Source organism: Gastrolobium bilobum, unplaced genomic scaffold (genome assembly GCF_033153095.1).
Source record: "Gastrolobium bilobum isolate Gb01-03AN ecotype WA unplaced genomic scaffold, APGP_CSIRO_Gbil_v1 utg6313, whole genome shotgun sequence".
In the NCBI taxonomy this organism is placed as follows: Eukaryota; Viridiplantae; Streptophyta; class Magnoliopsida; order Fabales; family Fabaceae; genus Gastrolobium; species Gastrolobium bilobum.
In genome coordinates this window covers 267,946-335,806 of record NW_026897533.1, presented here as the reverse complement: position 1 = coordinate 335,806, position 67,861 = coordinate 267,946, and the positions used below count along the sequence as shown (strand labels likewise).

The 67,861-nt window shown below is 35.3% G+C and overlaps 4 protein-coding genes, 1 non-coding gene and 1 pseudogene across 5 annotated transcripts; 3 read left to right on the top strand and 3 right to left on the bottom strand.

Annotated features, from left to right (window-relative positions):
• Positions 1-4,367: 4,367 nt before the first annotated feature.
• Positions 4,368-4,952, bottom strand: LOC133307763 (uncharacterized). The gene is made up of 2 exons (XM_061508315.1): positions 4,822-4,952; positions 4,368-4,710 (listed from the first exon to the last, which is right to left on the bottom strand). The coding sequence occupies exons 1-2, from the start codon at positions 4,950-4,952 to the stop codon at positions 4,368-4,370; spliced, it is 474 nt and encodes a 157-aa protein (XP_061364299.1).
• A 5,261-nt stretch (positions 4,953-10,213) lies between these two features.
• On the top strand, positions 10,214-11,541 carry LOC133307766 (probable carboxylesterase 18). Its single transcript, XM_061508317.1, has one exon. The coding sequence runs from the start codon at positions 10,256-10,258 to the stop codon at positions 11,273-11,275; it is 1,020 nt and encodes a 339-aa protein (XP_061364301.1). The 5' UTR covers positions 10,214-10,255; the 3' UTR covers positions 11,276-11,541.
• A 16,440-nt stretch (positions 11,542-27,981) lies between these two features.
• LOC133307767 (probable carboxylesterase 18) lies at positions 27,982-29,263 on the top strand (annotated as a pseudogene).
• A 13,660-nt stretch (positions 29,264-42,923) lies between these two features.
• LOC133307771 (small nucleolar RNA snoR86) lies at positions 42,924-43,002 on the top strand. The gene has a single exon (XR_009751085.1). It is a non-coding gene; the product is annotated as a small nucleolar RNA snoR86 (small nucleolar RNA).
• A 3,205-nt stretch (positions 43,003-46,207) lies between these two features.
• LOC133307762 (DNA (cytosine-5)-methyltransferase 1-like) lies at positions 46,208-56,142 on the bottom strand. Its single transcript, XM_061508314.1, has 12 exons — positions 56,082-56,142; positions 51,951-53,457; positions 50,068-51,574; positions 49,613-49,777; positions 48,668-48,863; positions 48,455-48,566; positions 48,214-48,361; positions 47,932-48,129; positions 47,551-47,829; positions 47,053-47,214; positions 46,755-46,973; positions 46,208-46,345 (listed from the first exon to the last, which is right to left on the bottom strand). Exons 1-12 carry the CDS (start codon positions 56,140-56,142, stop codon positions 46,208-46,210), a joined length of 4,692 nt encoding a protein of 1,563 aa, XP_061364298.1.
• Positions 56,143-56,805: 663 nt separating this feature from the next.
• On the bottom strand, positions 56,806-59,229 carry LOC133307761 (uncharacterized). The gene has a single exon (XM_061508313.1). The coding sequence runs from the start codon at positions 59,227-59,229 to the stop codon at positions 56,806-56,808; it is 2,424 nt and encodes an 807-aa protein (XP_061364297.1).
• Between the last annotated feature and the right edge of the window lie 8,632 nt (positions 59,230-67,861).

Below are 67,861 nucleotides of genomic sequence, written 5' to 3'. Positions count from 1 at the left end.
AGTCCTTTGCCTCGAATGTCCTGGGCTTCACCTTTTTATTAAACCGATTAGCCACCAGCTGCTTAGCCATAACATTTCTGCAGTGTGCCATAACCCGACCTTCGTCTATCAGGTCCAGCTCTATCGCTATTTTCTTGCTGTTTTCTTCTTCTGCTTGCGACAAGGCCTGGACCCTTCTCCAGGACGGCTCTCCCAATTCTACCGGGATCATAGCTTCGCATCCATAGGTTAATTTGAACGGGGATTCCCTAATAGAGGTCTGTATCGTGGTTCTGTATCCCCACAACACATAATACAGTTCTTCCACCCATTTTCCTTTAGCAGATTGCTCTATGCGTCTGCGATGCCCTTCTACTATGACTTTGTTAGCAGCTTCGGCCTGACCATTAGTCTGAGGATGCTCAACTGAGGCAAACCGATGTCGGATATGAAAGCTTTCCATCAAGCCTTGAAACCCTTTACTTGTGAACTGGGTTCCGTTGTTGGTTACCACTTCAGCCAGAATCCTGAACCGACATATTAAGTTCCGTTCCATAAAGCGCTGAATTCGGGCCGAAGTTATGGTGGTGACTGGCTCTGCTTCAATCCACTTTGTGAAATAATCAACCGCAACCACCAGCCATTTCAACTGGCCCTCAGCTGCTGCAAATGGTCCCAAGAGATCCATTCCCTGTAACGCCCGGTCGCTTCAAGAATCAATGACTATCCCCACATACTAACACGAGATTTTTCAGTGTGTTTTTTCCTCACTCGCACACTTCCCAGGAAAACTTCTCAGGAGGTCACCCATCTCAGAATTGCTCCAAGTCAAGCACGCTTAACTGTGGAGTTCTTCCGATCCGGGCTACCGAAAAGCAGATGCATTTTGTTAGCATAGGTAGTACCAATTAATTCTTATAAGCTATCCCAAACTGTTCAGTCTCATACCTACACAACCTTTGGAATCCCTCTCTTTCGGGTGTCGATTCGATTCATTCATGCATGTAACCCCACGCTGGAAGCTTGTCAAAAGCCGCTCCTTGTCCGTGCCTCTTTGCACCGGCGATCACTCCCCGCCCTCGTCAGCGCTCGGGATGTTATATGCCCACCAGCTTCCGCCTGGTTCGTCCTCGAACCACACCGTACTGGATGAGAGGCCCTGCTCTGATACCACTTGTAACGCCTAGCAACTTGCAAGGATCAACGACTATCCCCACACACTAACATGAGACTTTTCAGCGTGCTTTTTTCTCACTCGTACACTTCCCAGGAAAACTTCCCAGGAGGTCACCCATCCCAGAATTACTCCAAGTCAAGCACGCTTAACTGTGAAGTTCTTCCGATTCAGGCTACCGAAAAGCATATGCATCTTGTTAGCATAGGTAATAGCAATTACTTCTTATAAGCTATCCCAAACTATGCAGTCTCATACCTGCACAGCCTTTGGAATCCCTCTCTTTCGGGTGTCGATTCGATTCATTCATGCATGTAACCCCACGCTGGAAGCCTGTCAAGAGCCGCTCCTTGTTCGTGCCTCTTTGCACCAGCGATCACTCCCTGCCCTCGTCAGCGCTCGGGATGTTACATTCCCCACTTGTAGAACGGCCATGGGGCCGTGATTAAATTTAACTCCTCTGGGGGAGCCAGCAGGTTTCTTCCGTCCCTTTGGCATTGATCACACTTTTGAACATGCTCCTTCGCATCATTAACCATGGAAGGCCAAAAGTAACCGGCTCGAAGCGCTTTTCGAGCTAGCGCCTTGCCCCCGATGTGCTGACCATTGATGCCCTCATGGATTTCATATAGAACATATTGGGCTCTGTCCGAAGTTAAACATTTTAGTAACGGGAAAAATTCCTTTTTTGTAAAGTTGTCCTTCTACCGTAGTATATGATGCCGCATCCCGGACTAGCTTCCTGGCCACCTCTCTTTCCGTTGGCAATGTACCCTTCTCAATGTACTCGATGATAGGGTAACACTAGTCTTTCACCTGTGAAATCTGCATGATGCATGTCGGCTCCGGAATGCTTTGTTCAATCATAGTCCTGTAATTTCTCAATCCCTTAGTGTTTGCTAATTTGGATAGTATGTCAGCTCTACTGTTCTCATTTCTTGGAATATGACTAATCTCCACTTTCTCAAAGCTCGCAATAATCTGCTTTGTATGTTCAAGGTATTTTGCCAGCAGAGGTCCTCTAACCTGGTAACTTCCATCAACTTGAGAAGTGACCAACTGGGAGTCACTATAAACCTTCATCTTCTGAGCTCCGAGCTCTTTAGCCTGCAATAAGCCCGCTATGAGGGCTTCATACTCCGCCTGGTTGTTGGAAGTTTCGAAGTCCATCTACATAGAGTACTCAATCGCAATGCCATCCGGGTTTTCAATAATAACCCCGGATCCACTCCCTATTGAATTGGAGGAACCGTCGACATACACTTTCCATGTATCCGGGCTACTGGAGTCCGTATGTTGGATTGAAGTGAGCTCTCGAACAAAGTCGGCCAATGCCTGAGATTTGATCGCCTTGCGACTTTCAAAAACTATGTCGAACTCTGACAACTCCATAACCCAACTCATCATCCTTCCAGCCAAGTCCGGTTTATGAAGTATTTGCCGGATCGGCAGGTCGGATCGCACCAGAATCCTGTGTCCTTGAAAGTATGCTCGGAGCCTTCTTGCCGAGATTAAGAGAGCAAAAGCTACCTTCTCTAATCATTGGTATCGAAGTTCGGCCCCTTGCAAGAGCCGACTCACAAAATATATCGGTTGTTGACCCTCTTCAATCTCCTGTACTAGAGCCGAGCTGACAGCTACGTCTCCAATAGATAGATATAGAATTAATGTTTCTAACTCCCTTGGCTTTGCTAACACTGGGGGAGAAGCTAGTTGTCTCTTAATCTCCTGGAACGCAGCTTCGCACTCCGAAGTCCATCCATACTACACTTCCTTTCTTAACAGTTTAAAGAAAGGCAGGGCTGTCTCTGCTGACCGGGGCAAGAACCTGGTAAGAGAGGCCAACCGTCTTGTTAATTGTTGTATTTCTTTCTTATTCGTCGGTGTCGTCATCCCTAGCGCGGCCCCACACTTGTCTGGATTTGCCTCAATCCCTCTATGCGTAAGCATAAAGCCAAGGAATTTTCCTGCAAAGACCCCAAAGGCGCATTTTGCATGATTCAAATAGATGCGATGCTGTCTTAACTTATCGAAGGTCTGCTCTAGATCTCTGATGTGTGTTGCCATATCGACCGACTTTACTATCATGTCGTTGATGTATACTTCAACGTTCCTGCATAGCTGTTCAGAAAATACCTGATTCATCATTCTTTGATACGTGGCTCCTAAATTTTTCAACCCGAAAGGCATTACATTATAACAATAATTCTCCTTCTCCGCAATGAAAGCGGTTTTCTCCTGGTCTTCAAGGTGTAATGGGATTTGATTGTACCCCGAGTAAGTGTCCATGAAAGACAGCATTCGGAACCCGGATGAGCTATCGACCAATTGGTCTATGTTAGGCATTGGGTATGCATCCTTGGGGCATACCTTATTTAGGTATGTGTAGTCAGTACACACCCTCCATTTTCCGTTTGGCTTTTTAACCATGACCACGTTAGATAACCAGGTTACGTATTGTATTTCCCGGATGAACCCTGCCTCCAGCAATTCCTTCACGTGATCTTCTAGCACCTGCCAGCGTTCCAAGCTGAGCTTTCTCTTTTCTGGGCCACCGGCTTTGAACCGGGGTAAACAGATAATTTGTTGCAACAGAAAGCAGGATCTACCCCGAAAATTTCTGAAGACTTCCTGGTGAACACATCACTGCTGCTCTTCAAACAAGCAGCAAGCTGGGCTTTCTCTTCATCCGCTAACCCTTTGCCAATCTTCGTGGTCTGCCCCTGCTCACCTATAATTATCTCTTCTAGCTCTCCATCGGGCTCCGGCCTTGGCATCTGGGCATCGTCCCTCATATCTAATTCCACCATATGAATGGAACTCTGCTTTGAGGGTTTATGACTGTTCTCCTTAAGCACAGCTATCACTTCAGGATCCTTGTCTACCATTCGTACCGACTTGAAGTAGCAATCTCGGGATTCTTTTTGGTCTCCTGCTATGGTAAGCACCGTACCCTGCTTACCAATCATTTTGAGTTTTTGGTGCTTGGTTGAGACTAACATGTCCTAATCGTGATGGTAGGTCTTCCCATAATCACATTGTACTCTGAAGGGAAGTCGGCTACAATGAACCGCACCCTTTCGGATTTGTACGCCTCCTGAGTCCCCAGAGTTAGTCTGAGGTCAATATACCCCTTTGGGGTGGTATTGCGGCCATTAAACGCAATTAAAGCCGTGTTACATGGCTTCAGATCTTCTTCATCCAAATTCATTTTTTAGAATGTGTGCCATAGAATTATGTCAGCGCAGCTTCCATTATCTAGAAAAATCTTCTTAACTCTGCAATTGACCAGCGTTCCTGTAATTACCAAGCCATCGACATGCCCTGGCATCACATCCTCCAGCTCTTTCTTTGTGAAATATAACAACGGTGGCTCTGTTTCTTCTTCTTTAAACTTGGGGCATTCCCTTATTGAGAGTACCTCCCTCAAGTATTTTTGTCGGGCGTTCATAGTGTCTCCCCCGCCACCGAAAGCTCCGCTGATCACATTACACTCGAATTTCAGCTCCTGGAACTCGTCGTCTTCCCTAGCCGGCTTCTTACCCCGACCTTCCACTCTGAATTTTTTATCTTTGGGGGGGGCTCATAAGCCGACCCCCTCTCCTTTTTCTGTTTCTCAATCATGAGTCTGGATCAAATACTGTCGCAGCTCCCCCTCCTTGACATACCTTTCGATGGCGTCTTTGAGGTCCCAACACTCATCTGTGGTGTGACCCGGCCCGTCATGGAATGCACAGTATCGGGACTGGTCTAGTCCAGCTAGGTTCTGCAATGGCCGAGGTCTTTCCACCTTCTTCATGTCTGTTGAGGCGACCTCGCGCCAAATTTGCGACCGAGGAGAATTTAGGGGGGCATATTTATCGAATCTCCCCCAGAGCTGAAACCTGTCATCTTGTCTTTTCCCTCGAAGGTCATTTGCTCGTCGACCTCCGAGCTTTTCCCCTGTCCAGGTTGATGTTTTTGGTCTACATTCTCTAGCTCCATATGTTCAAGCTCTAGGTATTTCTTAGAGCGTGTGTTGAACTCTACTAAGGTCCGAGGTGGCTCCTTATATATTGACTTGGCTAGCCGAGATGTTCCATGCAACCCGACTATTACCAGATGTAAATGAACATTTTCTGATAACCCGGGCACCTGCAAGGCGGCCAATTTGAACCGATCCAGGTATTTCTGCAGCATTTCACCAGGTTGTTGTTTAATCTTCCCCAGTGCGAATTCTGATTTCGGCTGCTTCTTACTGGTGGCAAAGTTAAACAAAAACCGTCCACCAAATTCTTCGAAGGATCTGATAGACCCAACTGGTAATGACGAAAACCACGCCTGGGCCGCACCAGTTAACGTGGTTGCAAAAAGCCTCGTGATCAAGGGTTCTTCTATCCCCTTGATATACATAGCCGTGTCAAAGGCATCTAAATGTACTTGAGGATCCTGCGTTACGTCACCCGGGGTTTCGGATTATAGGTCCTTGATGGTGGGGATGGGGAACCTCGGCCAATCGTATCTCATCATGGATGCTCCGTATCTCTTCGTGCCAAGGTTGCTGTTGATGACCCGAAATACCTCGGCCTAAAGGCTGCCGTTGTTGCTGACTGGAACCCGGGTTGGCCGCCGTTTGTAGAGGTCGGCCAGCGTTAGTTCTTGCTGGACCCCGAGTTTGTTCCTGGTTGTCCTGCCGTGGGTTCGTAATACGTAGATCAGTCATGACCTGCGTGATGGCTCACTCAGGATCCGGGTTGGTAACCCGTCATAGTCGAGATTCCAGTTCCCGGATCTGTCTTGCATCTGCTTGTCGCTGCAGCTCATTGCGCTGCTCCAACTCCTCCATCCTTCGAAGAACCGCTGCCATGGCCAAATCCGTCACCCGTGGATCTGGAGCTACCGCGTTCGGATCATCAATGGGTTGTAACCCTTGTACATATGGTGCATCTGGATTGACCGCTGGAGTTGATGCTGAATCTGATTGTACATCACTAACGTGCACATCCTCTGGATCTGGGATCTGTGGCATCTGCTGCTCCTGTTCTTCTAGAGCTTCCCTGATGGGAGGAGGAACCTACAGGTTCCCAGGATTTGACGTCGAAGGTTGACGAAGACCACTCCTCGTAGCCCTCACCATTTCCTTAATTGGCTTTCTTAGAACGTTTGGTTATGGGAATTTCCCACAGACGGCGCCAATGTTCTGCCTGAGGCAGATGTGTCTAATGAAGATTGGGTGATTGATCTAGGATTTAAGTGCTTCTCTCTAGATACCTATGAATTAGGTACTTTGGGGATAGCAAATCACTACACACAATATGATGGCCTTAGCCTTGAGGGGTGTGTGTGCGCTGTCGTGATTGCATAAAGTAGAGTAAAAAAGATCCATCATACCTGTGGCCTTTAGTTCCTATTTATAGTGCTTACATGCGGGCTTATGCTGACTATGGGCCTTACTCTGGTCCATAACAATCTTGAAGCTAAATTTGTTGATGATTGGCCAAAATATAAAGACGCAATTCAAATTTAAAGTTTTTTGGACCTGTAGTCCAAACACGAAGGTGTAATGCCAGTGGGGAACAAATGTGCACAAATTATAATGAAGTTGTTGTAGCACAAGAATTTTGCAAAGGCATCTATTATATGAAAATATATTCTCTTATGGTGGATGAGATCACCTTCAGATATTTTAATAATCTGGCAGTACATGAAAAGGTTGACATGCGTCTAATGGATGTTATTATAGCCTATTTATATGGCTTATACGATCGATAATGAAATTTATATAAAAATCCTAAAAGGATTTAAAAACTCTTGAAGCATATAAGAATTCTCGGGAAATTTGTTGAATAAAGCTTCAAATATCATTAATGGATTACAGCAATAAAGGCTTTTAAACCTAATATGTTCCCCCTTATTATCACATTTTATCTTTATTTAAATTTGTTAGCAGAATTATTTCTTTTCGATATATAGATAGTAGAATAATGCAGGATCCACACAAAGCTAGATTCTAAGCATGATATTTATTCACAAGTGGAAGCACAACCATGGGATAATAATAATTCATGAAGAAAGTCAAGAATGTGTTTGATCAGGGTCAATGACGCAACACATCCGAAAAGCATGCGATTTTTAGAGGTTCCAACAATATTGCGTGAAGATAATGCTGCTTGTATAGCTCAAATTAAATGGAGGATACATCAAAGGAGACAGAACGAAGCATATGTCACCAAAATTCTTCTTCACTCATGATTATCAACAAAGTGGTGAAATTGATATTCAACAAATCCGTTCAAGTGATAATTTGGCACATTTATTTACCAAGGCGTTATCTACTTCAAGTTTTGAGAAACTTGTTTACAAGATCGGGATGCGTAAACTCAGAGATATTAAATAATGTTATCATCAGGGGGAGTGAAATACGTGCTGCACTCTTTTTTCCTTCACCATGGTTTTGTCCCATTGGGTTTTCCTGATAAGGTTTTTAATGAGGCAGCTCCTAATACATATTTCTTCTCTATAGGAATATTGGACATCCAAGGGGGAGTGTTATAAATAATTTGTTGGTTGTCCATATCCGTTATAACTTATGACTGTTAGAGATGTTACGGCTGTTGGAAACGTTATGGCTGTTGGAGATATTATGACCGTTTGGATAATATTTTCAGTTATTGTAATCTTTATGTTTCTCGAGCCTATAAATAAGACATCATTGTAGTATGACAATACACCAAGAATACAATTCCCCTGTCTCTCTTATCTCTTATAGTTCTTATTAATTTTACAACATAAATGTTTTTTTTAATCCTTATAACTTTTTTAAAATATTATTTATATATTTTTCTTAATACTTAGAAAAATATATTTAGTATCTTCTCCAAAAATTGAGTTACGGACAATATTTTGTTTTTTTCTTCATATTCCGATTACGATAATAAAATATAAATTTATAATGTCATTGAAAGTATATAACTATATAAGTATATAACCCCTCACAATAGGCTAATCCTAAATTCTTAACCTACATATAATGTTGAAGTTTTTTTTTTACTACTGTTATACATAATAATTTTTTATATTTTTTAATTTTTATTTCTTTCTTTTTTTTATCTTTTCTGAACTTTTAAATTTTTATTTAAAAAAATCAAAGTCTACTTATTTTTATAAATTAAAAATACATACTTTATCATAGAAATATACATTTGATCAAAATCAATTTTACTAGAGCTGAGCATGATGATTATCCTCCACACAAGTGATTTCATACAATTTTAATTCATGAGTCTTCATTGAAACAAGATGAGGGTGTATCTGCACAACACTCTGACACTCAAGTCAAATATTTTGTGTTTAGCACACTTTTATTTGTAGTGAAACAATGACCAGATTTGAGGATGTTCCTACAAGTAGTAAGGCACCAAGGTATTCTAATTGATCCTTGTGTATGTGAATTGAGATTAGTTTACAAACGAGTTGCATAAGTAATATGGTTGAAGCACAAACACTGATGGAGCCCTTGGTTCTTAGCTGGCACTTTGGCACGAGCTGATTTTTAAAATTGTTATATATTTTCTTTAAAAGTTATGATATAACCTTAGTTTTGATTAGGTTTTTAAAAATAATACATCATTGATATTACCTAAATTTTACTAATTGGGTCTTGTCCTTGGCTCCATCACTGAACACAAAGCAGTTTTTATTTAAAGATGCTTTCTTATATATTATTCTGGATCAAAATTCAATTAAAATGTCTTTAAAATACTATTATGTTATATAATTATAAATTTTTTATTTTTATTTTACTCTTCTAAGTTTTAATGATTAAAATATCGGATTAATTATCGTGAAACAAGTAAACAACTATTTGATAGAGCTGTGAAAATAGTAATACAGAACAATATGAAGTTTCAAAATTCAAAGCCTGTCATATATTATGTCATCGTCTTTCTTCCTCCGTGTGAGCTTTTTCAAGACCCACTTTGTACTAGGTCATTTTTTAAAGGAAAAAAAAAACAATTACAAAATATTATTACTTAGAGTTTGATGTTTCTAGATAAATTTTTTTATCTTTTACATACACACTAAAATATATATGAGACCCTGTGAGGCCATGTAAAGAGAAAAGAGCGAAAAAAAATCTCACATACTTTTATGTACATTTACGACATGAGAGATATTAAATCCTATAATTTATATATTATTTTGAGAAAAATTATTCTCTCATTTTACATGAGAGAATTATCTTATGCTCTTCACATGTCAAAAATCGTGTCATCATTTTTTTTTTAATGGATGGTAAATTCTACCATATCATGTGTCTATAATAAGAAATATTTATCTCTAATTATATGAGAAAATAGAACTCTTATTTTTATATACTTTATCAATAATATAATTTTATTTTGTGCATATTAATACTATTAACACAAAATAAACAATTTGTTTATTTATTCTTACTCTTTTTCCACAAAAAATGACCGACAAAATTTCGTGGACCCCCCAAGTTACACCAAATCAAATGTGGGAAATTTTTAAAGAGTAAACACCATTTTTGGTCCCTGGCAATATTTACGAAATCATTTTTAGTCCCTGGCAATAAAAAAGGATCAAATTAGTCCCTAACAGTATGTAAAAAGGGCCACATTAGTGACGGAGGAGTTGACATAAGGACTAACGTGGCCCTTTTTTCATAATTTTATGGACCAATTTGATTCTTTTTTATTGTCAGAGACTAAAGAAGATTTCGTAGATATTGTCAGGATCAAAAGAGTGTTTACTCATTTCTAAATTACTCCTGTTGCAGAATTGATTCAATGCGATGGATCGATTCGATGCGATGGGTCAACGTCAATCAACGTTGAAGAGAAAATGGAAGTGTTGTAACGGAGGTCGCACATTGCACGGAAAATGGTCTCTCAAATGTGAGGGTTTCTCTCTGCAGAAACTCCAGCTGGCACCCATTTATTCATCCTACCAACCACCTTTCATTTTGTATCCAAAACGAGAAAAACAAAAACGACATAAAAACAACGCGTCGTGTGGGGGTGTGGGTCCCACCTTTATGATTTCTCCTTTTTATACCTTTCGCTCACTCTTTCAAACACAGAACAAACAAAAACGACAATGGCGTCCACAGCCAAAACCAAAACCTCCAAACCGTTTCTTCCATGGAAGACTCGCATTTCAATCTCCTTCCTCTCCGCCCTAACGGACGCCACGCGCCGCTCTAACGGCACCATCAATCGCCGTCTCCTCAACCTCCTCGATCGCAAATCCCAAGCTAACGACACCCCCGTCAACGGCGTTTCCACCAAGGACGTCACCGTCGACGCCGATCGCAACATCTGGTTTCGTGTCTTCACTCCCACCGCCGCCGTCGCCGGCAGCGATGCCGCCTCCGTCCCCGTCATCGTCTTCTTCCACGGTGGCGGCTTCGCGTTCCTCTCCCCAGCTTCCTTCGCCTACGACGCCGTTTGCCGGAGATTCTGCCGTCAAATTCCCGCCGTCGTCGTCTCCGTCAACTACCGCCTCTGCCCGGAGCACCGTTACCCTTCGCAATACGACGACGGCGAAACCGTCCTCAGGTTCCTTGACGAGAATCGCGCCTCTCTGCCGGCGATAGCTGACTTGACGAGGTGCTTCGTGGCCGGAGACAGCGCCGGCGCAAACATATGCCACCACGTAGCAATCCGGGTCTGCAAGTCCGAGCTCCGAGCTATTCGGGTCGTCGGGTTGATTATGATCCAACCGTACTTCGGCGGGGAGGAGCGGACTGAGTCGGAGATTCGCCTGGAGGGGTCGCCGCTGGTGTCGATGGCGAGGACGGATTGGCTATGGAAGGTGTTATTGCCGGACGGGTCGGATCGTGATCACGGAGCCGCGAATGTTAGCGGGCCGAATGCTGAGAATATATCGGGTCTGGATTACCCGGATACCCTTGTATTCGTGGGTGGGTTTGACCCGTTACAGGATTGGCAAAAGAGATATTATGAGTGGTTAAGGAAATCAGGAAAAGAGGCTCAGCTTATTGAGTATCCAAACATGATTCATGCGTTTTATGTGTTTCCTGATTTGCCTGAGGCTTCTCAGTTGATTTCACAAGTCAAGGATTTCGTCACCAAGAAAATCTCCAATTCGAAATGATTATTATTATTATTATTTTTAAATTTTTAGTTGCGTAGTACTTGCTGAGTAGTGATAATTCTACTAGACCCCATGCATGTTAGGGGTCCCGAAATTGGAAATTTAAGAACTATATGATCCGTTTATGTTTTTGGGGTGTGTGTATAGTTTGTGGTAGTGATTATGATTGTTGTATTTCATTATTCATATCATAGTAAGGTGGTTTACAAGAGTGATCTTGTGTATGATAAACTTATAAGTTAAGGGTTTTATTTAAAATAATAATAATAACCATATTTTAAATCACGACTAATGTCATAAGCCAAGTCCCGCATGAATTTTGTGTTTAACAGTTATGAAATTAGTCACGTTAAATCTTGATTAATTTGTTTTTTAAAATATGCATATAAAAAAATGCATTAATTTGATCGTTTTCCGGGTGTCTTTACATTTGTTTGACATTTAAGAATATTAAAAGAAAAATCATGTTTTGTCTGATTCTGTAAATAGTATCAATAGATAAAAATAAAAAAAAAAAAACTTTAGAGGTCTTGTATATATTTAAAATTTTATTACTCACTAGTTCAGCTATATAATCATGTCTATAAAATAAAAAAAGAAAAAGATGAATATTTTCCACTCTTTTATTATTGTTTTTTTGGTAAAAGTAAAACTACTCTTTTATTATTTTAATATATTTTAACAATGCACAATACAAGGTGTGCAAGGCCAAACCGGTTTGATTTATCTTTCTAAAACATTTTTTTTAGTTTAAAAAAAATTGTTTCAAAAGGATGATTTTATAAAATAATTTTCAAAACAATAACGGTTTTTTTAGTTTTAAAAACTAAAAAAGGAAAACAAGTTAGGGATATTTTCAAAAATTATTTTTTTATTTTTGTGGTGACAATTCTATAATTATAAGAATTTATTAATGATATTTTTATAAATAAATTATTTTTTATAATTCTAAATTATTTTACAGTGATAATTTTATAATTATAAAAGTTTATTAATAATATTCCAGTAAAAAAATATAATTTATTTATAATTTTAAATTCAACCATATTCAAACAAATTTGTATTATTTTAATACTCCAATCGGTTTCTAAAATTTATATTGAAAACAATTGTTTTTAAAGAAAAAAAATTATATTGAAACATGCTAATTATTACTTCCAATCAGTTCCCTATCCACAAATGTGGCCAATCAGTATACATACCCCACCGCACCCCACTCCACCGGCTTTTGCATATATATCAAGGTGTCCACGTACACTCATTACATAGTTTTGGCCTACAAATTTTGGTCCTCTCTATATCACATCTAATATCGATTATTTAAAATTTAAAATACGAGCCTCCATTCATTGAGCTGGACACTGTATGTTCTACCAGCACATTTTTAGAACAATGAGAGTGGGTAATTCCTTTTATATATATATATATATATATATATATATATATATATATATATATATATTTAAAAAAAAGTATGAACGAAAATAATCATAAACTAGTGATAATATAAATGTATTATTTTTTTATATTCAATAAAGAATGTATTGAGTATTCGGTAAATCGTAGTATTGAAAATATTTCCCTATTTTGCTACATTGTATACAAGACTATTACATTAAATTGAGCTCTTTTATCCATATATACCACAAATTTTTGTGCATTGGTTATCAAATAATTAATAACAATAATAATAAAAATGTATAACTCAATTACTTAAATTGGAATATTCTATTTATAGTGTTAATTAATAAGAAAAATATTTATTTTAAAGGACATAATTTTATATTATTTCAAATGAAATGACCGTATTTTAATATATATTTATTGATTTTTTACTTTCTCTCTCATAGATTTTTTTTCCTCCTCCTAATTTTAGAGAGAAGAGCGAATATAAAAGACCACAAAATATGTACTAAAACACGATCGTTTTATTTAAAATAATACAAAGTTATGTCTTTTAAAATAATAAACAATTTTGTTATCAAAAAAATAAAAAATAATAATAAAAATTTTTTCCTCTATTAATATGTATAAAATGGAAATATAATTATATTTTTAATGAAATAGCATAATTTAATTTCAAAAATACTCGAATGGTGCAAGATTAAAAAGAAAAAGAATATAATTGGTCAAAATTTAAAAATATGGCTAGCATTATGGAAAAAGGGTCTCAAGAGAAAGAAATTTGTATGAGAGAAAGTTAGAAAGTAATTCAAGGGAAGATGAAGGAGTGTTCAGAAAAATGTCTGAATTCATTAGCATGATGATACTCATTTATATAGGTCACAATAATAAAGTGTAATTAAACTAGTATTAAATAATCATACATTTGAGGATAAATGCCAACGATTTTTAGAAATTGAATTACCGTTTCAAAATATAAAAAGTCATCGGCCATTCATCAATATTTTGTAACACTCCCCCTTGATTGGTGATGCACTATTAATATATCTCATTAAAACCTCGCTAAGAAAAATTCAATGGGATAAAATCTTAGCGAAAGAAAAAGAGTACAATATTCGTAATTAATATACAATCTTTTTGTTATATGTTGACTTAGACTACCTCATTAAAAATATTTACAAGAAAATTCTAGTGGGATAAAAACTTGATAAAGGGGAAAAGAGTCTGCGTATAACTTCCCCTCAATTGAGTCATATAGCTATTGTTGGAGCTAAGAAAATGAAGAAACATTTATAACTTTCCATAATGGTTATCTCGTAATCTTCTCTCGAATTAAATTGTAATAATGTCTATTCGATTGAATTGGTGACATTTATTTATAACACTTCTCATTAGACATTATTGCGACCGGCTATTACTAGTGATTCTGGCTTCATGCATGCGAGTTGCAGCCTACAATCTGAACTGAGCTAATTTTATACCTCGTTAAAAACTTTTGGCCAAGAAAAACCCTTTGGGAAAAAATAATCATACGGTCAAGGCTAGGCCCAAAAGGCTAACCAGTGCCCCTAGTTGGGCCGTAGATTACCATTTGTAAAATAGTGGTCCAATATTGATGGACCTGAGAACATTGAATGATTCTTTTGTATTAGTAGGATCCTTGTATCCGTATATAGGGAATTGTTGAGAGGAAATACATATCAAAAATAATAAAATTGTGTTCATTCTGTTCCTTCTCAGAGCTTCGCTCTATCATTGGTGCTTTCACTGGCTTCTCCAAGACTTTCCACCATAAGGGTGCAGGATCTTGCAGAAGAGTTTGGCACTTACCAACTCCGAATGGAGCAACGATTGGATGAAAATCAGGCTCAAATCGCTACTTTCAATAATCAATTGCAACAAATTCATTCAGTGTTGCTGGGTTTGGAAAGTCGATGTCGTGACCCAGGACTACAGAAAGAACCATCTTCGTCTTCTTCGTCTTCGCACATGCAAGGGGATCCACAATTATCGTCGATTCCAGAAGATCCACCCCACACCAATGGGCGAGGCGGTGTTAGGGTTGACCATAACGACCCACGGTCGTTTCTTAAGTTCGCTCGTATGGAGTTTCCGGCATTTCTAGGCGTGGATCCTAACGGTTGGATCTTTAAAGCAGAGATGTTGTATGAATTGCAACATGTTCCAGAGGAGTATAAAGTACGATTGGCAGGGCTCAAAATGGAAGGAGCAGCTTTACCTTGGTATCAATGGTTGTACAGAGGAGGGTCTCTTAAATCTTGGACGGATTTTAAGACAGCTTTGTGTCAAAGATTTGGGGCTGAATCGTACATGGATCTCAAGGGGGTTCTTTCCAAACTTACACAATCGGGTGCTTTGAAGGATTACATCCGTGAATTTGAAGCCCTAATCAATCAAGTAACTGAATTTTCGGATGAGGTACTTGCTAGTTTTTTCATTTCTGGTTTGCATGCTGATCTGAGGCGCGCCATCCAATTTCATAACCCCACTTCTCTCCACCAAGCCATGAATTGGCGGTGGCATATGAGGCCCATCATAGTGAGCTTCGTACTTCATTCTCGGCCAACTCCAAACCGCTCTATGGGAGGCAATCGGTGGGAGATCCTCCGCTTTCTTTGTCTCCACAGGTATCCCAAGTTAAACCCATCAATTTGGTACCAGCTTTACCTGCCCCCAATTTACCTCCGGTTAAGAAGTTGTCACATGAATACCTGCAAAAACGGAGAGAGTCAGGTCTCTGTTATCATTGTAATGAAAAATGGAATGTGCGCCATAGATGTCAAGGGAGGATGCTACTGTTGATAGGTGAGGAGGATGAGTTGGGTGATCAACCAGATGAGCAGATAGTTTGGCAGCCAGAGGCCAAAACTATTGAAATGTCTGATGCAGCCTTACATTCAATGGTGGGAGACACCAATCCTCGGGCCTTGCATTTTGACATTCCATTCCATGGAGAAATGGTTCAGGTTTTAATCGACTCAGGTAGCTCTCACAACTTTATCAATAGGGAGTTAGCTGAAAAATTTGATTTACCTATGTCCAGAACCACTAAGATGCGGGTTTATTTGGGAAATGGAGAATTTTTGTTGTGTGAGAAAAAATGTCTTGATGTGAAACTCTTGATTCAAGGACATCAATTTGTAGTTGATTTGTGGGTTATTGAATTGCATGATTTGGGAATAATTTTGGGAATCATGTGGTTAGCCAAATTGGGAAGGGTGATACATGATTATGACCTTTTAACCATGGAGTTTGAGTGGTGCAGCAAGAGGGTATTGTTGAAAGGGGATTCTGATCAGCATTCCAATTCCAAATTGATGCTCCATTTGGGAGTACAGCAGTCTAATGCAGAGGTGGAGATGATGAAAGATAAGGTTTCTCCAGAATTATGGAAGGTACTAGTGGCCTTTCAAGCTGTTTTCCAGATTCCTAATGCGTTACCCCCATTTAGAGGCTGTAATCATTCAATTCATCTTGAGGAGGGTGCGAAGCCAGTATCAGTACGTCCTTATAGGTATGCTTATCACCAGAAGGCTGAAATAGAGCAACAAGTTGCTGACTTGTTAACTTCTGGGTACATACAAGAAAGTAGAAGTCCATTTTCTTCTCCAGTGTTGTTAGTCAAGAAACAAGATGGCACTTGGCGCATGTGTATTGACTATAGGCAGCTTAACAATATCACTGTTAAGGATCGCTTTCCTATTCCGACAATTGATGAGTTGTTGGACGAGTTACATGGGGCAAAGCTATTCTCCAAATTGGACTTACGCAGTGGCTATCACCAGATAAGAATGACTCAGGATGACATATTCAAGACTGTTTTTCGAACCCATGAGGGTCATTACGAGTTTTTGGTTATGTCGTTCGGCTTAACTAATGCTCCTTCTACCTTCCAAGCGGCTATGAATCACTTGTTTAAGGCTCATCTTCGCAGGTTCGTGATTGTTTTTTTTGATGATATACTTGTGTATAGCACTACCATGGAAGATCACATTCTGCATTTGAGGACTGCAGTGCACTGTCTTTTGCAGAATCAGTTTTATGTCAAGATGAGTAAATGTGCTTTTGGAGTTTCTGAGATAGAATATTTGGGACATTTAGTCTCGGGTGAGGGAGTTACAGCTGATCCCAAGAAGGTCTCTTCCATGATTCATTGGCCAGTTCCAAGAACCTTAAAACAGCTTCGGGGTTTCTTAGGTTTAACGGGATATTACAGACGATTTGTACGACAATATGCTTCTCTAGCTACTCCTCTGACAGATCTTCTTAAAAGTGATTCATTCCATTGGTCACCAAGCATAGAGGATGCTTTTTTAGCATTAAAAAGAGCCATGACAGAGACACTTGTGCTGCGGCTTCCCAACTTTTCCTTGCCATTTATAATTGAATCAGATGCTTCAAACTATGGAGTAGGAGCTGTGTTATTGCAAGAAGGACGACCCATAGCATTTTTTAGTAAGAAGATGAATCAGAAAATGCAGTCAGCATCAACTTATGTGAGAGAGTTATATGCAGTGACCGGGGCTGTCAAAAGGTGGAGGCATTATTTGCTGGGTTCAAAGTTTGTTATAAAAACTGATCACAGGAGCCTTAAGGAATTATTATCTCAGACTATTTCTACTCCTGAGCAGCAGAAGTATGTATGTAAGCTTTTAGGATTTGATTTTACAATTGAATATAAAAGTGGAGTTTCCAATATGGTTGCAGATGCATTGTCCAGACGACATGAGGAAGATTCTGCTGCCTCCTTGTTCTGTTTAGTTTCTGCACCCACTTATGCAATTGTAGATCAAATCCGTGCAGAAAATATTTCAGATCCTTACTTGTTGGGGTTGCATCAAAAGGTTAGTGATAATAATTGTGTGGATGTATTGATTACATCAAAGGATGGGCTGTTGTTTCATAAAGGACGATACTTGTTGAGTCCAACATATGTTTTGAGACAAATTCTCATGACTGAAGCACATTCTTCACCACTAGGAGGCCATGCGGGTATTACCAGAACTTTACTTAGGTTGTCTGCTTTTTTTTATTGGGAGCACATGCGTAGGGATGTGACTTCATTTGTAAAGGCATGTCATATATGTCAATGTATTAAATTAGTCACTGGTCCTCCTCTTGGTTTGTTACAGCCACTTTCTATTCCATAAGGAGTTTTTGAAGACCTTACTCTTGACTTTATCACTGGTTTGCCTATTTCTGCAGGGTTTTCAGCTATATTAGATATTGTAGATAGACTGACTAAATATGCTCATTTTGGAGCTTTAGCAAGTAATTACTCGGCTGTGACAGTGGCCAAATTGTTTTGTGAAATGGTGGTGAAGTTACATGGATTTCCCAAGTCACTGGTTTCTGACAGAGACAGAATTTTCATGAGCCAATTCTGGTCTTCTCTTTTTAAGCTTGGTGGTACAGCTCTTAAAATGAGCTCAGCTTACCACCCACAAAGGGATGGGCAAACGGAGGTTACTAATCGATATTTGGAGCAATATATCAGAGCATTCTGTCATGATCAAAATAGCAAGTGGTCTTTTTATCTAGGATGGGCTGAATTACATTATAACACTGCTCATCATTCTTCAATTGGCATGACTCCCTTTCAAGCTTTATATGGGAAGCAACCTACTCTAATACCTTCATATCAACAGGGATCTGTGCGTGTGGCAGTTGTGGATACAATGCTTTCTCATCGGAATGAGTTGCTTACCAGCTTAAAGCACCATTTAAAGGCAGCTCAAAATCGGATGAAAATGGCCGCTGATAAACATAGGACAGATAAGGAATTTCAAGTTGGAGATTTGGTATTGCTTAAACTTCAACCATACAGGCAAATCTCTTTGGCTCGAAGAACTAATCAAAAGTTAGCCAAAAGGTATTTTGGCCCCTTTCCGGTTAAGAAGGTATTGAGTAAGGTAGCATACCAATTAGAATTACCTCCACACTCTCGAATTCATCCCTCTTTCCATATATCAGTGTTGAAACCTTATGTTGGGAATTCCACTGTAGCAATAGCTGAATTGCCTGTAGATTACCATGAAAATCAACCAACTCAACAACCATTGGCTGTGGTTAATTTTCGTACCATTCATTAGCAGAACAAGGAATTTCGACAGTGGCTTGTTCAATGGTCCCACTCATTGGCAGAAGATGCTTCATGGGAGTATGAAGAGGACTTGCAGAAGTTCTATCCTGAGTTGGACCTTGAGGTCAAGGTCCCTTTTGAAGGAGGGACAAGTGATACAGTCAAGGCTAGGCCCAAAAGGCTAACCAGTGCCCCTAGTTGGGCCGTAGATTACCATTTGTAAAATAGTGGTCCAATATTGATGGACCTGAGAATATTGAATGATTCTTTTGTATTAGTAGGATCCTTGTATCCGTATATAGGGAATTGTTGAGAGGAAATACATATCAAAAATAATAAAATTATGTACATTCTGCTCCTTCTCAGAGCTTCGCTCTATCACCCTTTGGGAAAAAATTTGGCAAAATAAAAAAAGATTACAGTAATAAACCTTCACGGTTCCATACTTTAGGGATTTAATAAATCTTCAAGGCTCTATCTTTCAGAGATTCGATAAACCTTCAGGGCTCTATCCTTCAGGAATTTTCAAATAAATATCATCAAGTGACCTTGCAGTCACAATGCCCACTAAAGCGTTCTAGTTGCCATACTGATCCAGTAACGGAACGTAATAAAATTCATTACTGGATAATAAACATCATAATTGATGTATGGTCTCTGCGAAAACCCTTGTTCTTTATTAATTGCCTCCTATCATAATCTGAATGCTACTGGAATTCTTATAGTTTTGAGTTATGGATCCAGATTATCCCTTGAAATAACAAGAGCTACTGAGAAGGCAAGTCGCCTGTGACAAATAATATTTTCATATTTTTCTCCCATATCACTATAGTGTTTGCAACTTTTATGTCAATATCAACCAAATCTTCATTGTTTCACATATTATTCAAATTTGACTGTTTTGTATTCCCAGGATTGTTGTAATTAGCAGCGGCATTTATTTCACCTAGTTCACTTTCTTAAGGATTAACCTCTTCAAGAGGCGCGACGAGTGACTTATTTTCATTTTTTGCAAATTTACGTCTTTAGTCCATGTAGGTCTTTTCACGCTTTAGGCGTGGACTAGACTAAAACATATTTAATTTAATTTTTCATTACAGGTGGCTCATTCTTTTTAGTTGCTCATTTGTAATCAATAAATATATATGGCATTTGTCTTGCTAATGTTTGCAAGTTAATGATATTTTTGAACTTCAAGTTCAGTTATACTTGTACATGAACCAAAATTCTTTTGGTTTTTCATTAGAAATAATTTCCAGGAATTCATTAAGCTTTTGACTTTCTCCCTTATTGTTGGGAAATGTCCCTCATTAAATGTCTAATCAGTGAATCATGTATTAAACAAACCGCCCATCAGGAGCTCCAAGTACTGGATTCTGTATTGAGTCTTAAAAACTCACGTAAGTGTCAAACTTTCAGGTGACGTAAAGACATATATAATGCAAACAAAAACGCACATATGGGAGACATCAAGTCCACATCCATGTACAAGTTCAAGAGGGAAGTATGCTTAAAAACATATGAGCTAGTGAACTTCAGGTTCATAATCATTTGGGCATATAATTGGATGAATAATTTAATTCATCTAAATAAATAATCATCTCTTCTAGAGTTATTGCAAATTTGCTGCAGACATTCCCACAACTATATCCATGATTATGTGATTGTATTACATTCACCTCAAGGAATGATACAAAAATTGGCCGAAAATTTGAAGGATCTAATGGATCTTTTCCCATAAATATTTTGTTTTGAAGTCATCATAAAAATGATGAATAAATATTATTTCATCGGCATGCTCCTAATGGGAGATCTTATCTTGTTCCTTGATTACGTCTCAAGGTAACATAATACAAGCTCTTCTGAAGCCTTCAATCATATTTAAAATTATGGTTTGGAACACTCGCTTCATGAAATATGGTCTAACCCATTTGCCAATTTTACGAGCCTATTTTCTTGATATAATTACATTTGAAGCATGTTCAAGAGGTAAAAGATATAAAGAATGTTTTCTCTGAATATTCTAATTCAAATTATTAATCAGATTGGTTAGATCTTTTTAATCATTGTCTAGAGTTATAGCTCTTCAAGAACTATACCACATGTATTCATAAACATGATGATTAGGAAATTATTAACTTTGTGCAAACCTGGGATATATAAATCTAACTTCTTCATGAAGTTAGCAATAACCGACAATCCGTCTTGAAATTCCATGATGTGTTTTACATTTTTAATTAATAAAAAATTTCCAATATACCACTTTTTTGAAATATTGAAGATGCATGTAACACCTCGTTCGCGGATGGTTTGTTATCTTACTTTATGGTATTAAGCACAGCTAATTAATCAAATAAATGCGAAAGCTAAACATATTAATGAACTGATTAATCTCGTATAAGAATGTGACGAAACTTTTTCCATTTTACATTAACTTATAATAATTTCTTGCAAGTCAAGTTAGTTGCATTCTATATTACTTGTTCTTCCAATTATCTTATTTAGAATTTACATACATGATTATTTACACATTTCATGAACTTTATCTTACAAGGAGACATCCTTAAGCTTAATGTCCCCTCTTAAAACATACAAGTCTTGATATATCATCAAATTACCTTTATACTTTTCATGTTTAACTATATTTAGCACTCCATTACTTATATTCTACATTTCATACAACCGTTATCCATTTCATCCATTACTTATTCATTAGTTTAGACATGTGAATTCTAGGTGCCTTACTTAGTCTTATTCATACATTTCATAATACTCATATCATCATATTTCAAGGTAATTATACAAGTCATATATACCTAATTGATATTTTCTAGCAATTCATTGCATAAGTTATCCTATACATACCATTATTACAATGATCATCACTTAATGAAACATGTCCTAACATCATATAACCAACTACAATTACTCAATAACATAAGCTTAGTCAAGAAGGCCTAGACAACCCATATGCTCATATCAAATAAAATATATATAGTCTGGCATATAATAATCATGTCCAAATAGATACAGACATATAAAATAAAATCCTTGTGTATCATGACAAAATATCTACGCCAGCCTCTTGTCTTAATTAGCATCCAACTCATGGATATCAGCACTTGAAAAATGTTCCCCAAACGAGGTGCGAAGACAAACTTAGAAAAATGGAATTCTCGAAAGATCACTCTGTCCCAAGTTCACTTACATATATAATAAGTTCAGCAAAATAATAAAATGCATAATGCTAGATATATAGCATATAACATGTGCAATATCACAATCTACTGGCCAGAGAATAATGTAGGCATTACGCACATTTGCAACCTACCCAAATGCATGAGGATTCCCCCCATACCCTACACTTAGGCACTGCCATCTCATGTAGGTACACACTATCACACCCGCATATATATCAACATATTATGCCATAAATTATTTCCAAATATATCAAAAACATAACATGCACATAAACCAACCTCCCATGGAGTTTGGTGAAACAGACATGGATTAACCCTGAGAACCGAAAGCTTACATGTCGAAGAAGTGTCCTCCAACAATAACTTGGTGTCCGGATCACCAACATGGTATCCAACAATATCATAACCTATTTTCCAAAAGATAAAGCCAATCAATAAATATTTTCTAGTCTATCATGTCTAGAGAGACTCTATCTCTTTTCTGTTTCTTATGCTGAAGGCTTTTTCCAAAGCCATAAGTATGGGTTACTTAAGTTATGACTTAAACATATTTTACCAAGGTCCACATTAATCTCCTTAGGATCATGAATCTTTAACAAGGGTTCTTGAGTCCTTCCTTTGATGAATAATTCAAAGAAATGGGCTCTATTGTCCTGTTCGGTAACAAACCACGTTTATCATTTTTAAAATTGCTTTTGTATCTCTTTATAAAAAATTCTAAGATTTTACTATATTAAACTATACATCTCAAACTTTCCAACGATATATTATTTGTCTCAATTGGATTTATATAACTCCAGTTATATTTTTTGCAAAGTGATTGTTACACACTGAATTTCCAGCAGCAAGGCAGCGGCCTCAAACTAAAATCATGATCAATCTACTTATTCAATGGATTTGAAGTTTTGTAGGGTTGTAGCCCTATGTGTTAACTTCACGTAGATCTAAACCTCACTCAATTGTTGCTCTATAGCCGAGATATCATAATTTTACAAAACTAAGTTCGCTGTTGTTCATCTACTCGGGTAGACAGGGGATCTATTGGGGTAAATTGCTGAAGAACACTCTACCCAGGTAGGGATTGAGGTTTTCTCGGGTAGATCATCAACAGAACCCAGATTTCGACCAAAAACTCATTTTTTCAAGAATTAATCTAACAAGGTACGATTTTTAAGGTTTACAGAGGTTCAATCTATCATTTTTATGTATGTTTTATCATGTTTTCCTATTTTACATGTTAAAACTGCATTCTTTTCATAGAAAATCAAAGATAAAAGGTAGAAACATATACCCAAAACTCAAAATAGAGGAAATGAGGGTTTTTTGAGATCTCTATTTCATTCTCCACCTCTGCCTAAGAAGGTGCACGAATTCTATCTTCCCAAGTTTTGTCCTTTCTCCATAAAGATGGTTCCTTAGTGCTCCAAAAGATGTGTAAATGGCTCCAACCCACCCAACAAAGAAAGATAGCCCTCAAACTCACCCAAGGCAGCAACTAAAACACTACAAGACTAGGTTTTTTCCTCCAAGATGGCTTGCTTCCAAGTGTTTAGGGTGATCAAGAGGAAGAAAGGTGATAAAAGATGGGTTTTTTTGTGACTTCCATGGAAAGAATATGGTCTTTCTTAGAGACGAAGAAGAAAAGTGTTCTAGGTTTAGAAAAATGCACTACATAGGTTTTATGAAAAATGAGTGGAGTGTGTAGGTCTTTAGTAATATTAGACAGTCTAACTTCATCCACCTAGCATTAGTTCCTGCAACTCTCACCCTTATCTCGTTTTCAAAATTTGGAGTACTGACTTAATCTGTTTTCTAGTAATACTCATTAATTTATTTTTATATTTCGGGTCATTTCACCGGTACACATTTTTACCGTGAAATATCTGGTATTTACATTTTTCTCTCGAAAAGTGATTGAATTCAAATAATTATATTTATTCTCTAATTATCCTTTTTTACTCATGTAATAATTTCCAAAATTATAATAATGTTATTAAAAAATTTATTTAACATTGTTGATTCTTACAATGCATATATCACAGTTTTATTTCAAGAAAGCTACATGATTTCAATAAATCACAAGTGTCATCAAGACACATATAAAAGCAAAAAAAATTAATAACATGTAAGCAATTCTCAGCTATACAAGTGTCATCTTTTGATATGTACATATGTGCATGATAACAACATGCAAATCACTATGAATAGGTGTTTCTTCTCAATAAAGGCAAGTTAATAGTCATCAGGAATCAAAGGAAATAATAATAATAATAATAATAACATTAATTTTTTATTCCCAAAAATTAGAAGAGTGCCTTCAATTCCATATCATCAACACCCTTTATTTGCTTTCAATTAAAAGAATTTTATACATAGGACAAAATAGTTACACTCATCACCTTTTAATAGCAAGCATAAATGATTTTAATATGCATTTCAACTATCTTCATGAATACATTAAAAAAACATAAATTGCTCCAATGGTTTCTCATTTATTTCAAAAATTAAATTTAATTGATGACATAATTTGTAAATGCTTTTTTATAGCAATTTAAAAGGCAAAACTGATTTATTTAATTGAATAATAACCAACATTAATATTGGGCTTCCTCAGCAGCTCTAACTCTAATATACATCATAAGATAAGAACTAAAATGCAAAGAAGTGAGATAATTTGCTATCTTCAAAACAAGTTTTCCATGTCACACTTATCACACAAACAAAATTAATTGCACATATTCTAATATAAAGTTATATAGTAATTGCAAGAAGAACAACACATCGTCGATGATAAAAATCAAAAATCATGCAATCATCATAAATAGAAGCAATTTTAATAAATTATTAAACAAATATCATATGAACTCATAAGCATTCCATTTGTAGCCAAATAAAAATAACAAAAATTGAAATTCAACAAGAAGTAAATAACAAAACTTAAAATAAAACAAAAGTTATTGCAAAATAAAACTTCAAGCTCAACTCATCATTCTGATACATGATCAAAGCATTGGGAGGTCCTAAAAAAAAATTAGCCACATCCAAAGATGTATTTGTTACCTCAGGAGCGAGATGAATCTTACCTATAGATGTATTTTCTACTTCAGGAGGAAGAGGAATCCTACCAACAGAAATATTGTTGGTCTCAGCAAATGGATTAATTTCAATGGCGTGAGATTCACCATGCTTGCCTTTCTTTTCCATAGATGTCTGGTATAAATCGACCAAATGTTTTGGCGTACAACAAGTACTACCGCAACAATAGCAGACACTATCATTAATCACCTTCTTTTATTTTGCATATTTTATTTGCTTCTTTCCTTTATCATGATTCAAGCCAAAATTGGCTTTTCTAGTGAGGTTAAATTTTCCGCCACCCTACGATGATAACTTTCTTGCCTGCAATCATAGCCCTTTAAATGACTATAATTTTTAATTGCATTAGCATATGCTCCAGGAAATGCTTTTGAACCAACAGGCCTCAAATCATGATTTTTTAGAAACAATTCATTGGTTTTCTCAGCAGTCAGCGGCACAGAAATCAATTCAAAATGTGGCAAATTGGTGTTGTCGGTATTGCTATTGCAATACTATATTAGAAGCAATTCTGCATCAACTAGTGATTTCTCGTATAACTCAAGTCGAGAAACAATATCAAATAAAGTAGAATTATAATCAGACACCGATCTAAAATCCTGCAGCCTGAGATGCTGTCAATCATATTGTGCTTGAGGAAGGATGACAGTCTTGGTATGATCATACTTATCCTTCAACCTCTTCGGTCTGATGGTCTCGAACATATAAATATTTAGTCTGTGGACTTTCATATAAATGACGACGAATAAAGATCAATGCATTTGCCTTATCCTTCTCATTAGAGCTTCTAACTTCTGTAATAGCACTAGCGAGACCTTTTCCCTTGAAGGTGCATCTCCATGTCCAGACACCAATATGACACTGCTACTTCAGGAGAAAGAATCTGTCACTTCAAGGACAAAGAGATAGGTATTTCATATTTAAGATCAAAAAAGAGAAAAAAAAATGGTAGAAGAATAGTAAAATGAAGAATATACTACCTTGAAAAAAAGTTGTTCATTTTCTCTTCTGAAGAGCAAGAATGTATTATTATTATTATTATTTTGCAAAGAGGCTATGGTTTTGAAGAAGGTATCGTTGTAGGGTTTTTTTTTTTCAAAGAGCTAGTGGTGCTAATAACTTGTTATGGGAAAAGGGACTCAAGAGAAGGAAATTCGTATAAGAGAAAGCAAGTAAAATAAGAGAGAAAGTTAGGAGTAATTCAAGGAAAGATGAGAGAGTGTGTTCGAAAAAATGTTTGAGTTCAGTAGCACGATGATACCTATTTATATAGGGTTACAACAATGAAGGGTAACTAAACTAGTATTAAACAATCATAAATTTAAGGATAAATGCCAACGATTTTCAGAATTTGAATTACCATTTCAAAATACAAAAAATCATGAGTCATCCATCAATATTTTGTACCAATTGCTACATGTAAATGCTAATTTTGAAAAATGAAATTATTGTTTAAAATTTAGTTTACTTAAGTTGTATGTTGTGTTGCTCCGGCACTGCACAGGACACGACACGACACTTCGACACGTTAATTCTAAAAAATATTAGATTTTGACACTTTAGGACACGTTTTGATATTAAATAATATTTTTAATTTATGTGGTGTATATTATATTTAATATTCAATAATTTAATAAAAAATAAAACTAAACTTATAATGCCCGTCAATTTTGTAAAGAAACATATGATATAAATATTTACTATAATATTTTTAAATTGAAAATCTCTTATACACTCCAGTGAGATTTATTCGATATCCATTTTTCATTTTTATTATATCAATTTGGTAAAGCATCGATCAAATTTTTAATGATATGTATTGAAATTTCAAATATTATAGATGTCGAAGCGTGTGAGAGTGTCGGGATGTCAGGAAGTGTTGAATACGGCACTTCAGATTTTTTCTGAAGTGTCGGTGCAACATAGGTTGTAGTGTATACTACCAATCATTAGTTTAATATTATATAAAAATAATATTTTATTATTTTTATAAAAAACAATATTTTAGGAATATAAATTACTTATTTTGTTTATTTAACTGAGTTAAAATCATAATTTTAAATTTATGCATAAATATATTTGTTTTGTTATATTAAATAATAGGAAAAGTATTTGTCATTTTAAATAATATAAAATTAAGTCATTTTAAGAGAGAGATTGACACAAAATAATATATTTTTTTAAATTTAAATTAAAAAAATACCCATTTTCTCCTCATGATTTCCATTTCTTATGTTTATCTCTCTCATAAAATAACATAACTTATTTCATTTAAAATGACAAATATCAAACCAATAATAATATATAATAATATAACTATCATCATTTATTCATAATAGAAAATTTTACATTATTACGCACTGTACGCGTTTTCAGTGTATTGATGTATCCTAATAACGATACATTGTTTTCTTTTTCTTTTTTTGCATTACTGATACATTGTTTTCTTGTCAGAGATAACGTTGAATCGTTAACTGTGAACCATTAATTTTTGGCTTCCACTTGTTCTTTCGTAGTGTTTGGTTGAGGAGAAATTTTTTAATATTAGGAAAATATAAATACTAAGAATTTGGAGGAAAAGTGAGTTAGATAGTAAAGTTTTAAAAAAGTTGTTTGGTTAGGCAAAATTTACCAGAAAAATTGAATTAAATTTCTGAATATGTGTCTGGTCGAAGATAAAATATTGATAGGAAAACTTAATAAAATTACAAAACTATCCTCGTAAAAATGAAACCGTTTGATTACATCCTTCCAACCACAATAGGAATAAACTTGACATGTCATTCATCAGCTTTTTAACATATCCGATTTTGATGAGAAATTCCACCTCTTCAAAGGCTTTCTCAACAGTGAAGATATCTGATTTTTAGTCCCTTTCTTAGTTTGCTAGAAAAGCTCTTTGATGGAAAAAGAAACTAAAAACCTTCAACCAAATGTGATTCTATTAGATACCCACATACACTTACTCATCCATATTTTCACTACTTGTCAACCAAACACTACCTAAATATAAAAAATATCCCAGTTTCTTCATTTCTGTGTTTCAGTGTCCGAGTCACTGAGTCAAGCGAGTTAACTCAACACCAACAAACATGGCCGCAACTACCAAACTACTCCTTCCATGGAAGACTAGATTATCCATCTCCCTCCTTTCCGCCATCGGCAAAGCCTCCCTCCGTTCCAACGGCACCGTCAACCGCCGCCTCTTCAACTTCTTCGACCGCAAGGTCCCACCCAACCCTAACCCAATCGACGGCGTTTACTCCTCCGACGTCTCCGTTGACCCCACCCGCAACCTCTGGTTCCGCCTCTTCGTCCCCTCCTCCGCCACCGCAACCTCCTCCCTCCCCGTCGTCGTGTTCTTCCACGGCGGAGGCTTCGTCTTCATGTCGCCGGATTCGTTCCCATACGACGCCGTTTGTCGGATATTGTGTCGTTCATTCCCCGCCGTCGTTGTCTCCGTTAATTACCGTCTTGCCTCTGAGCATCGTTATCCTTCCCAATACGACGACGGATTGATGTTCTTAAGTTCCTCGACCACGACGGCGTCGTTTTGCCTGAGGTGGCTGACGTCACGAGGTGTTTTTTGGCGGGTGATAGCGCGGGTGGGAACTTGGCTCATCACGTAGCGGTTCGGGTTTGCCAAGATAGGCTCCGTACGGTTCGGGTTATCGGGTTGGTTTTGATTCAACCGTTTTTTGGAGGAGAAGAACGAACCGGATCTGAGATTCGACTTAACCGGGTTCCGGTGATTTCAGTGGATAAAACCGATTGGTGCTGGAGGGTGTTTTTACCAAACGGGTCGGATCGGGATCATGAAGCAGTTAATGTGAGTGGACCTAATGCGGTAGATATTTCGGATTTGGATTATCCGAATACCCTCGTGTGTGTGGCTGGGTTCGACCCGTTACAGGAATGACAAAGAAAGCACTATGAATGGTTAAGGAAATCCGGAAAAGAGGCACAGCTAATTGAGTATCCAAACATGTTTCATACATTTTATTTATTTCCAGATTTTCCCGAGACTTCTCAATTTATTTCTCAAATTAAGGATTTCATCACCAAGCAAATTTCTTATGTGAATTAAGGGTTTAAATAATTTGGAAATAGCACATCATTGTTTTAAACCTCAGTGAGTCAGTGTTGTATGAAAGAAAGAGAAAAATAAGATAGACTTTGAAGTTGCTATGGTAGTTGTGTGATTACAATGTTATTGTGTATTATGATTGTTGTTGTCAAATATAATCAATAAATTGTTAAATCTTGAGTTCATCATTTTAGAATTAAATCAAAAATATAAAGGGAGTTGCTCTATAATCCTATTATATATATATATATATATATATATATATATATAGGCAGGATCCTTTGACACCGGTGTCAAATTTAAAGTTTGACACCTTATCTGAGAGCCGTTAGATCAAAAAAGATCAACGACTCTGATTTGTAAGCATGTGACACCATTGATCTTTTTTGATCTAACAGCTCTCAGATGAGGTGTCAAACTTCAAATTGGACACTGGTATCAAAGCATCCTACCTCTCTAGAGTAAGACTTACAAGTCTTACTCCTTATCTCAACCATTGATTTCCGTCCATCTAACGGTTATCTATACCAATTAATTAATTATTAATTTCAAATAAATAATAATCTGTTATCAAAAAAAATAAAAATAAATAATAATCATTAGATGAACGGAAATCAATGGTTGAGATGAGGAGTAAGACTTGTAAGTCTTACTCTAGAGTCAGAAGATCCCTCCCCTATATATATATATATATATATATATATATATATATAGGGTCAGGATCATTTTACACCAGTGTAAGTTACACTCTTAATCTTGTCCGTTAATCTCACTTATATCTAATGACTCAATTTTTTTAGTAATGTGAGCCATTAGATACAAGTGGATCAATGGTCAAGATTGAGTGTAAGACTTCAAACTCTTACACCGGTGTAAGAATATTCTGCCCCTATATATATATATATATATATATATATATATATATATATATGTGTGTGTGTGTGTGAGGTAGGATCCTTTGACACCGGTGTCCAATTTGAAATTTGACACCTCATCTGAGAATCATTAGATCAAAAAAAATCAATGGCTCTGATTTGTAAGCATGTGGCACCATTGATCTTTTTTTATCTAATGGCTCTCAGATGAGGTGTCAAATTTCAAATTTGACACTGGTGTGAAAGGATCCTACCTCTATATATATATATATATATATATAAGGCAGGATATTCTTATACCAGTGTAAGAGTTAGAAGTCTCAGACTCAATCTTGACCATTGATTCACTTGTATCCAATGGTTCGTATTACTAAAAAATTAGAGTCATTAGATATAAATGGGATCAACGTACAAGATTGAGAGTGTAACTTACACTGGTATAAAATGATCCTGACCCTATATACTATGAAGCACCGATACCGATACGGCATTTTCGATACGTTCCCGATACGTGTGTCCGATACGTTACTTCAAAAATACTAATATTTCGATACGTTCCGATATGTCTTAGTATTAAATAATATTTTTAAAATAGTGTACTTCACATTAACAAAATATAATAAAATATACAAATATACGTTACTTCAAAATCATGTTAAATGGAAAAATTAAATATAGAATATACAATATACAAATATACAGAATATAACAATATAAATTTTATGTAAATAGAATATACAAATATAATATATTTTAAATTTTATGTAAATAGAATATACAAATATAATATAAAAATATATTTGTATATTATATTATATTTGAGCAGACCAAGGAGCATTGGATCCTTCAATATAAAAATCACTCCATTCTATTATATTATACCATATACAAATAGAATATACATCATTTGATCCTTCACTTACCTACCGACACCGTGACTCCGTGCGAGAGGATCCTTTTTGAGCAGCGACCGACAAAAAGCCAAAAGGAGCAGAACGAAAGCCAAGGAGGAAGAACGACGATGGAGGTCGGAGGACGAACAGCTACCACCGACAGCCAAGGAGGAAGAAAGATCGATTGCGAACAGCTACCACCGTGGAGGAGCCGAGGAGGAACAGCGACGGCCGACGGCGAACAACGGCGGAGGAGGAACAGGAACGGCGAACCAACGACGAAGGAGAAACTAGCGACGGCGAACCAACAGTGAGTAGAACTTTAAGCGCGTCTGAGATTCAATCGATTTGGGTGCTTTTTGTAAAAAAAAAAAAACACGCTTTAATTATTTTTTAAAAAATTACTGAAATGTCATTGACTCATCTGATACGCAAAGAAAGAGTATCCCAACGTATCCGTATCGGACGTGTGTCCGATACGTAGAAATTTTTTTATTTTGCGTATCCGTGCTTCATAGCCTATATATATAAGGCTTTAATGTTTCTACAGTGAATGTAGATAAATTATCTACATTCATTCCCAAAACGATGTTATTTTTGATTAAAAAATTATAATGAAAAAGACTATTATAAGCCTCAAACAAATTATAATTACAAAAATATTTTGATTTTTCGCCTCAAAACGATGTCGTTTTGGGCTCAATGTAAATAAATTATCTACATTGACAGTAGAAAAAATGAACCCAATATATAATAAAGAAATGTCGAACTTATAAAAGCTCAACGTTTCGTAGTAGCTTCCAAATTAACACTATTTTATATGAAAACGACAGTTACTCGTAACAATATCCTAGAGAAATCTCCTTGCCTTACTATAAGTAGTGTAATATACATGACCACAAATGTAACAGAAATGTCGAACTTATAAAAGCTCAACGTTTCTTAGTAGCTTCCAAATAAACACTATTTTATATGAAAACGATAGTTACTCGTAACAATATCCTAGAGAAATCTCCTTGCCTTTCTATAAGTAGTGTAACCATACTTGCATAAACTTTTACATATACATGACCATAAATGTAAGGATAATTTTTAAGATATTCTCACTCATGGTTGATATTGGATCAAAAAAAATTTCAGAAAAATGTTTTTAGATTGACTACAGATAAATTATCTGCATTAACTCTCAAAATAACATCGTTTTGCGTTGAAAGATTAAAAAATTATAATAACAAAGACTATCATAATCCTGAAATAAATTAAAATTACAAAAATACATTAATTTTTGCCCCAAAATGATGTTATTTTGCGCTCAATGCAAATAATTTATCTGTATTCACTGAAGAAAAATTAACCCAATTTTGTTAAATGATATTTAAAATTTAATTTATTAATATTTTAGATATATTGTTCACATGTTATACTTTTAGTAAATTAAGTGTAATACTTTGTTTACATAATAATTTCTTTTATGTAAGCTATTGAATAATATCTTGAGGGCTTGCTCTCTTTATTGAAATGCCTCGTATATTTCATCATTGTTCCAAGAATTACATTATCAGTATTTATACATAGAAGTTAAAGATGCATATAGAAGAAAATGAGTGATACCACTCAACAGAAAAACCAACAGAAAACTGTAACTATTTCCTAACTAACTCCTGCTAACGTGGCAGCCTCCTCTTTATTCTCCAATACTCTTCTACTACTTTATTTTGAACGAGTTGAATTATGCACATGCCTTAATTTATGCAATAGTATTGAGTATACGAGCCAATTTGTGTTCTTCTGGGCAGGTATAATTGTTAGTGGTGGAGACTCAAGTTAGTGTTAAAACTAAGAAGTATAATCTGAATGGGAAAAGTACATACCTAGTGACTAAACCCTTTATTTGTAATGTTATCCATATGACATTTGTTCCCTTTTATTCTGGATCTATTCTATCAGTAAGAGAATTCATCCTTTTAGATACCAACCTATGATAGCATCTTTTACATTCAGGTATAGGTAACAATTGTTCCTAGAGTCTGGCACATTTTTTTAAGTTAAAATTTATTTTTGAGCTAAAGTTAAAATAAAGAGTTTAAAAAATAAGATTAAAAGTTATTTAGTGATTATATAAATTTGTTATTTGTTATTAAGATGGATTATTAGGATAATGAGTAAAATTAGTATATATAAATTTAGAATAAGGGTGAAACCATAGTTATTAAAACCGGATCGACTCGGCCGGGTCGACCCGGGAACCGGTAAATCGGTCATATAACCGGTCCGGTTGAAGCAACGGACCGGCCATGCATCAGAATCGGTGCGACCCGGTCCGACCCGGCTGGTTTTCATAAAAACCGGTGACCCGGTCGGTTAACCGATGACTAGCCATATTTGAATATTTTTTTACTTATTGACTTACATAAGTTATGTACCTACAACATTAATATTATCTCAATTATGTACTATGCATAAAATTTTGAATTAATTTATAGTTGGAGATGTCGTTTTCTGAACATAAAGCCCCGTATCACGATTATTATATTTTTGTTTGATTTTTTATTTGATAATAATATGTGATTTATTATTTTTTGTATTAAAATATTTGAAATTTTTATCATTTTTTTAAATATTTGAGTATGTTTATAATTTTTTAATATAAATTATAAAATTGCATATAATTACCGGGTCATGCGGTTGAGTTCGAGGTTAAGTTCGAGGTGAAGAGGATAGACGAAGAGAAAGGCATAGAGAGGCTCATCATGGTGGAAACGCCGATAATAATGTTGAGATAAATTCTGCAGCAAATTTAATAGGATCTTTTGAAGAGTTTGGAGATAAATTCTTGTTAAATTTTGCTACAAGCAAGAAGCATCCAAAATCTGAATTTTCACTCGGAAAGATTAGACAACAACCAGGTGAGATGCTCCAAAAATATTTGGATCGTTTCAATGATGTAGCACTGCAAGTTCCGGGTTGACAAGAAAATGTCCATGTGCATTTGTTTGTAGCTGGATTGGAAGGTTCATCTCGGTTGGTGAAGTCGATCTACAAGGATTCAGTTAAGACCCTGGAAGAATTCAGAGCCCGATCAAAGAAATATTTAAAGCTGAAACAAATGGAAATAGCTAATGCTCCAAATAAAGAGAACAAAGGCCGAAGTCCAAGAAGGAAGAGTCTGATTCAAAGAGAAAATGAATGACCAGGAAATAAGAAGCAACCCGATTTCTAAATTAGAAATTCAGATGATAGATTCCAAATTGGAAGATATGAGAAGTACGCTCAGTTAAATGTACCACAATCAATTTCGGAGGGAGGTTGCCATGATCGAAATGAAGAAGGTAGAGAGGCCTTGGCTTGAATTCAATAAAGCTAGTCTAGATCAGTCTAGATATTGTGCTTTTAAAAATGCACCCGAACACACTACCGATCAATATTGGGACCTTAAAGATGCAGTTGACAAATTTGTTAGGGAAGGTAAACTGCTCCAATATGTGATTAAGATGCAGGGCTAGAAGAATAACAAGAGAAATAAAGGGGCAACAATAGGAGCAAGAGCCTGGATACTGAGAAGAAAAAGGAAAATGAAAAAGGAAAAAATATAGAATTCAATGATAATGAATTTCCTGAAGTCAAGTTTGATTGTAATGTTATCAGTGGAGCTCTAGATGGAGGAGGATATACAATAATTGCTAGAAGAAAATATCTTAGGTAAATGCTTTCAGTTAGGGATCATCCAAAATTCAAAGCAGATCCTAATAAATCAGAGCCTCCTTTGTTATACTTCACTAAAGAAGAGTTGAAAGACGTGGTACCAGTACACAGGGATGGCTTTGATATCACAGAGACTATGCTAAATTGCCGAGTCAAGAAGATATTTGTAGACTCTGGTAGTTGTGTTGATATCATCCTTTGGAAGGCTTTTCAAAGGATAAATCTTGATGAAGAAGATCTGAAGCCATGTAAGACCACCCTTATAGCTTTTAACGGAGAAAATACTCCTCCAAGAGAATACATAGATCTGAGGTTAACCTTAGGAACAAAGGAATCAATTAAGTCAGAACGAGTGAAGATGGGACATGCGTGTCTCCACCAAACATCAGAAATTGAAGATGGTGAGCAATAAGAATGAAGTTATCACTATCTAAGGAGATCAAAAGGAGTCCCGCAAATGTTATTTTGAAGTTGTGAAAGATAATTAAGGAGGACTATCATCTTTACCCCAAATTTATCCTGGAGATAGAATTGGAAGAAAAGAAATTACTCGCCAATAAGGCAATCTAGTTAATATGGTTGAATTAGATTTGAGGGAGAAAGCTTTGATCCCAAGACCGAAACCAGATGGAGAATTAGAAGATCTTGTCATGGGCAGTTCACCAAAATTGGCAAAGCACTCAACTCGGAACTAAAAACCGGGTTAGAAGATTTTGTTTAATGAAGAATAGGGATGTCTTTGCATGGAAATACTCTGATATACCTGGGATTGATCCCGGGTTCTGTTGTCACAAATTGTCAATATATCCCAGATCAATCTCAGTTGCACAAAGAAAGAGAAAGTTGGGACCTGAAAAGTGGCAGGAACTGGATATGCATGTGAAGGAGCTTTTGGATGTCGAGTTCATAATGGAGTTACAATAAACCACATGGTTGGCTAATGTGGTTATGGTAAAGAAATCCAGTGGGAAGTAGAGTCTATACGAACTACACTGATCTTAATAATGTGTGTCCTAACGATTCATATCCAATGCCCAACATAAATTAACTTGTTGATAATTGATCCAGTTTTCAATTGTTATCTTTGATGTATGCATATTCCAGGCATAATCAGATACCAATGTATCTGGAAGATAAAAAAAATGACTTTCATCTTGGAAAAGTCAAATTACTGTTAAAATGTAATGCCTTTTGGAATGAAAATATGGGGGCAACATATCAAAGAATAATGAATCAAGTATTTGATGATCAACTCGATAAGAATATAGAAGTATACATAGATGATCTGATTATCAAGTCAGCAGATCCTACAAGCCATGTACAAGACTTGGAGGAAACTTTTCATAAGCTTCAAACCCACCACATCCTTTGAACCTGGCTAAATATGCATTTGGAGTGTCAACTGGGAAATTTTTGGGGTTTATGTTGAATCATATAGAAATTGAAGCAAATTCGGACAAGTGTAAAGTCGTATTATATATGAAGGCCCCTAAAAATAAAAATAAAAAGGTGCAACAATCGACGGGTAGATTGGATGTCTTGACTAGGTTTCTATCAAAGTCTACAGAAAATGCTCTCACATTTTTTAAGTTGTTGAAAAAAGAAGCAGAATATGGATGGAACCAAGAATGTGAAGCGACATTTGATAATTAAAGAAGTGTTTAGTTGCACCGCCGGTATTATCAAAACCAGAACCAGGAGAAATATTGGTTTTACATTTAGCTATTGGAGAAGAAACAATAAGCGCCGTATTGGTACGAGAAATATATCATGGCCAAAAGCCGTTATATTTTATTAGTAGGGCACTCCAGGGACCTGAGTTGAGATATCAGAAACTTGAAAAGGTGGCATTTGCTTTGCTTACGACTGCAAGGAGACTCTGTCCATATTTTCAAGGGCATCAAGTCATCGTCATAACTAATCAACCAATTTGGATACTTCATAAGCCGAATTTGGTAGGACGAATGACAAATTGGGCAATTAAACTCTCTTAGTTCGATATCAATTATGAAGCTCAACATGCCATCAAATCTCAGGCATTGGCCGACTTTGTAATGGAACTTACCATGTCTAGTAAAGGGGATAGTGAAATTGATGATATTTGAAAAAAAATTGTTGATGGCTCATCAAATACTAAGGGAAGCGGAGCAGGGATTATAATAGAAAGTCTAGAAGGGGGGTTCAGTTGAACACTCCCTCCATCTGAATTTTTTGACTTCAAATAATCGAGCATAATATGAAGCTTTAATAGCCGGATTGATGCAAGCTAAGGAACATGGGGCTAAGAAGATCAAATTTTTTAGTTACTTACAACTTTTTACTTCACAAATTGAAGGAAAATATCAAACCAAAGGGCCTTTTGTTGATAAAATATTTGAGTAGAGTGAAAGAACTCTTATATGAGTTTGATGAACCTGCCATTAGCCACATTCCCCGAGGGGAAATAGCAGAGCTGATATCTTGTCAAACTTGGCAAGTACAAAGAACCTGGGTAATCACAAAACTGTGGTTCAACCAACTATTCTTAAGCCGAGGTTTGTTATGGTTATCACAACTTTGGAAGATTGGAGGCGGCCAATCATTATTTATTTGGAAAAAGGAGTGATTCCAAAAGACTCGGATGAGGCTAAAAAGTTAGTCCGAGATGCAGTTATGTATGTTGTGGTGGAGGATCGATTATATAGAAAAGGTTTGCATTCTCCAATGTTAAAGTGTTTGAACTTGGAAGAAGCGGAGTATGTTCTGACCAAGATCCATAAACGAATTAATTGTCAGCATATAGGTGCAAAAGCTTTAGCTCGAAAAGCCCTTTGAACAGGATATTATTGGCCTACAATGGAGGCTGATGCAAAGGAGCATGTTAAAAGATGCTTAATTGTCAAAAGAATTCCAAGATGATTTTTTTCTCCACTAGAACAATTAATATTCATCTCGGCTCCATTTCCGTTTTATAAATGGGGCATGTACTTACTTGGACCATTTAAAGGGGCAGAAGGACAATTACGATGGTTAATCATAGCTATTGATTATTTTACAAAATGGATAGAAGCTGAACCTGTAACAACCAATGCATCGACTAAAGTTCAAAGATTTTTTGAAACGAATATTATTTCTAGATTCGGCATTCCAGCCAAGATAGTGACTGACAATGGAACTCAATTCACAGATAGAAAATTCCAAGAATTGATGGTTGATTTTCATATTAAGCACCATTTTGCTTATGTTCAACATCCACAATCAAATGGGCAAGCTGAAGCTGCTAATAAAGTAATTGTTGATGGACTTCAGAAGCGGTTTGATGATGCTAAGGTGAATTGGGTTCAACAATTATATTTTGTTTTGTGGGATACATGATAAGTAATCAAACAGCAATGGGAGAGACTCCATTTAGACTTACTTATGGATGTGAGGCTATGATCTTGGTTGAAATAGGAGAGTCATCCTAGAGAAGGATAAAGACCCTCAGTGAAGAGGAAGAAAAGAATAATGAAGCTCTTACTGTAGAGCTAGATTTGAGAGATGAAGTAAGAGTCACAGCACATTGCCAGGATATGGCAACCACACAACTAATTGCAGCTAAATATAATAGAAACGTGAGGCCAAGATCGTTTGAAAAAAATGACTTGGTACTTTGAAGAGCAGATATAGGAAATAAAAATGTAAGAGGTGGAAAGCTAACTACAAATTAGGAGGGGCCTTACCGAGTAAAGGGAAAAAACTGGATAAGGGAGCTTATATCCTGGAAACTTTAGAAAAGAAGCTTATCAAAAGAACTTGGAATGCAGATAAACTGAAGCAATATTACAGTTAGAATCTAAGTTCCAAGGAAAGGTGATGTTTGGGGAATTGACTTTATGTGACCCTTCCCTACGTCATATTTTTCAATACTTAGGCGAAATATTTTTGCTTTGTATAGGGATCGTCTAACGTCGATTACATTGACAAAATCATGTAATCAATATTTTGATTTTGAATAAATGAGGAAAGTTTCATTGAAGTTTATCTTTGCAAGTCAGGCTTTGATGTATCAATCTGGTGATTCAGGTTAAAGAGGCGAATTGTCGAAATGACTATAATCAAGTTAAAATGTTCGGAAGTCATGGCTAATAAGTCAGGCAAGAACAAGTCGCGATTGTCTAGGCCTTGGCCTAAAAGGCCGGCCATATTAGAAGAATATCAAATGATAAGTAATGCATACAAATAGCAAATAGTGCAAATGTTGTTAAGGAAAAATTCATTAGAAGAAAAATAAAAAACCAGAAACAAACCCGACAATATTTAATACAAAACCAAAAGGGGCTCAATAGCCCCTAATTAAAGACAATAAAGAAAAGTACAATATTAAATCAGTATATTAACTTTTCACTCCAGAGGAATATTAGGATGATCTTGCATCAGGTTATCTATTGTGGCAGCCACAACAGATTGATTTCCTCCCTGTCATCTCCATTGTTATCATCCCCTTCCATCCAGTTGACGATTCGAAATCTGGAAGAGGAGGAACCAATTCACCATTTTTCAGATAGGCAAGAAGATGCATCCTTCAGTGTTAAGCTCGATACCCGAGTTAAGAAACTTGATATGGCTAAGAGCTTTTTTAAAAGAATTAAAAATCGCTTTCCGAAGTTCAGAACAATAATAGTCAGTATCGTCTTGAAATTTTTTCAGCTCAGCCTCAGTCTTTTCTATAAGATCTTTGGACGATTTGAGAGAATCCACATTAAAAGATAAGCTCGTCCTAGCAGACACCAAATCCTCCTTAACCGTTTTCAGCTCCACCTGCATTTTCTTGAAAGATTAAGTTGTTTTAGCTTTATCCTCTCTAAGAGCAACCACCTCATAATAGACTTTGCCATATTTAATTTTTATGAAAGCATAATTCTTCACCAAGAAAGATGCTTTTATAGAATATAACTCTATGTCTTCTAATTATTTAAGCTTGACATCAGAAGGAGATCCAGGCTCATAGAAATAAGAAGAGGGGTGGATAACACTGCAAAGATCGCTAGAAATTTTGACTTCCCAAAGAGCACCTCTGGAAAGTCCAGTAGGAGGAGGAGGAGGATCTTTATCCATTCGGATTTAGGGAGAGCCGCCAGCAGTAAAGGCCGGGATATCCTTGGATTTGCTAGCCGAATTTCCCATGGATTTTGTTACAATAGCAGTGTTTTTTGGCAGCTTTGGAGTCGGGAGCTTTGTGTTTCCTCCCTTTTGAGTCAGAAGCAGAGGTAGACTTACCCCGGCTAAATGCAGCAAAGAAGCTAGGTTGTTCATACATGTTTGGAACTAAATTAATGGAATCAGTCATACAATAGAATCTTTCAAAAACATATATTTAAATTCAAATTGCGAAGAAATAGATAAGTTATACTCAATTTCAAATCTAACTCGGTTTGAGATTTAAAAACAAAGGAAGCTACGCTAACGTGACTTTTCTTTCCCATATATGCAAACTTTGTGCATTTATTTTAAATTTATATAGTTTGTGCAAGGGATCACACTCTACAAAATTTCTAGACCCCTGAAAGAAAAATAGCAATATTTTGGTGAATGCAATTCAATCTTTATAAGAATGCTCTTTATAATATGTATGCCCCATCTTCTAAGTGGAGCTCTTATTATCCACTACTTCCTTGAGCTTTCTCCCTAAAACAAGTGCCAAAGGAGGAGGAACAACATTACCAATCTGCCTGTGCTTGTGTATGATGTTGCTAGCAAATTGGTAACTATCTGGGAAGCCCTGCATTTATAGATGAAAAATATGTTGAGTTAATACCAAATCAGATTATATTTTCCTATTTATAAGGAAGAGATTGTCAGGACCACTTGTTTTATAATTAACGACTACTGTGCTCACTAGAGGGTAAGTTTTGGAGCAATGGTAAAATTATGAACTCTGAACTAAGGGAAAGATATTATGTTCACAAGTTAAAGAATCTAGTTTCTTGCACATTGGCAATTTAAAATATGAACTGACACAAATCAGGATCTTCTACCTGTTCAAGAATTTGAATAAGTTGATCAGAATTCTCCATAATAATTTAGAAATAAAAGAAATCAACTCACACAATAATTAATATCAAATTTGTTAGATTATTGCATATCTTTTCATAGCATTTAGGGTGACAGCTAACAATAGTAATAGACTTAGTTGAGATCTGGCACATTCACGAAACGGTAAGAATTCCAACCTTTCCCATTGGTTGAGGGTGTGTTATGGAAGTTGAAAAATTCCCTTCCCAATCCAACTACCAAACAGTCGCTTCCGTTGATTATGCCCCTTTGATGTGTTTGGCAAGCACCAAGGTATCAAATCAACAACTAGTCCAGTAGACAATTTTGTCTGCATTTGATTAGATAATATGAATAATGTTTACTCTTGTTTTTCTTAACGCCTATTTTTAAGATCAAAAGAAACAAATAGAAAAATACAAATTTATAATTTTAAGGGATAGGTAAATCTACCTATCATTTTTTCTGTCTACCTTTGCCTATCACTGTCCAATACCGTTAGATTAGAATCTAAAGAGGAGAGAGAAAGATAAATGTTAATTAAGATTCTGATCTAATGGTCTTTTACAGTGGTAGGCAAAGGTAGACAAAAAAGGTAGGTAGAATAACTTATCCTCAATTTTAAAATACAAAGTTTGAACAAATTATATAATTTTAGAAGGGATAAGTTATTCTACCTACTCTTATTTTGCATATCTTTGCTTACCCCTCTCAACGCTGTTATATTATAATCTCATCTAACAGTGAAGATTTGCGAGATAAAATAAACCCTTGACTATGTTTGGCAAGCACCAAAGTATCAAATCAACAACTAGTCCAGTAGGCAATTTTATCTGCATTTGATTAGATACCATGAATAATGTTTACTCTTGACACTTATTTTTAAGATCAAAAGAAACAAACAGAAAAATACAAATTTATAAAATTAAAATAAATACACAAAGTATGCACAAATTATATAATTTTAGAATGAATAGGTCATTCTACCTACTTTTATTTTGTCTACCTTTATCTATCTCTCTCAACACCGATAGATTATAATCTCATCTAACAATAGAGATTTGTGAGATAAAATAAATTATTTTACCTCTTTCTTTCCCCTCACTGTCTCTCACCCTTTCTCTCTCCTCCCACCCTTTCTTTCTATCGACGAAGACAGAGGATGAATTAAAACTCACAACAAGATTTTATGTTTGTTACTAGAACTTCCGAAATAAGCCTTTGTTTGTGAGCATAATGCAAGAATTGTTTCCAAAAAAAAATTATTTGGCCCTTTCTAAGTCATGCTATTATTGAATCATACTAACATTCATACAATTTTAGTTGCTGAAGCGCCGTTGAAAAAAGAGAAAGCTAGGGATTTGGTATTCGATCACTGTTATACTATTGGCATCGTAAGCATCAACCACATTCATCAAAACTAAGAGTTATAACAAATAGAGAGAAAGAGTGGGAGGAGAAAAAAAGGGTAAGAGACAGTGAGGGGAAAGAAATGGATAAAATGATTTATTTTATCTCGCAAATTTCCACCGTTAGATGAGATTATAATCTAACTGTGTTAAGAGTGGTAGGCAAAATGAGAGTAAGTAAAATAATTTATCTATATGTTTGAAGAAAGGAAATTTTACCTGAATAAAAGGTTGTGAAGCTACAAATAATCAGTTTTAACTTCTCCAATCAGAAATTGTCACTATACAAAATCATTATCGAATTGTGTAAGAGAGAGAACTTGAAATAATAACATGGTGGGGGGAAAAAATTAGGAATGACAGGAAAGTGAAAGTGGGATTCATATATACCCATGTTTAGTAGGAGTTTTCACAATATTTTCCAGGCCATCTGATTTGCCTTGCATTTCATATTATGTACAAATTGTGAATCATTTTCCTTTCTCAAAATACCTCCAAAGGGGTGGTTTTTTGGTTTACTAGGTGTAGGGATTTGGACACAAATTTTTTAGGACAAATGTGCCCTTCCTCTCCAGAACGTGTCTGCATTTTGGTGCTCCCCCTTCACTCTACTTCTGGGAGATCTACATATGAAGAAGTGTAAAAATCCACACAAGTAAAAGAGAAAATCCATGAGGACCGGCAACGAAGGCAAGAGCATCGACGGCGGCAAGACAACCGACAACGAAGGAGTGGCGAGGGCGGCAAGACAGACCGCCATGTATGGTTCTCTCTCTCTCTCTTGGGAGATCCATTGTTTCTCTGTGAAAAAAGAAAACTTTCATTATCATTTTTTCAAAAATAAAGTGAAGCTAAAGCCAATTAGCAGAGCAAGAGGGTCATAAAAAAAGCCGCAGCTTGCCTTGAAGGTTGGCGAAAACAAAACAACGATGATTCTCTGTATATTAAAAAAAAATAAAAAATAAAGGTGAGGTTATTTTTCCATTAATATTTCACAATCAACCAAACAAAGACTCAGTAAACTTTACAAAAAAATCCCAGTAATATTTTAGCATACCAAACAGCTTTTTTATAACATTCCTGAGTAATTCACTTTCCTATCATATTTCTGGTAGTCATGATTTCCAGACACCAAAAAATTTCTCATGTACCAAATGCCCCTTAAAGGATAACAAGCTCCTCCTAAATATGCTCTGAATCTTATATCAAAATACTAGAAGTTACAAAACAGAGACGAGCGGCGCAGTTTATGAAAGTTGGAGGCAAAAAATTTGATTTATTGTTTTTTAAATAAAAAATTATGAATTTATGGCTATTTTGGAAATAATTACATATTTATTGCACAATATCACGCCCAATTTGGGGTTCGCCAATCATGCTTAATTTAGGCGTCACTCAAGGGGCAATCATGCCTAATTTAGGTGTCACTAATCAGGTGTTGACACGTGTCACATTTTTTTTCCAAGAAAAAATTAACAATTTAATCGTAAAACTTCAAAAGGCCATAACTTTTGACTCGGGTATCCGAATCAGGTAAAAAAAAAATTGATTCCACATAACTTTTCGAGATCTACGTAATGACACCTCATTTGACATATTTTATTTCTCACAAACATAATTTGAATTTGCAACAATGAGACTTTATCTTATAATCGTTAGATTGTGACCCAATAAATTAATAATTATAATTAATTAATAAGTGTGACCCAATAAATTATAATCGTTAGATTGACAAAAATTAACGGTTAAGATTTAGTAGTAACAAGTGATAAGAAAAAAATATAGTAATTATAAAATTTCCCTTATTTATTTCTATAATAACGGGAGACAATGTAGTTTAATATAAAATAAAAAGAAAAGTACTATGACAATAACATGCCCCCAAACAATACAATAATATAATTTATAAAACAAATTATATTTGATTAAACTCTCAAATCCTAATAGTGTGTTAAATTATTAAAAAATAAATAAGAGAACATAATAAAAATAGTAAAAAGATCGGTAAAATTGATAAGTAATATAATTTGTATGAACATTAAATATAAATAGAATAATGATGAAGGTAAGAGTTCTTATTTTCATATAGATATAAGTTGCCATCATTAATTTCAGACCACGACTTCTAAGATAAAGTCTCATTGTTGCAAGTTCAAATTGTGTTTGTAAGAGATAAAATATGTCAAATAAGGTGTCATTGTGTAGCTCTCGAAAAGTTATGTGGAATCAAAAAAAAATTACCTGATTCGGATACCCGAGTCAAAAGTTATGGCCTTCAGAAGTTTTACGATTAAATTATTAAATTTTTTGAAACAAAAATGTGACACGTGTCAACACCTGATGAGTGACGCCTAAATTAAACGTGATTGCCTCTTGAGTGACGGCCAATTTAGGCATGATTGATGACGTCCAAATTGAGTGTGATATTATACAATAAACATGTATTATTTCTAAAACTGTTATAAATTTATAATTTTTTATTTAAAAAACAATATATCAATTTTTTTTTGCCGAAAGTTGGAACTAAAAGAAAAAACCCGAATCGAATGGTAAGTATACGTGAAATCTGGACACTATAGGATTACTTTTTCTTTTTAAATTTTATAATATAAAATTATTTCAATACCCATAAAGGAACGAGTAAAGAGAAGACTAAACATGTAATTTTGAATTTGCGGGTCATTTTTTAGTTTGCATATTGATATGCAACATGACACGACATAATTATTTTCATATCATATTTTGTTAACTCGAATACGAAAGTTACGTGTTGTGTCACAATCATGTCAGCGGGCTGGGTGAGAAATTGTTACCCAAATCTGAGAAGTTAGTATATATCTTTAAAAAATGTTTATCGTGGAAGTTTTTTAACTAATAGGAAAAGTATTTGTTTTTTTAAATAATATAATTTGTTCATTTTATTTTTAAAAGAAATGGAACCCACACTATGTATCAAAAAAAAAAAAAATAGAACCCGTACTTTTATTTTTTTTGTCTACTCTCTCTTTTCTTTTATCTATCTCTTTCTCTTACTTAAAATAACACAATTTTATATCTTTTAAAATGACACATTTTTTCTTTTATTTTTTTATCATAACAAAAAAAAAAATTTATAATAATTTTTTTTGTAAAAACATGTTTAATTAAGATTCTACTTATAAAAAGAAGAGAAACTAAAAATAAAAGTTCTCAAACAAGTACTTAATCTTATCGTATTCTTGTATTACGCTCTCATTCTAATGATATTCCCTCATTTCCTTTTTTATATAAATGAGTTAATTAAATTTATTGCATTTTTTGTTGTTTATTTTAAGAGAATATTCTGTAAATTTAATCTACATTAATATTGATGACTTAAGTAATAATATTAAATAACATAACAGTATAGTATTCGTACATATATATTTATTAATGAGCAAAGATTTTAAGAATTTGTATAAATTCACGAGGTATGATATTGTAATAACCAATTAGTATTATTATCAATGTTACTACCAATCAATTTTACCGTTAGATCAATTATATTAATCTAACGATTATATTTATTTCTATCTTTGTATGATTATAATTCTTCATATTTAATACTTTATATTTATTTTCATCTTTATATGATTATAATTTATCATTTTTAAAGTGAAAGCATTAAATATGGCGAATAATAATCATACAATGATGGAAATAAATAAAAACGTTATATTAACATAATTGATCTAACGATAAAATTAATTGGTCATAACATTAGTAGTAACACTAATTGGTTGTTACAATATTCTTCCTCTAAATTCATACATCTATTAATGTATATAATTTAAAAAAAATTCTGAAAAAAAAAACAACATTGTCGTCAATTGTCAAATTTAAATACACATTGGGAGGTATATCCCACAGAATCTTTCAAAAAGTAAAAGCCAAAATATCACCCAATCAATAAAATCCAAGTTGATACAAAATGAGTTTTTACAACATTATCCATTCAATTCTCTGGTTCAAGAAAGTTATATAAGGAATTAACCTAGAACAAATGACCAAGGGATCCCACTCTACAAAATTTCTGGACCCCTGAAAGAAAAATTACAATTTCTTGGTGAATGCAATTCAATCCTTTAATCTGTAAGATAAGAATGCTCTTTACAATATGTATGCCCCATCTTCTAACTGGAGCTCTTATTATCCACCGCTTCCTTGAGCTTTCTCCCTAAAGCAAGTGCCAGTGGAGGAGGAACAGCATTACCAATCTGCCTGTGCTTGTGTATGATGTTGCCAGCAAATTGGTAGCTATCTGGGAAGCCCTGCATTTATAGATGAAAAATATGGTAAGATAATACCAAATCAGATTATATTTTCCTATTTATAAGGAAGAGATTGTCAGGACCACCAGTTTTATAATTAAGGACTATTTTTGCTCACTAGAGGGTGAGTTTTGGAGCAATGGTAAAATTATGAACTATGAACTAAGGGATAGATATTATGTTCACTAGTTATAGAATCTAGTTTCTTGCACATTGCCAATTTAAACTATGAACTGACACAGATCAGGATCTTATTACTGTTCAAGTATTTGAATAACTTGGTTAGAATTCCCATAATAATTCCGAAATACCAGAAATCAAATCACACAATAATTAATATCAAATTTGTTAGGATTCCATATCTTATCATAGCATTTAGGGTGACAGCTAACTACAGTAATAGACTTACTTGAGATCTGGCACATTCACGAACAGTAAGAATCCTATCTTGGTCAGGATGGAAGCACATTCCAACCTTCCCCATTGGTTGAGGGTCTGTTATGGAAGTTGGAAAATTTCCTTCCCAATCCAACCTACCAAACAGTCCCTTCCATTGATTATGCCGCTTGGCTGTGTTTGGCAAGCACCAAGGTATCAAATCAACAACTTGCCCAGTAGATAATTTTATCTGCATTTGATTAGATATCATGAATTAGATAAATCACAAAAAGTGTTAATGCTAAAAATCACAAGAATTTGACTTTTACCTTTTCATCTGCAAGATCACGCCAATCACAACCTGGTCTCTTGGGAATTTTCTGACATCGAATCAAGTTCAACTCATTCATCTCCTTTGATATATGATCAGTCAAGACAACCATATCACCTCGAATCTTCTTTTGAAACCATGAGACGGGATCATGTTGATACTGTGCAACATAAAACCAGGTAAATAATGAGTGTGGAGGCAAATCAATTTAAGGGTGGAAGGATATTGAAATGTTCATATAAAAGAGCTTCGATCTATATCCCTTGAGAGGTGAAGTATGTCACCATAACTGTTTTGACCATGACCTCACTGTTGTGAGTGAGAAAGCGAACCATTAAGTGTACAATGGTGAGTTGTATTGAGGGTCTATGATTTTCACTTTAGAGAGACAGGGGAATGACCTCTTAAATGAGCCTCTAAAGGCCAGCCTATGGATTTGGGCGATGAAGCCGGTCAAGTGTGGATATATAACATGTATCTTTCCTATTTTACGTACCTCCATATTTGCTTTAGAGGCTCCATTGCCCACAGCTGGGAGATCACCAATGGTATCCCGAACAGTTATTGCGCGTAATGGCGCACCATTTGCAGTACTACGGACAGCAGCATACTGGACATTTTCTGATAATGTGATTCTCAACTCAGGGGCAGCAAAGACATGCATTGGTTCTGGCCACTCAGGAAGCACATCCTCTGGAGAAGCTGCCCATATAAATGCCCTTTTTCTTGACTGGGAAACACCATAAGCTCCAGCCTCAAGGATACCAAACCTCACCTTTTGGAGAAGCAAATCAGCATTGATTAGTTTCTCAAGATTCTATTCATCAACTCTAAAGTGTAACTACTCAGGAAGAAAGATGCAGTTATGTGATTTTACCTGATAGCCCATCTCAAGAAGTGAAGCCAATGTTAAACGGAATGTTTGCCCTTTGTTAAAAGACACAAAGTTCCTCACATTCTCCAACAAGAAATACCTTGGCCGAAAATAATCAGCAAAGGATAAGAATGCTAATATCATCTCACACTGGACTTTACTCCAACTGCTTTGGTTAAACCTATTCATCCCAGAGAAACCCTTGAACAAGGCATAATTCAATCAATAACCACCATAAAGTATTATTATCAGTAGAATGGAAACAAAGCCAACAGCTAAACAGACCTGACATGGAGGTCCCCCATTAATGAAATCAACTTGCCCAGGCATTGGTAAACTGCTTATTTCCTTCTTATCAAGTGACCCAGCCAATTCTGCAGCCTCAGATGTTGAGATACAATCATCTGTGTCCCCACACTTCTCCATTACAGCCCTGCATTACAAAGCATTTATGAGTTACTTATATGGGTTTCACTCTATTCAAGCTAGGGGCCTAGAATATTTTTATCTTTTTGGGATCATTTACCTAAGAATAACATTGCAATTGTTAATAAACACCAATGCTTCAGGATGATTAGCTTTAAACGCATCCCCAGCTGGTTCTTCGTACTCAATAGCCCATTTAGTTAATGCAATTCCTGAAGCATTCAATCAGTCACACACATGTTATATTATGCATTGATAGCAGATACAGTTGTGTTTCTTCACTTTCTTGCTATAATAGTGTAGTTAAAATTACCCGACTGCTGCAGCCCCTCTGATAAACCACCACAACCTGCAAAAATGTCCAAGGTTGCTAAACGTTTTTCATCCAATGTTTTTGTTTCATTATCAGACTCTGAAATGTTAGCTCCCTCTTTACTCTTTCCTTTTCTCTTTCTAGCAGCATCATCTTTATTTCCACTTGAATATTTTACTTTGATATGAGCTGGCAACTGTAGAGCAATTGAAAAAATTGATAAATTGTTGAATATTTTACACCAGAATGTTGAATTGATGTCATCAATAATAATAATAATAATAATAATTATTTAATATATTACCTTTAAAATACATAACTAAAGTTTAATAAAAAATAGCGGCAGCAAGGATATCTTTATAGAATATTTGCAATGATTAAAATTTTCAACTTTGGATTTAATTTTGAACCACTAACAGTGTAGTGTTTTACTCTACCAGTTAACCATGTCCATATGACACCACCTGTTTCTAAAAGAGTTCTTTTCTATTACATGTAAAAAAACCTTAATTGCTTCAAGTGTGGTACGTTCAAGTATACCATTAGTGTAAAAATAATTGACACGGTTAGTGGGTCAAACTTAAACTCCTTAAAATTATACAATAGAAAGTAAATATAATGGGACCAGGCAACAAGATCATGCTTTGGCTAGATTCTGTCACAGTGCAACACGCACCTCATATAACAATCATTGATACGTATTACTACAGATAGGTTGTGGACATGAATTAAATGACGAGAGAATAGAACACAGCTTACAGTTACAGGATAATGACCAGCTAGATGTGGATCAGTTCAATAACATGAGTCCAAGTATACAGGATAAAGACCACACTCATTTATAATAGAAATCATAAAATTTATAAATTATAAAATCCTGATGTTTTTGCATATTTATCTGATGGGTTAACAAGCAAATTATAAACAGGGCCAAGTATACATTACCTGTTTGAGTGACCCAGTAGCAGGATCATACAAACGCTCACAGAAAAATGCATTTTGGAAGATTCCAGGGGCACTGCTTTCGGAGATATCATTCTTCTTTCTCACTTCACATTTCCCTTCTATGGATTGTACAGAGATTATATGTGTTTCATCACTATAATACACCTAAAATTATAAATCATGTAATCTAAGTCAATATAAAAAAACACACAGACAAGAAACACAAAGTAGAACCACTACTCAAAAGATAACAACAATATGCGTGCACAGAGAGCAGCTCACTTATCACAGTCAATTAGATCAGGCAAGGATGACTTGTTGAAGAAAAAAAACCAAATAAAAAATTTACAAAACAATGCCATCTATGCCTGATACAAAGGCTATGTTTAGTTTTTCTTGCTCTTTCTGTAAAATTATTTGTGATAATTAGGTTTTAACTTCTAAGAAGCTTTCACCTCTTGTATATCAGAGCAGTATGCCTTCTCATTAGATACATCTTCAGGTCGGAAGAACCTTCTAACCTTGACCTGTATAGATTTCATTTCAGCTTGTTTTATTTCCTTTTTGACAATGATCTCGAGCACTTGGCACACAACATAAGCTTTCAACCCTACATTCCTCCCACTCTTATAAGTTGCCTGCTCTCTCCTTTCCTCAAAGTCAAAAGGACTTACGTAAACATAATCATTAAGAGAATATTCAGTTCCTCTCAATAGGAAACCAGACTTAGATGGATTTACTTTGAAAACATCCTTCTCCATTTGGTCTTCTTTTAATTTGCAAGAGTGGCACATGCCAGACCCTAGACCCAAAGTATCAAACGGAAGGCTGAAGAAAGCACCTTTTTCAGGCCAGTACAGGCTTTTACAGTAATATTCACTAGGTAGTCCTTTCTTCTTCCTTTCTTCTGCTCTATCCCTATCAAGTTTACGTGCAATAATATTATCCTTCCGATGCTGATGCCCCCAAGGCGCTTTTTGAATATTTACAACAACTGTCTGCTTAACATCCTGCAGTCCCAAATCCCTGCATTCATTAGTCAAAAACACCTCTCTCTCATTAGCAGTGTTGCCAAGAACAGTCTGACAACCATGCTGCATCATCCTACCATGAAACATTTTTTGTCCACGTCCAACCTTTGATTCAAACATATATTCAACATAGTATATAACAGGAAGTTCATCTGAATCATCAACTTCCACTAACACAGATCTTCCCACAGAAATAACTTCCCCATGAATAATTGCCTGCTTATACAGAAGATATCCAGAACTGGTCTTCCCTTCAGGATCCCCTTCCCATCTTATTTCTTTGTCAGCAGAAAATATTTTGGTTTGTTTGGAAACTGAAGGTGGCTTTTGGGTTCCCTCCATGTCTAATGTCTCCTCAGTATCCTCATCTTCATTCCCTTCCAATTCCTCCACTTCATCCTCATCCTTTAATTCACTAGCAGTTCCCACTTTAGAATCCTCTGGCAAGTGGTTTGAGTAATACTCTGCCCATATCCTATTGATCAGCCTCGTTGTCGTAGCTTGCATAGCCTTCCTCTTGGAGACAATAGGAGCCACTGCTGCCCTAGGATTTAAATTTGGTTCACTCCCGGGCACAACTTTCTTCTTCTTCACTAACCATTTAGTATGGTGTCGTTCTTCCATTTTGTTCGTTAGACCAGTCACAAATGCAGACTTTCTGATCTTTTCATCAGGAAATTCTGCAAACAGTTGCAGAATGATCTGTCCATGGACAACAACATATCTCTCAACAGCCAACGGGTCAGAAGAAATGTAAGACATATTTTGCCGATTAAACTCAGATACTTTCCTGATGACATCTCCAAAGGAAAGTCGCGATACTCGGCTCTGCTCCTTCAACAACATGATAATGCTTATAGCAAGCCTTGCAGTTTTCAAAACTGTGTCATACCAAGGAGCATACTGCTTTGATGGTTTGCCAAGTCTATACCTGAAAGGAATGAAGTGGGGCTGAGTCTGGTCATCATTTAGCAAAGACATTATGACACTTACAACCAAATTATTCTAAGATACATGAACATAAACTATGTATACATGTTTCACTCATATGACCAGATTCATCCAAGACAGTTAACCCAATTTACATGCAATAGTTTTGTTTGCAAATAACTTAAATTGACAGATTGATATTCAAGTTCAAAAGCAAATGGATTTTCTAATTTTATTTCATTTAGAATAAGATCGCTATGAAGTATAAACACAACTGCCTATATCCCTATCATGCATTAACGTACAGAAATAATTGTCATGTTATAGATCAAAGAAATATAAAAAAAAAAACACAAATAGCATTTAAGGCACCATACCAGGCCATATCTGTTCTGATAGATACGAAAATCATAGACGATCCAAATTCAATTACCCATTCCTTTATGGCACTCAGATAAATTGGAATTCCATCAGCAACCTGTGCTCCAGAACCATTGGAAGAAGATTGGCCATTCTCAGTATCCAAATGGAACCCACTTCCATCATCTGAAGTCATTATACCTGATCCAAAGATTGTAACATCAATCTCAGAACAAGGCTTCATAGGAAGAAGTTCCAAGGAAATCAATCTTGCATCCGAGTTATATAAAGACCAATTATGCAGCATGCTTCGAGGAAGATCTTCAATGTCATCCACGTAATAGTCATTATCAAAGACTATAAATTCGTCTGTTTCTTGAAGGGAGGTTTTATAATAAGCAGGGAGAGGGTAATCATTGGCAATCTCATCTTCGTTAATTTTGATATAGTATTTATTAGATGCAGAGGATGACCTTGGGTTTTTCTTCTGCTTCATAGATTTCCAATACTCTTCTTCATGCAATAGCCTTGCTAACTTTGCATCTTCATCCTCCTCAGCTACAGAAGTCATTGAATTCATCTCATTGTTGTTCTCTTCATCTCCAATTCCAGAATCAATTGTTAAACTCCGATTTGAAGGCATTACCTGTGCATGTACATGGTTTGCTTGTTTCTTACTCTCATCTCTAAGAGCAACAAGAGCAGGAATATCTGCAAACATCCTGTCATTTGTCTTCGATGTCATCTCCAAACCTACGAGCTGCTTATAAATGAACTCACCCTGAGAAATAATGAAATCCTTTAGAGATGCAGTTCCACAAAAGGACTTGCTACCACTCATAGACCGTGCCATGCCAGCAAGTAACTCATCAAGACTTATGTCAGGGTCTCCACCAGAAGACTTTGCAAGTTTTTTGTATACTTCTATACATACTCGGGCCTTTTCAAAGAAAGGATCATAAATTTTTTTGTAACTAGTAGCTGGTTTCTGGCAATCATAATCAGCAACATCAGTAGAAAGCCATATCACTGGAGAGCCATCTTCATAGCCAGATATATTCCATGATTCAATTCGACCAAAGCCTTCACATCTAATACCTTTCTCTTTTTTCTTGTCTGTACTTCCTTCAAAAGGAAATATAACTCCAGAGATGTATAGATCATTAACTTCCAGCATTTCAAGTGGCTGTGCTTTACCATCTTCATCATGAAGGATAAAGTCTGTAATTCTTCTATTTGGACGACCTTCATCTTGTCCAGAAGTCAGGCGGACAGCCAGAGTTTCTTCATCTACAGTTTGATCCTTCTTTGTTTCAATGAGAGAAGATTTCTCAGATATGGAAAAGGATTTCTCCTTCAAATTTTTTGATGCTGCAGCCCGTTTTGGCATTTTGCGAGTAGCAGCAGGCTGCTCACTTCTTTCTGACAAACCTCGTTTCTTTCGTTTATCTCCATCTCCAGCCATAACTTCCTCTTCAGTTTTGGAAACAGCAGATTTCTGTTTACTCTTGTTTTTTTTAACACCTGATTTTAAGATTAAAAGAAACAAACAGAAAATTGCAAATTTATAATTTTGTAAGGAGACCAAGGTAAGTGGTATAAATAAAAGGCAAATGAGATAGGCAAGAGACAGAAAAAAGAGAGATTTATAAGCATCATAATCATGCAAAATGCCTTTAAAAAAGGACAAAAAGCAAAAGAAAATAGAACTTTCACACATGATCAAACAAACAATAAAAAATACACAGTATGGGAGCAAGTAAATGAAGAGGAATACATCTAAGTAATTTATGTTAGATTATAAGTTAGAAGCAAGGCTATCAAATTACAATTCAAATTGTGAATCGCCAAGCTAATTTTTGAATCATGAATTGTATCTGTAAAGAACCAATTCAACCCAAAAACTTAAGCTGTTGGATGAGGTTACATTAATGATTTTTATATATCTCAACACGCCTCCTCACACGAGAGCCCACTGGGCTTGAAGAGTGGATAATGCACAGGCCCACCTACCTGTGCGAACAAAGAAATTCCACTTGAAAGAAAGTGAGGGGCGGCGAGGATCGAACCCGAGACACGAGGCTCTGATACCATGTAAAAAACCAATTCAACCCAAAAGCTTAAGCTGTTGAGTGAGGTTACATTAATGGTTTTTATATATCTCAACAGTATCAAACCATAAGATTCAAAGACCCAACAAAAAATAGTTTGAAATGTATCATATGAATGATGTATTAATTTAACCATAACTCTCTCAAAACTAATAAGTAGTAAGTCATAATTTGGGTCACATGACTCACATAGAAAGATTGTGTGAAGCCTATGTTTTTGAAGAACAAAAAACGAGCAATCATATAGTGAATACGATTGTGCGAATCCCCAGTCTTAAAATAATGGAAACAAGGCAGTGGAATAATCAAATAGAATACATTCAATTCCTTTTATGAAAATTGATAAAAGAAAAGCAGAAAAAGAAAATAATAATAATAATAAATCATTCTAACCACTATTCTTATAAGGCAGAGCTAGCATCTATACACAATCTTTCTATCTTTTCACATAACAAAAATAAGACTACTGGTAGTGGTAACGAAGAGATATGTGATTAACTCAAAGGATATGAGAAAGGAAAAGGCAGGGGAAAAAAATGAGTAAGAAAATGACACAGAAAGTAATAAAAAAGAAGAGCAACCATAAAAAAAACGCATGATGTGTAAAATCTTACATGAGCATAACAGTTACTTGAGACGTGCACATGAATATAAATTAAATTAAATTAAACCTTACCTGCATTGAGATGTATTGGATGTTAAATCCAATGCTTATTCTATGCAGGCACCAAATAGATTCCCAAAAGGTTTGATTTATTTCCAATTCCATTATTCGTTTCTTTTAAACTTCTTACTTAAAAAAAACAAACAAACAAAAAATCCACATAGCAATATAAAATTTAATTGTTATTCATCGCAATGCATTACTGAAATTCTGTAATTACACCTAGCAGTATTGCATTAATGAGCACCCAACTTCTACTATCTACCATTGCTGCAAAACCTGAATTGGAAAATTGAAGACATTAAAACAAAAGAATAAACATGTTAGGAAAACCACTTGGTTACTGAGGCATATTTTAAGAAGGGGCTTAGGGGTTTAGAGCCAAAGCAAGGCAAGAAAGTGTAAGTTCTCTTCTTGGCGCGAAAAGCGGTTGTAACCACATTAGGAAGCAAGAAACATAAAAGAGAGAGAAGGAAGTGTAGGAACCAAGTTAGAATCACTGTATTTGTTTTCTTTCTGATATACACTGTAATTCCTCTATACTTAAATCAGTAGGATAATATCATATACACTGCTTTCTTTCCAATTACTGTGAGTTCAATCAAGTTTCTATCAGAACCACTCAGTAATTAGCCAATGAGCTTGGTCACGAATACTCACAAGTGCATCCAATAAAATGTATAAAGAACCAATTCAATCTAAAAGATTAAGCTGTTAGGTGAGGTTATATTCATAGTTTATTTCTCTAACCAAAAAAAAAAAGGGAAAAACTCTTCTAAAGTAAGAGTATATGTCCACTCTTGAATGTTAGTGAATTAAGATCTCATAACACTTCAAATCAAATCAAACATTCAGCTAACAATAATAAACCCAAAGTAACACAAAATCCCAAACACGAGTCAATTCAATTCCAACATATCAATAAGCAGTAACAACTGGTCCAAAAACAACGCATTTACAAAACAACAACAACAACAACAATAATCACAACGTACGAAGCAGATCATGGTCGAAGAAACAAGAAAAATTATCAATCTGAATCTTCAACTCAAAGGCTTCAAAACGCAAAGCCCAAAGATCGAATCTTTAACACAACAATCACGAGAAAACAAAAATGGGTATCTAGAAAAGAAGACAAAAAAACAAAAAAATACTAGAATCATTTATCCAAAACCACACTGAAAACTCAATGCATGAGAACAAAAAACACCCAAAGAGAAGAAGAAGAAAGAAAACCTGGTGAAGAAAAGCAAAAACACAACCACTAGAAAGGGTGGGAGTACGATGGTGTCACAAAAGCAACAACGTTAATGAAAACAAAAAAAACCCAAAGACAAGAGAAGAGAAGAAAGAAAAGAAAAGTGTTTATAAACCTGAATTGGAAGTGGGAGAGGGTTGAGATTGAGAAGAATCTAGAGGAACAGAGGAACCCATGGCTTAAATTTGTTTCCTTTGAGGGAATGTATGTGACTATTAAGGAGAAGGAAGCATATCTTGTTTATTTGAAAGTGGTTTCATTTTTTCTTAACATTGGATTTGGCGGGGATGCAAATTTAGGGAATGGGTTTTCTTTTGTTTGGCGCCAATGGACTCTCTAAGTGAAACTGTGTGTGAGAGAGAGAAGAGACCTTTGGTTTCATGGGACAGGTGTTGGAATTTTGACTTTCTTTTTCCCACCTCTCCTCGGAACAAAGTGGGAGTATATTTTTACTAGAATACATACGTGAATTTTGCACAAATTTCTAGCACCATATATATTTTAATAAAAATGTACTACGGTCGCACTGAGTTCGGTATGACGGGTGCATCTTAATTGTTTAGGAAAATTCTTATAACAAAGAAGTTTAAGAAAATCTTGTTATATAATTTAATTACGGAGTTAAGAAGAGTTATAATCCTAAAATATTGTATTTATTAAAGGATGGAATTGTGGTCCCGATGTTTAAGCAAAAACTATCGTATTTTAGTTAATAAATTAATGTCTCATGTTCGTTCCGGATGAACTTAAGCAGTGGCGGATCCAGAAATTTGAAGAAGGGGGCACTCAAGTTCAAGTACATATATTTTAATAATAAACGTATATTACAATAAAAATAATTACAATGTCATTCTTCTAGGCCTTATTTTTTGGAATTCCTTCATAATTGCCTCATTACCAATGCTATCAAATACATCTTTTTCAATATATGGCACTAAACAATCATTCAACCATTCATCTCCAATCCGATTACGAAGTGCAGTCTTGATGTATTTCATAGCTGAAAATGCTCTTTCCACATATGCAGTTGCTACGGGCAAAGTCAATGCTAACTTTACAAGTAAATAAACCAAAGGATACACAATATGTTTTTTCTTTTCAACCATCCTCTTGGCAAGATCAGCTATTCCTTGCAAATTCAAAAAATCAGGATCACTTTGCATATCAAAAATATACGTGTCGAGCTGATATTCAAGCATGACAAAATCATTCAAATCAAAATCCGAAGGATAACAGCCAGCAAATTCACACAACTTATTTTTGTCAAATGCCGAGAAAGAGTTGCACGGGTTTAAACATGCCATGCATTCCAGCAAATTTGAACTAACTTCCCTAAAACGATCATTCAACTCTTGAAGTTGAGTATCTATCACTGCATAAAATATGTCAACCTTAAAGTGATGCAGATGAGTAACTAGTCCTCTACGTTTTGTTCTGCCTTGTAATGCAAGTACACTTTCCATATCAGGGATATCTATATCATGTTTTATACAAAAATCAGAAGTCTTCTTAAATAGATTATCCCACCCATTATCCCTCATCTTCTGTAATAACACCTTTGAAACTTTTACAAGAGTCATAGCATTTACAATATCTTGATCTTTTCTTTGAAGTGCTTGTGACAACTCATTCGTTATTGCCAAGACCTTGATCATCAGGTTCAAAAGTAATACAAATTCAAAAGTTTGCATACGCATCATAAGGCCAGAGGCTTCAGACCTTTTTGCATGCATAAGAGTTGTATCATCTTTTATAATTTCTAGCACATCAAGCACAGGATCAAACAATGTACACAGACTTACCAATGATCGGTAATGTGAGCTCCAACGTGTGTCCCCTGGTCGTGACAAACTCATTTCTTGATTCAAGCCTCTCCCTGATTGAACATCATTGCTTGCAATACTTTTTACTAGCTCATCAAATTGCTTTTCTCTCAAAATATCTGCTCTTTTGCAAGAAGCACCAACTGCATTACACAACAACGGTATAAAATTAAAGAAATCAGTCAAAGCGTAAACCTTTTTAGCACAAGCTACTAGAGCTAACTGAAGTTGATGTGCAAAGCAGTGAACATAGTAAGCAGAATTATTTTCAACTAAAATCAAGCTTTTCAGACCACTGAATTGACCACTCATATTGCTTGCGCCATCATAACCTTGACCACGAATCTTTGTCAAGCTCAAGCCATTTTTGGCAAAAATTATCTCAATCTTTTCTTTAAGTGAACTAGCTGTAGTATCTGAAACATGAACAAGACCAAGAAGACGCTCAATAATGTCACCGTTGTAGTTCACATATCTTAAAACAATGGCCATCTGTTCTTTAATTGATATATCACGAGCTTCATCAACTAGTATAGAGAAGAAATTATCCCCAATATCTGAAATAATAGCTCTGGTAACTAAACTAGCAGCAACACTAGTAATATCTTTCTGAATTGAGGGAGCTATCATTTTGAGATTATCTGGGGCATTATTCAAAGATACATTATTTACCTCCCCATTGCTTTCGCAAAGGAATTTTACAAGCTCCACAAAATTTCCCTGATTCATTGAAGCATCTGTCTCATTATGTCCCCGGAAAGTCAAACCTTGTCGTATGAGATATCGAATACATCGAATAGAACCATTCAGACGAATACGATAATCCTGTTTGGCTTTGTCAGAAATGCCAGACACAACAATGTCAATATGTTGATTTTGATTCATCAAATCTTTGGCAGCACTGAAGCACAACTTATGAATGCTTCTAACTTTCCCAATATGTTTAAAAAGCCGTTGTTTTTCCTTCCAATTGCTAAATCCTTCTCCTGCAAATGAATCATGACCACCCCTTCCATCACCATGCTCACATTTAAATAGATAACAATGCAAGCAAAATACAGCATCTTTTGATTCACTATACTTCAACCAAGTGCCAAACTCATTGTACCATTGAGGATTAAATCTACGCATTTTACGCCCAATTAAGGATTGAGGAAAGTTGTCCAGTTTTTGTTGACAAGGACCATTCGTTAGATAAATTCTTCGAATCATTTCCCTTTCTTGAGCACTCTTCGCAAATCTCATAATAGGAAGTCTTTTACCCGGATCAGGAACATACAAATCCGGTGGACCTTCTACTGTTGGTTTGTTCTGACTCGAGGGAGTAGCACACTCATTTTGTTTATCTTGAAATAAATCAACAGATGCAGATTCGGATCGAGCACGTTTAGTACTACCACTACTTGACTTCGTAAAAAAAGAACCTACATATCTTTCCATCCTAAAAAATGACAAATGACAAAAATAAATCAATAATAAAAAAAAAGAAACCGACACTCAATATGCATAAAGAAACCTACATATTTTCTACCAAATAATGTAGCACTTGAATGCCTGATTAAAAATTAAGAACTTATTTGTGCTATACACATAAACGACAATTTTGACACTTCAGATGTTGTTTGCTTGAACCCGAAATATTAACCCATTAAAGAGAATATACGTTTTTTCAAATTTTGTATAAAAAAACACTTTCCTAGCTTATTGGATTCCTCTCATCTCATGGATTAGAATTCCCCTAAAAATTAATATCATTATTATTCCACTTGGTGATCCCAAGACCGTTTATTTAACAACTAAATAAACTTAGCTTTTTATAATGTTCACAGAAGCTAGAAATAGCCCTCCTCCTACTTGCCTTTCTTAATTTAAAGGAGACCCTAGAATCACCCTCCCCTTTCTTAATTTAAAGAATCACCCTAGAATCATGACCCTACAATCTCGCATGTGCCTCTGATTTGGCTTCATTTATATTGTGATATCCTATACGAATTCCACTATCCAGAACGGCAGAACCTATAGTTATGGATTCTAAATTATAGTAAATCTAGTAAAGTATTATAGTAAAGTATTATAATAAATCGATAAAAAAAAAATAAACCGACAACACTCAATAATTGGAGATTGAAGGTAAAGAGTAACAATACCTGGGACTGGGTGCAGAGGCGGACGGAAGTGAAAGAATCAGATCTGATAAGAATCACAAAAAAAAAAGTCAAATAAAATAAGATCTAACCCATTACACTTACATGATAGGAATGAAAATACAAAAAGAGAACAAAGTTGAAGGGTGGAGGAGAAAATCTTATACAGCTTTCTCCTCTTTGTCTCCGATGAAGACTGCTTCTGGCTTCTGCTGTACCAGAATTTCGTTTAATGGAGATGCCAGATCTAGTAACAGGTGGAGGAGAAAAAGTAAAAAATAAAATAGGAGTAAATTTAAATTTTAATTGAGGGGTATTTTAGACTTTTCACATTACAATTTAAGGAGGGGCACGTGCCCCCCTTCTCTTTCACTTCGGTCCGCCTCTGAACTTAAGAGAGGGTGAATTGAATTATTCAGACTTAATGAATTTAGAATTTAGATCAGAGTTGATTTTTCAATAATAATTTTAACCAATAAAAGAATAGTAAAGAAATAACACAAGTAATTATGTGGGAAAAATTTCAAAAGGACAAAAACCATAACCCCAATCTGGATACCTGTATAGTGCGGAGACTAATCCACTTATTTGAGTCACGCTTAATTCGAAATACAAGAATAGAAGATATTTTACTTTTACACAAAAATTCTTCCAAACTTATCTCTAGATTTATGTACCCCAATGTACACTAATAAATTACTCCTCAATTGTTCATTTATGGACAATTGTTAAACACACTTTCAACTCAACTCAAGCCAAAAGTATGAAACCGCAATTATCACTGGATAATTGCTCCCTTATTGCCTGCTCTAACAATAGCTACAAAAATTAAAAATTACCTTACACGCTTCTAATCAATAAGCAAATTATACAAATCAAACATAAGTGGTGGACTCAATGATGTGTTCATACCTTGATGGACAAATAATTTTAAATGCGCCTTACATGCAATGCGCTCTTTCTCTTGAATGCTCGCTAGGGGTGAAAGTGGGCTGGGCTGGGCCAAATTTTGCCTCGAAAAGCCCAAGCTTACGTCAAAAAATTTTAATTTGGCTGGCCCAAGCCTAGTATGAGTCTAACTGTTAGCCTGGTTTGACCCGTTTATAAAAAAACAAATGGCCTGGCTTGGCCCGTTAGCCTGTTAAATTTAACTTCCAAGCAGAACCATGAATCAACTTTACAAAGTACTCAAATTCAGTTGTTACACCAAAAATCATAATTTCAACATCCAAACAGAATCATGAATCATAACAAAACTCATACAATATGCACTTAAGTCATTTTTGAAAGCAAAATGCTCAAACTAAATAACATATATTTCATCAGATCCAATAACAAATTCATACTATGTAAATTAAAATAACTACATGAATCCAACAAACAAATCATGATGCTTGTAGTAAGTATAACTTTCCCAAAAATCTTTTAATATATTCATATATACAATCTAACATGTTGAGATATTGGTTCCTCTTATATAAGAAATAAAATAAGATTTCTATTAAAATATAATCGAATATAATTAAGTTATAAATAATTGCAATTGATTAAATTTATATCTTTTGTTTTTTTTCAAGACATACTTACTCTATTTTATTTTATTTAAAATAAATAGTACAATATAGGTGCATGTGGGCTTATAGGCCCGGCCTTTTGAAAGTGGGCCTACAACCTTTTTATTAAACATGCTTTTTTAAGGTCCAAGCCCGGCCTATTATACAAAATATACTAGGTCAGATATGGCCTGATATAGGCCGAGCCGTAGACCCCTGTAGGCCGGGCCGGCCCAGTTTCACCCCTAATGCTCGCCCACACTTTGAATGAATACTCAAAGTATGGTATTTATAGATTTTTTCTCAAAATCAATTATTAAAGAAAAAATATCTAAATTTTATCATGATTTTTAAGAAAAATTTCCAAACTTTTTTTTATTAAAAATATAATCAAAAAATTTAGAATAATTTTCCAACAATTCACTTTCCAAAATTAAATAAAATATTTCAAAAAGGAATTTTATCTCAAATCAAAATTCAAATACTAAAAATTTATTTAGATTAAAAATATTTTTTCTATCTTCCTTTCTTAGTTTCCAAAACTTTAAGAGAATTTAATCCAAGGAATGATCACAATTCACCTCATCCAATTACATTAAATCTGATAAAATCTTTCAACTTTGATCTTCACGATTTAATGACAATTATATTGCATTCATTTGTACATAATTCATCAAAAATTAGGTCCCGCAACAACCTTTTAAAAATTAAAAAAATTGTTAGATAATTTGGCTTCACTTGTTTGTTATCATCGGAACAAGACAAGGTGTGGGACTCAACAATCATCTTCCAATTCTTTATTATGTTATCTTATGAATAATTTTCAACTCGAAATGGAATACTCCACAACTGATTCACCAACTGACATTCCAAGAAAATCAAAGGCAAAAGGAATCGAGTTTCCATGACAATGAGATACTCTAAGCCATGGATGTAAGAAGTTGTTCTTAATCTATGCAATGATGAAGGAAAGCGATGGAGATGCAAACAAGAATTTGAAAGAAGATGCAATTACATGATCTAACTCTTGTGGACAATCTTGAAGAGGGAGGGAATGCTACGAAATTATTATTATTTTCTATTATTATAATTTTATTTAATCTAATATGACCAAAGTCCTTTGCTCCATCTAACAACAGGAAGATACCAAAGAGGATTGATCATAGTCTAAGTCCACAAAATACATCATGATATATCAAATGAGCTAAAATATGTATCATATACATGATCATCTAACATATACATAGGATGCTCCAAAATACATCAAAACATGTCATGACTAAGCAATCTACTGTGGCATCCTGCCAATAGATGCTCCTGCACCATCAGTACCTGAAAGGGAGTCCCCAAAATGTGGAGTGAGATAACATCTCAGTAAATTAGGGTTCTTTGGAGGATTCCTCCACCCCAAAGTTCACTTTAAGCATAAAGCAATAAATAACATAATCATGAATATATGTATGCATGCAAAGTGTGCAATAACTATCTAATATTCCTACTTGTTCCTCACACCGTCAATAGAATACAAATGACAGTATCCTAGATATCCCTCCTAGTAAACATACCATCGATAGGACGCTTAATACAAATAATCCTATTGGCCAAAGAACAATGTATGAATTATGCAACCATGCAACATACCGTATGAATTACACAAGGAACCACCTTGCCACATACCCATGTAAGAATCTCTCTTACACCACACAAGAAGCAACACATATCACGCATTATATTCACTCATTGCTTAACAACATAAACCAAAACCCATACGGGCTTGGTGGAACAATCAAGGAATAAATCTCAAGATCCGAAAGCTTACCTGTCAGAGCTTTCCACCAAATGTTTTCCTTCACAACAAGGTGATCCTCACACCCAATGCAATAGAAGGAAAATCCACACCAAAGCTTGCGAAACACAACCACACCTATTCAAAAGGTGACTTTGCAATTTAATATGCAACACAATCAAATTGAAAACTTTTGAATATATCTATATTCACAACAACCTAGTGAATTCAACACACTTCACAAAGTGGAGAACTTACCTAGACAAGAATCACTCAAGATTCGAGTCCACATCCATAGCACCGTCCAATGATTGATTGATCAATGATGGTTCACTAATTTTCAATCTAGAAACAACATGAACACAATCAATACAACCATCCAACCTACATTACTTGTAACACAAGCAATCTCAATATATAGGCATTCATTTTTTGAAAATAAGGTGGGTGACCAAAATGGTTTTTCAAACACATTTTCACCGTTTATTTTATTTCCTTAACATTTTCTCTAACATGAACCAAGCCTAAAGCATGCCTTAACACACCCAATCAACCAACATTCTCGTAAAACCCTAAATTCTTCAACCAACAAGAAAACTTAAAGGAAAATGAAGTGTCTTACCATCCTACAATCAACCAAGGAGTGCTTTCTAAGCCCCCAATGTGATTAAGCAACCTTCCAAGTGTCACTTTCAAGAGTGGTTCGCCACTTTTCCAAGGAGAAATCTCCCCACTTAATGGTTTTCAAAGGGATTTTGTTTGTAGGTTAGGTCTTCCAAGTGATTATACACAAGTTTGAAGTTGGAACCAAGTGATTTCATCCACTCTAGCTCCCTTAGGGTTTTTCAAGCTTTATTCTCACTCAAAAATGGCTTCATTTGTTCCTTTGAAGATGGTGGTCTGAATTAGGTGTCTGTTTTTATCTAATTTTAATAAAACATGCGTCTGCTTGTTGGGCTCCTCGCTTCAGCGAGCACGACAACGAGCAATTCCAACGCTCATTGAACAGCTCCCTCCAACGAGTACATCAACGAGGAGTGGTTGACAATGATTTTTCACATACTTTCATATATCCTCTCATGGCCAACACTTAACCATTTATTTAATTAAGCCTCTCACCTAATTAATTTTCAATATGCATGATTAAGCAATTAATCCAATGCAATTTCACATTTTACAAATTAAGGTTATTATATGGCGGGTTGGGCTGAGTTTCTCAATCCACTTTTAAAAGCGGGGCGGGCTAACTCGTGTTTAGGCGGGTTGCCTACTTTGCCACCTTTAGAACTGATAGAATGACAAAATGATAAATTCTTTTAAATACTGAGGTACAATGGTCAATCACCCCCAATTTGCGTGCCTACTTGGTATGCCTTATTTTTAAAATTTTTTTCTTTAAAAGCATAAGTTTAACAAAATATAATTTTATAAAAACTCTTATCATAAAAAGAAGGGATAGGTTATTGTGCCTACTCCTATTTTACCTACTTTTGCCTACCCCTTTCGTTACCGTTCGATTACCATCTCATCCAACGATCCATATTTGTGATATAAAATAAACCTTTTTTTTTTCCTTTCTTTCTTCTCACTTTCTCTCATACCCTTTCTCTCTCCTCCCCTTTCTCTCTTCCTCTGCCATATACCTATTTTTTTTCCTTTATCGTTAATCTCTGCCCAGGTGAACGGCGCAGAAGCATTTGAAATCAATTACCACAGCATTTGAAATCATCGTCAATATACATTAGTCTCTGTTTTTATTATTGTAATGTAAATTTTCTCCTTCTGAATCAGTTTCTATCAAATTATCAGTGTCAATGGATTGAAAAATCACAACAAGTTTTTAGATCTGAAGAACAACATAAATTTTATAAATTAATAAGATTGAATCGATGACTAACAAAGAAGTTTTAATGTAATTCAAAAGATCTGTGCAGAGTTGGAAAAGATTCAAAATAAATAAAAAAAATTAAAGAATAAAAAAATTGATATTGGAAAAATCTGGAAAGAGGGTTAATTGGTGCCATTCCAGCAATTATGTGGATACAGATAGCCAATTAATTATTAGAAATTAAGAGTATCTATCATGTGGAAGAACAGATCGACATATTGAAGCAGAGACAAGGAGGATTCTGTGAACAGATCGACCTTGTGGCACCACCGCTTTGAATCACATCAAAACTTCTTTGTTAGTTATCGATTCAATCGTATTAATTTATAAGGATTAAAAATATCATTAGAATCGAACAGTTTGTCAAGAGATTGAGGTCCACGACGGCAGAAGGGAAAAAAATTAGGTATATGGCAGAGGAAGAGAGAAAGGGGAGGAGAGAGAAAAGGTATGGAAGAAAGTGAGAAGAAAAAAAAGGAAAAAAAAAGTTTATTTTATATCACAAATATGGATCGTTGGATGAGATGGTAATCGCACGGTAACGAAAAGGGTAGGCAAAAGTAGGTAAAATAGGAGTAGGCACAATAACCTATCCCATATTTCTAACCAAAAAAGTTTACCACCTTTACGATTAGGGATAGGATATTGTGACACCCAAGTTATGTTACACCCACGTGACACTTAGTCAATCTCACCGTTAGATCGCTTATGTTGATCAATGATTATATTTATTTCCATCTTTGTATGGTCATGATTTCTCAAATTTAATATTTTATATTTATTTCTACCTTTGTATGGTTATTTCTACCTAATCACGGTTAATTTTCGTCAATCTAAAGATTATCATTTATCAAAAATTATTGTGTCACATTTATTAATTAATTATAAATTCCTAAAAATGATAACGATAGATTAACGAAAATCAACGGTGATTAGATTGATTGTAAAAGTAGTAAACTTTTTTGGTTGCAACCATATCATTCCTCAATTAAAATTTATAAAACAATAAAAAATTGTGTAAAAAGATAATAACGCTAAAGAAGGTGTGTTTAAAACTGAGAAAATATCTGTCGTGCAATTTCTATAATTACAAAACAACGTTTGTTTTGGGTTTAAAAAGATAAAATAAAAATGGATTTAGTGTTTGTCATTTTAAATGACAGAGCTTTGTGTCATTTTTAATGAAACTACGTTGTTTTAGTGTGTTTCATCATTTTCTTTAATTTATAAAATTAGAAATAAAAAACTTAGCAAAACGACGTAGTTTCATTAAAAATAACATAACTTTGTGTCATTTAAAATGACAAACATTTTTTTCAATAAAAATTTTATTAAAAAAATATAAATTTATGTCATTTCAAATAAAATTAGTAAAAATTTGTGTCATCTTAATAAAAATTATCCCCTTAGGAGATATATTTAGTGGCTTTTTATATTTTCTCCTTCACAAAATTAGAATAAGAGAGAAAATGAGAGTATCGCGGAGGAGAGAAAAAGAAAAGAAAAAACCACCAAAACGCAATAATTTTACTTAAAATTAAAATAATATGAACTATGGTGCAATAATAGATCGTATAAGAAGGAAGTTAAATGGGTGGAAAAACCGGTGCCTCTCTTTCGCAGGGAGAGTGATGCTTGCAAAGTCACTCATCGTTGTTATCCTAGCCTTACATATGCAAAACAGATTGGTGCATGTTACCCTTTGTGATGAGATCGAAAAAATCCAATGATCTTTCATTTGGGGTAGTAGTAGTGGTCATTGGATTTCATTAGAAACGATGTACAAACCAAAGGTAGCCTGGAAGATGTTAACTAGGAAGGATGACCTTTGGGTGAAGATATTAAAAGCAAAATATGGTAGAGGTCAATATTTGAGATATGGGATAATTCCAAAATCGTATGATTCAAAAATCTGACATGACCTTGGAAAATGTTGGAACCGATTTCTAGCGGGGCTAAGATAGGAGATTGGGAATGGAAGAGATGTTAGAATCTGGCATGATAATTGGATAGGATTGGAAAAACCTCCAGGGGGTGTTTGTTTCAGGATTTTGTGATCGTTTCCCAGGGAAGTGATGCCTGCATTGTCATTACTCCACGTTTGGTTCACCAATTTTATGAATTTTACCAAATACCTGTGTGAACCTTAAATTGAATTCATTATGTGCCATGAGTACTGTGATGGATTATGAGCAATTTAACAACCCATTTAGCCCTCCCTACGTGAATGAAGTCCATGAGTGTAACTTAGAAGCACAGAACTGGGATCTTGCTGGTGACATAATTGAGAAACTTAACAATTCCTTATCTTCAAAAAATGGGGATAGTTTATTAAACAGGTTGGCTCTTTTCGGTTTGTATTATAAAACTATAAATGCTCCTGAGTTGCAGTTTGATCCTGTTTCTACACAGACAAACACATTTTTGTGTGTTTCAGATACTACAAGAACTCTCTCCCTATGTAAAATTTGCTCATTTCACAGCCAACCAAGCAATCTTTGAAGCCACAGAAGGTGCTGAAGATGTTCATGTCATTGATTTTGACATCATGGAGGGGATTCAATGGCCACCGTTGATGGTTGACCTTGCAATGAGGAAGGGTACTTCCCTTAGAGTAACAGCCATAACAGTGAACCAACAAAGTGCAGCTTCTGTTCAACAAACAGGAAGAAGGCTTAAAGAGTTCGCGGATTCTATCAAT

What these genes read in the sequence shown, in the direction of transcription:
- LOC133307761 (XM_061508313.1), bottom strand. Translation starts at nt 59,229, where the DNA reads ATGGAAAGATATGTAGGTTCTTTTTTTACGAAGTCAAGTAGTGGTAGT.
- LOC133307766 (XM_061508317.1), top strand. Translation starts at nt 10,256, where the DNA reads ATGGCGTCCACAGCCAAAACCAAAACCTCCAAACCGTTTCTTCCATGG.
- LOC133307762 (XM_061508314.1), bottom strand. Translation starts at nt 56,142, where the DNA reads ATGGGTTCCTCTGTTCCTCTAGATTCTTCTCAATCTCAACCCTCTCCC. An exon ending in GTGATCTTGCAGATGAAAAG is followed by an intron (nt 46,974 to 47,052) that starts GTAAAAGTCAAA and finishes AATCAAATGCAG; the next exon opens with ATAAAATTATCTACTGGGCA. An exon ending in GTGAATGTGCCAGATCTCAA is followed by an intron (nt 46,346 to 46,754) that starts GTAAGTCTATTA and finishes CTATAAATGCAG; the next exon opens with GGCTTCCCAGATAGCTACCA.
- LOC133307763 (XM_061508315.1), bottom strand. Translation starts at nt 4,952, where the DNA reads ATGAAGAAGGTGGAAAGACCTCGGCCATTGCAGAACCTAGCTGGACTA. An exon ending in CTCAAAGACGCCATCGAAAG is followed by an intron (nt 4,711 to 4,821) that starts GTATGTCAAGGA and finishes TAAAAAATTCAG; the next exon opens with AGTGGAAGGTCGGGGTAAGA.